The 72,089-nt window shown below is 39.5% G+C and overlaps 1 long non-coding RNA gene across 4 annotated transcripts; it reads right to left on the bottom strand.

The window, feature by feature from the left end:
* Positions 1-24,021: 24,021 nt before the first annotated feature.
* On the bottom strand, positions 24,022-70,213 carry LOC140696028 (uncharacterized). Of its 4 annotated transcripts, XR_012071954.1 has the most exons (5): positions 70,107-70,213; positions 59,910-60,039; positions 28,908-28,998; positions 26,027-26,130; positions 24,022-24,280 (listed from the first exon to the last, which is right to left on the bottom strand). It is a non-coding gene; the product is annotated as an uncharacterized lncRNA (long non-coding RNA). The 4 variants fall into 4 exon arrangements; XR_012071952.1 differs by lacking the exons at positions 24,022-24,280; positions 26,027-26,130; positions 28,908-28,998 and adding exons at positions 51,623-51,933; positions 56,164-56,336; XR_012071953.1 differs by lacking the exons at positions 24,022-24,280; positions 26,027-26,130; positions 28,908-28,998 and adding exons at positions 51,623-51,933; positions 56,164-56,291.
* Positions 70,214-72,089: the final 1,876 nt, after the last annotated feature.

Here is a 72,089-nt window from a genome sequence, read left to right as displayed (position 1 = left end):
AAGACTGGGAGGGAAAAACAGTTCCCCTTGTCCTATGCCGAAGACTAGAGTGAGGAATCACAGGGATGGTTTTCATTTGCTGCCTTCTGAACTGAGGAATGAATTTTAAAGTATTTGCATACATTAGGCAGAAGCAGGAGAGCTTCCAGCTTCTGGCAGAGGGTCTTCCCAAAATGAATTCACAGAAAAGCAGGCTGTCCGATGGTGGCATTTGCATTTCAGATTAACCAACAGGCCTATACAAACTCCTTCAGCTGGTCAGCTATTGCTGATGGCTCAGGACATCAATACATTGTCAGAGGACTTATTGTTAAACACACACCCCATCCCCTCCTCATGCTCTCTCTGCACCTAGATTCATAGCTATGATCTGGATTTTTAGTGCAGCTTTAGAGCTGGGAATAATCTAGCTTCAAGTAAAATGTCTAGGTAACTTAAGGAAAATCTTTATATTAATAAAGTTTTCATCCAGCCCCATAAAACTCAAATCCTTGTACTGCTGTGCCAATCCATAGTTCAGAAAACTTGAGTTTTAAAGATTAGAAATGTACTGAGTTAGTTTCCCTGACACTGCAATTGGCTGTTCACATGCCCATTAGGTTTACTTCCCAAATGTACTGTGAGTTCAGAATCAGTTGTGCCCTATAAATATGATCAGCAAATGCCACTGGGGTATGAAAGAGTCCCAGACAACAAAAACCAGCATGCGGTAAGCTAGAGAATTTTATTTCACATTTTTATTCCCTCCACATGGAGAGTAAACTCCCATTTAGAAAAAGAAGACTAACATGAGAATCGTGTCCTATTTCATTTCATCTTGGGATGTTTAAAAGCACTAGATGCATTTAATCATGGCAATTTTTGCTGACACATCTCAGCATATAATCAAATAAACTAGAGTTCCAAAGTTAGTAGGTACTGACCAAGGACACTGTTCCTTAAAGGGTCAGTTGTCTGTGCGGGGAGAAGGAAGGGTGGGGTCAGTGCCCAGTTTTCCTCATTTCACTATTTCTCTAGTGCCGTGGGATCAGTCAGGGAAAGTTCCTGCTTTGGGGTTTTTTGCTTATAAAATTATTCTAGGAAAAGGCAAACGTTCCCAACAAAGAGATAACCAAGGATTTCACTTTGCCTTCATGGATCTAATAGAACCTAGGGATTCTCTATAGCCCTGAATTCAAGGTTCATTATATTGCCACGGGGTGGGGAGGGAATTGGAGTTTGAGATCAACAAAGCCCAAGTTCAAACCCAAAGCAGCCCATTTGGCCAGTTTATTCAAATACTTGCTTAATCTAGTAAAAACATAGCACAGGGCAAGTTACTTGTCCGGAAGTTTCCAAGTGAGATTAATCATCAGAATGCTTTGGAGTGGTTTTCTAAAACATTTCATTTCCTAGGCTCCGCCCCACCTTAGAGAGCCAGAATCTCCAGGGATGGGGCTGATAAATTTACATATGTAAGAATTACCCTTAAAAGATTCTGATTTGCAGCTAGGTCTGAGAACCAAAGGAAGTAAACTACTCTTCTCCTGTCCACGGATGTTGAGGCATTTCCTCAGTGTTTTTATATTTCCTTACATTTTGATTTGTTTATTCATTTTATATGGCTATGCAGCAAATAGACTGTGGTGAGTGATCAATTTCCTACCTCAGTAAATTAATTTCTGCCCTCTACTCCCTAATAATCCACGGTACTGCACACACTTTTCATCTGGTTTTAATGGCATATTTAAGCATAATTAAAATATTGAATTCTTTCCCAGTGGTGAGTTGTTCAATGTTAGATTATTTCATGTTTCTAGAGCGTATTTTATAGTAGAAGAATTTACTTCCTAATAAAGAGGGAAAAAAAAACAAGTAAAAAATATATATGTGATATAATTTTATCTAGTCTTAAGTGCCCTAATAGTAGTAACACAGCTAGATGTGGAGGTAAAATGTAATACAAGAGATAGCCAGTTTCAGGAAGGCTTTCCTGAGGAAGAGACATTTCAGATGAGAATCCCAATGCTGAAAACAGTGCCTGCTATATTTTCCAAACCTAATAAATATTAGTTGAATGAATGACGAAAGGGGTAAGGCCTCATGATTGCCTAGGGTACGAGCCTATAGGGCAATATAATCTTGGTATGTCCTTGGAGAGGCAAGAAGGTCAGTGTGGCTGAAGAGGCAGCAGCAGAGTGAGTTAAGTGGCCCCTGATAGGACATAAGCTATAAGAGGTAGCCTGGGAACCAATGAAGTGGGCTTTAGAGGTCATGATAAAGAATTGGAACTTTAGTCTATGTGCTGATGGGATATTTTGGGAAAGTTTCAGTCAGAGAGGTGACATGGTTTAATTTACGTTTTTAGAGATCACCCAGCCTGCTGTGAGGTACATGGATTGTGGGAGCCAAAAGTAAAAGCAGAGAGACCAGACAAGAGGCCATCGCAGTACCTCAGGAAAGGGCTCCGATTCTGGATATATTTTGAAGGTGGACCATTGTTAATGAGTCACTAATGGATTGGCTATGGGAAGGAAGCGAAAGAGAAGAGTCAATGACTAATGTCTATATATTTGACTTGAGAAACTGGGTAGATAGTACAACCTACTGAGGTCAGGGAAGCTAAGGAGAAGCAGTGAGGAAAGTGGAGAATTAAGAGTTATGTCCTGAGCTTGTAAGACTAAAGTGCCTATCAGGGTTCAAGTCAGATGTTAGGCAGGCAGTTGGATTCACAGTCTGGAGCTCAGGGCTCTGGTTAGACAGAGAGACTGGGAGTCATCAGGACAGTACACGTGTGAGTTGGCCTTGCTTTCTCCTGCTTTTGCTCTTTCTCCTTTCTTTCCCTTTGTCTCCATAATAACTCAGACCTTCTTCTGTTACTTCTGCTCCTTCTCTTTGGCCCCCTCTTCTGTCATATATACATGCTTTAAGGATCCACTGGCCTCTTATTTTTTCTCTCTACATTTTTCACCCTGGAATTTATTATTTCTAGCTTAGAAATTTCACCAGGAATGTATTATTTCTAGCTTCCCACCAGAAGATATGAACTTCACTGTGTTGCCACTGCTCCGTCTCTCAGCATCAGTATTTTCATTTGTGAAACATGGGGTCAATCAGGCTCTATCAAGTTGATCAGAAGACACTGGGTGCCCAGACCCTTATCCTGCTTCAAGCCTATTTGATATTATTTTGTTGAGTCCATCATTATTGTCATAGATGATGATATTTCGATAAGATCCCTTTCAACAAAAATGTCCACAAGCAGAGAAAGAAGTGAGGAATCCACTGCCTTAAGATAAAATGATCTCGAAGTTACTCTCTGTCACTTGATTCAATCTTTTATAACTTATGTGGGCCAGGGAAATGCAAGCAGAAGTGATTTTTGGTTACAGGCTAAAATTAAGGCTCAATGTTATTTGCTAATATTGGAAAATCAGTAGCGCTTCAAATGGCCTAATCCCAAGTTCCTCCCCACCTGCTTCCTCAGATAAGATCCCCTAGCCAAATAACCCTCCTTATCACAGAGCCAAGGTAGTCCTTCTGTAGCAGGTTTCAGTTCCTTGCCTTGCCTTGGAATTGTTCTAATTAGCTGATTATAAAATTACTTAGTTTATCAATTATAGAATTCTAACTTTGGGATCCTTCAAACAAGGCAGTAGCATCCTCCTGTCACTATAAAGCCTGCCTCCTGCGGCCCCTGCTGGCCCACTTTGCTCTTGAGTGAACCCTCATGTGACTCTGCATCACATGCAGTGTCCTCTTCCTTTGGCCCGTGGGTATATGTCCCTAGTAAACTGCTGTTGATGTCATCTGTCCAGTGTCGGTGCCATGTGTTCAGCCATACCCATAACTTTAGGTCAAAAATCCCTCCCTTGACAATGGGGTGGATAACAAGCACTTAAAACAGTGATGTAGGACACATCTGCCTGGCAGCTTTAAAAGCTAACATGTGGTTTTTCTCCCTTTCTTTTTCATTGCACATCACAGGGTCCTAGACAGAGGCTGCTCTTTCACTTTTTGAAGAACTGGAGCCAGCCCTGGCAGACACAGGAGTGAGAAACTAACCTTAGTTGGTATAAACCCTGAGATTTTGGAGTTGTTTGTTACCTATGAGTAATTTAGAATAACTCAGTATGACTTAGCCTAAGCTAAGTAGAAACAGGCTTGTATTGGGAGCAGAGGAGGATGGCAAATAGAGAGCTTGTGGGTACTGGGATACCAAAGAAGAGAGGAAGGGAATTATTTTGGTTCTGTACCTACTAATACAGCTATTTTATATCTATTGTATCTTTTATTTTAATCTATATCACAACCCTATAGGACCAATAATTATCTCTCATCTTAAATAAATTTATAATTTGCTTAGCATCAACCAGTAGGGTGGGTTTTCTCAACCTCCGCACTACTGGCTTTCTGAGCTGGATAGTTCTTTGTTCTACAGGGATAAGGGGAAACAGGCTTTCCTGTGCATAGTAGGATGGCCTCTTCCTTAAAGTACCTCTCCAGTCATGACAATCACAAATGCCTCCAGACGTTGTCAAGTGTCTCCCGGGGGCCAAATTGACCCTGGTTGAGAACCTCTACAGTAGTTATAGACCTGAATTCAGAAACAAGTCTACTTGCCTCAAATGCCTATGCCCTTCCTCTTACACTGAGGTTATGCAATGGAGGGAAACTTAGCACCTTCTTGACCTAGCCTGGGACCCACCTGGCCAGTTCAGTGGATTAAGAAAGGACACAGATTCTTACTTCCATCAGTGACTTACCAGAACTGTCATCTGGCACTGAGCAGCACAACTCACAGTGTGTAAAAGCTCCATATCCTGTTACCAAATAACTGAGCCATTCATCCCCATAGAGGATGTTCCTAATAAATCATAGGTCTGAGAGAGAGTGATGAGCTTGAAGAAGGGTCATGATGAGTCTCTCTTTACTGCTATTAAGGAAAATAAAACCATGGTTAACCACATGGACCATATGGGGAATTAATCAAGGAAACTTGAATATGCACTGGGAAGAATTTCTGAGGCCAGGAAATGCAGCACAAGCTTGCTTTTCTGCCAACCGTTAGAAGATTCATGCTTGACTCATGGCAAACTGTGTCCTGTGGCTGGCAGCCGGGAGACTATGGTGAGGTCGTGGGCATGAAAGGAACAAATGTCCACTGAACAGACTCCTGCCTCCTCATTATGGCTCTAAAATAAGATTTCAGCTAGTTGAGCCTTGGAGAAGCAGTCTGAGACTCTGAACACTTTAGTCACTACAAAATCAAATGGTCAAATCTTCCTCATGCTGGGGAGAAGTCATGGAAAGCCACAGTCTTTGGAATTCCAGGATGGTGTCCTGTTCTGTTCTGTACAGCAAAGAAGAGATCTCCTTTTCCTACAACTACCCAGTTGGTGTGATGTGCCTCTCTCCTTCATGAAGATGGCTTCTTCAACTCTTGCTGAAATTCTGCTCTCCTTGGAGCAAAGGATTATATGAATGGAAAACGCCTCAGCTCATGAAGACTGAGAGAAAATATGCCATGTTCCCTGTAGGATCCCTGCCTTTTCTATCACTCCAAGTGCCCACGCTCCCATTCCTCCTTTCTCCTTCAACCAGCAAACAAATGTCTCCAGGTAAAACATCATATAACACAGACCCTCAGGGGCCACCAGCACAGCACAGTCACTTAAACTTGAATCTTCTTTAGGTTGCCTAGAATTACCCAGGCTACAATTATTAACCCACAGACCAAGAAAATCGATCAGAACTGCCCTTCATTTTCCAGCCTTCTTTCTTCAAATTCCTGAATTCAGTGATTCTCCCTTTAAAGTTCCTACTGTTACTTCTCTGTAATTTACTTAGTTGAAACATTGGTCAGGGAAACATTGCATAGAATATGACTTGCTTAGCTATTTACTTTGAAGAATAATTCAAATTCATTATGACACACGTGTTGAGGGGAGGAAGACTCTTACAAATTTAAGTCTCACATATAATCGTACAGCATAATTTTACTTCTCCAAAAGAAAACAGTTAACATTCTCCTGGGGAACTGATCAGTGCTTGGTGAAGGCCTTTGGATAAGCAGAGTTAAGACAGGGTGACATATAATATAAGATTCCCACTGCAGCATCATAGCTGACAGCAAAATTCCCAGGTTGCTCAGTGATGTGTTTTTGATAGTTTGCATCTTGGTTAACTATTATTGCTTAGATGTGTGCATACAAATGTACAGAATTTCATCTGTTTCAAGCTTTCTGCTTTGAGGATATGTTTAATCTTCTTTAAGGATAACTAATTTTTATTATTTTAAAGTTGGTCTCCTATGGTGTAAAATCTTCCATTCGCATGCATGGCGTTTGCTCTGGGTGAGCAGTATGGACTTCAGGCTGTTCTTGGTCAGAAAGGGTTTCTGAAGAACTGCTTATTTCTTGAGAAGACTCCTTCCTAGGAAAAAAGAAAAGAAACATTTTTAGGCCTTGGAAATTTATCTTTGTTTAGTGCAACCGCACCAAACATATGGGTCTTTAAAAGATGCCTAAGGATCTAATGTGCTTATCTGAGTGTTGAATATGGATGTGGTACATTTTTCTGAGCCCCAGTTTTCAGAGGGTTCATAGACTTTTGCTTTTTTTTCCCTAGTAGTTGAAAAACTTTCTTGGGTACTTCTTCTACCTGTTTGTTTATTTGCTTGCATTTTTTTGGCTTGGTTTTTGTTCTTTTTTTTCGGAGTAGCTTCCTCTTCTACCCTTGAATATATATAATTTCTTTGAATTTCCTGCCACAACTTTTTCGATAAAAAAGTGAAAAGCCTTAGATTTGTTTCTTTGGGTTGAATTCAGTGAGATTGAATGGCAGCATATAAATCTATTAATCTGTTGCATCACATTTTCCCATATTTACACAGCAAGAGTTACTGAAAGAGAAGCCAATCCATTGTTTTTTTTGTTTTGTTTTGTTTATGTTTTAGCAGTTTTAATGCCAATCTCAAATTGGCTATATAGATAACAAATCCATTATATGGAAGTCAATCATTAAGATCACTTATAAAAAAAGTTTTGCATATATAATTTTTGATCTGATTTTTGAATACATCTCAATTCATTTTATTCAACAACATTTTGATTGTATTAAGTGGTAGAAAAATATATTTACAGCAAAAAAAAATTGTCCCCAAATTTCTTCCTTTCTGCCTCCTAATTTCTGGAGCAAATAAAAGTGTGAATTTAAGGAAATCTCATGCTAACTATGATTTTTTTGAAATCCAAATTAAGCAGATTTTTATTCTTGCCTCAAATATGGTTCAGTCTCTCCATGAGACAAATATTTCCTCCAGATATAGTTCTGAATGACATGTAATGGCTCTGTACTGAGGCAGATGTAATAGTATTCACATACCTAGAACTTAGGACAGTATTTGGCACAAAATATGTGCTCAGTAAATATTTGTTGAATGAGTGAGATGTAGTTGATAAAATAATGAAGCTTCTGGGGAGAAGGTAATAGCTCATGATAGAGCACATGCTTAGCATGCACAGGGCTTTGGGCTCAATCCTCAGTACTTCTATTTGAAAAGTAGTGAAGCTTCTCTAACCATGAAAACAAAATTGAATTTTCTGAAACACCCCTAGGTAATCTTGGAAATATAGACATCAAAAGGGTTTGAGGCAGAATGAACAATTCAGAGACCTATCCTCTAATAACCCATCACCTTTCTCCTGCCCCTTTCATCATTCCTAATTTCAATTTTGTCATTATAATAACCTCAGGAAGCCATCTTAAGATGAAAGACAGGTGGAAATTTGTTGAACATTAGCCATTACTTTTAACTTAAATGATATGAAATACCATCACTATTCTCTCAATTTACTGTGTTCATTTCATTTGCATATGTTAGTATATGTAGAAGAAGCAACCTATAATTGTTTTCAGAGGTTTGTTGTGATTTCATTCTCCTTACCCTACTTTCCCTTTAAGACTTTAAGTCATTCAATACCAGATTCTCAGACCACAAGCAGGTTAAAGAGACAAACAGTAATGAAATTGACATATGATGTGGTTTAGAATTGTTGTAGATTTAGTAATTTGCTGATGGTTAAAATGCCTAAACAAATGAAAACTCCCCACCAAAAATATTCAAGGATTATAGTTTTCTACTATTTGAAAATGTTATAAAATCACCACCAAGCTGAGCAGTTGTTCTAAGGTCTAAAAACAGACTAAATTACCAAATGGAACTTTTTTCTAATTCTAAATTCAACCAACCACTGTAGTCAGCCTTATGACATAATATGCCCATGAATGATTGTTTGAACTGATATTGATTGCAGTAATGATTGTCCTAACAAGTCAAAATTGACTTTGCAAGTATTGTTATGTATGTTTTTCAGGAACAGGAGTTGGATCAAAATGTCATAATATCATGCTATGTATTGAACACTCTTAGAATGAGTTAACCAAATGGTAAATGTATCCATTGGAACACATTAGATGGGCTTTTTTTACTTTAAGAGTGAAGAAAGTACTTCTTAAAATGACATAACCTCTGACTTGTGGGTGTAGGGATTCAGTCAACAAAAATTTATCAAGCATATACTTTGTACATTGACTCTTCTATGAAATACAGATGTAACAGAGAATATAGCAAAGTCCCTATTGTCATGGAGCAGATTGTATAGGGCCTTCTGGGCCTTCATAGGGACTGTTACCATGAGTGAGATGGAGAAACAGTGGAGGGTTTGAGAGAGGATTAATATGATTTAATTTATGTTTCAAAAGAATACTCTGTCATGAGGAAACAAATACTGAGAGGTAAGGGTTCAGGAAGGGAGACCAGTTAGGAGGCCACTGCACTAATTCAGCCAGAGATGATAGTGGTTTAGACCAGAAGGTTAACAATGGACATGAGCAATGGGGTTGAATTCTGAAAGTTGAGCCAATTAGCTGTCACTGCTGATGAATTGGACATGCGGTATAAGAGCATGCAAAGAATCAAAGATGACACAAAGGATTTGGGCCCAAGGAAAAGGGAAACCTGAGTTGTTATTTGCCAAAGTGGAGAAGATTACAGGAGAAGGGAGTTTGAAAGGGAACACGGCAGATGTCATTTTTGAACTTGTTATTCTTGAGATGCTTGTTAGACAGCAAATGCACAGTAAGACTTTTCTAGTTTATTCATTTGCTAAACAAATATTGGTTGAGCACCTACTATGTGCTGAGCACTGCACATACAGGGGAAAGAAAAATAGGCATACATTTTGCACATACACTGAGTTTTGGTCTGGTCTGGTAGTCTGTCATTAAACAAGGATACCAATAAATGTGAAGTTACAACTGTGAAAAGTGATGTGAATGAAAGGGATACAGTATGGATAATGGGGTTTTGACCTAGATCAGGAGATTAGGAAAGGATTTTCTGAAGAAGTGAAGGTTGAGATGAGATCTTAAGAATGACTAAAATATATCATGTTCTAAACAACAACAAAAAATGTTTGTGTGATGAACCACTAACCCTTAATTAAAGTCAGTGCCCAGGATGTGGTGGAAACTCAGGAATTTAGGAAAATAGAAGTTCCAGGCAAAGAAAATGGAAACAAATGGGGAAAGGAATTGTGAGAAAGAAGAACCCATTGAATAGGCAATATGAGAAAGAAGGGACTTCAAAGTGAAATTTCGTTCTTTCCTCCACTTCTAGTTCCCGGAGGGAAAGGATCACCCTTATTGCAGTGCAGCAAAAAGAGCTAATTAGACCATCCACCAAATGCTGAGTGTTTGTGTGTGTGGAATTATAACATCACTAAGTTTAAAATTTTACACGCCATATTTATTGGCAATTTGTCTTTAATTTCCTTCCCTGTCATCTTTTGTTACAAAGTACAGCATTCACATTTTATTTGACATCCTGCAAATATAAGACTCTTCACAAGAATTTTTTTTAACGCCAGAGTCAGCTTGTTTAGTGATTATTATTTTTTTGCAGCCACATTTCACTGTCATTTATTGTCTTTGCAAAATTTAAATTCTGACCAAAAAAAAATGGGAAAGGAGGAGACTTGAAGAGCAATACCTTTCCTATCTATAAATTTAAGTCTCCAGTAATAAGGAGAGTAAAAGATCTTGAGGAACTCCAAGATAAGTGGGAGATTCTATCAGTATTGGGTTCCAGTTAACATGAAAAAGAAACGGACACAGTATTGAATTGTGTGAAAGCATTTACATTATTCTCATGGTTTCTTGCCAGCTGCTAACACTGATTCCAGATAACTCCTCTGTGTAAGGAAGGTGTAACTGATTTTGCAGTCACTGATTAGCACCTCAAATTTTGAACATTAAGACACTATTGATTTTAGGTAGCCATAACTTCTGTGCCTAAGCAGTGGGTTGAGAGCTGAAGGAGAAATGGCTTCCATGACAACTGAAACCTTCTGTCAGTCCTGAGCCTCTTTGTTCACATGTCTATTTCTTGCCCTTCATCCATTCTACTCTGTAATACTGGGAAACTGACCACTGCGTCTTACGAGAAAGGGAATCTCAGATGTCTCTGGCCGGGCACTTTTTATGGTGCAATAATCCTAGTGGTGTGCCTGCCAACCTCTTTCCTGCCTCCCTGCAACCAAATTTAAATCATCAAAAATGTTAAAATGCATACAAGCAGCATCAATAGTGTAAGCCTTCAGCTTACACCATTATTGTTCTGTACTTTTTCTGTTTTATTGGTAGTGAAAATTTTGAAATAAGTCATAGGCCATCTGTTGGCCCTAACCTCAGGGCACCAAGGGTAAAAGGGGTTAAGTCTTCCATATCTGAGTACCAGAAAAAACCCAGAGTCAGCTAATTTACTTAAGGATCTTGAAAGGAATACTTTGGGGATTATTTTAGTTCAAGTTGAGATTTAATTTGAGGTTTTTCTTCTCTTATGTGACTTTGAAAATATGCAAAGAAAAATATATTATTGTAATGACTGTTTATTGTTCCATCATTCCTGAGTTTTCCATTTTCAAAGAGCAAATCAATAATGTTTAAACTAAATTTAAAGTACCTCATACATTGCCACCAATCCTGAAATCAGAACTCTGATACAACTACAAAAATGTCTTAACTTCAGGATTTTTTTTAACCAATAGAAGCTTTTGTTGTTGTTGTTGCTGTTGTTATTTTTCTTTTTAAAAAAAAAAATCCATACAATTTAGGAGAATTTAGAAGGCTTATTTCCTCCAGTAATAACTGGAGCTCTTTTATAGACTTGTGTGGCTATTGCTAAAGACTATTTTACACACAACAAACTTTTTTATTCAAATATCTTTCATTATGTATCTACTCACTCCTATGGTAGTCCTGTTAAAGTCTTATTCTTAGTTACATGTATGCTAAGCACCCTCAGAATTGCAGTTAAATGACCTCAGAACAGAAGATAGTGCAGTGTATGGGGTCTGGGGTGCACAACAGACATAAAAGCCACCTAGAAAGCCACACCTCAGGGAGCAATGCTTCCACAAGTGAATTGGTGGTTTCCCTAAAAAGCTTGATACCTAATATAGTTGTGAGTTCAGCCAGCTACTCCAATTCCAATTCTTCAGCATTCTGAGGTCATTTTGGCATAGTCTTACTAGATTTTTCAGTGGTGAGGGACTCATGTCTACTCATAACCTGATTTAAATGACCAAAACAAGCTTGAATAATCAGTCTGATACTCAATTTTATAAAGGTAATTTCAAAAATAAAACCAAGAATCTAGAGGTTGATACCAGAAGGAAGAGATCATGTGTGGGCTTGTTTCACACAGGAAAGCCTCATAACTTTATTGATAAACTATAAGCTGATACTAGTAAAAGTGAAACACATCCTCTGAAAGGATCCTTTAATTGATTAAGAAATATTTATTTCTATAAATAGAAATAGTTACCATTATATATGGCGAGCATGAGGAAGAAGATCATCCCAGTTTAAAAGAGGAAAGATTCTGAAAGTTAGATTCTGAATGCTTATGTTTTTATGGCATTTGTTATCTGGCAATTTTATTTTCTCTTCAAATTATTAAATTAGTGTGATTTCTCTTAATTCTTTCTTACAGTGATCACTGAAAAGAATATCTGAATTTAATTACTAGGAGAGTTAAGGTTTATCTTAAATCACAGTATTTATACTGTTATCTGAATTGGAAAGTTAAGCCAGCCCCTTTATTCTGCCCTTGGGCACAAAACATGCAGGAAGATCACATGATATAATGTAGAGGTTGACAGAATATCAGACAAACACTCTGAAAAGGAACAAATGCACAGTCTTGATCACCCCAATAAATTATAGACTTTTCTTTCTCTCACCTGCGTAGTACTTTCCTCATGTACTGTGCCTTTAGCACTTTTGCAACCTGCTCTGTGCTCTTCTTCTTCATCTACATTTCTCATTTCCCCAGTTACAAAATAAATTCCCCCAGGGCCAGAACTATATCTTACTCAACCCCATCCAATGTTGGATTTTCAACAGGCTTAAGTCTCATTTCACAGCTTACATGTGTTTTCCAGCTTCCAACTCTGAATTTCATTTTTGTTCAGGTAAAAAGCCAGCTGACTAAGTGGCTATAGAGATTAAATCAAATCATTTAAGAGGAAAAGCACTTTACAAACTAATGTACAGATGATAGTTGTTAATATTACCAAGTGTTGATGGATAGTTCATTAATCGAAGGGCTGTAAGGAGATAAACAATCTCAAAGGAGGTGTTTGTGACACAGGGAGCAAAGCTTTGGACATGAGATTGGCAATTTGACATGTAGTGTCTGCACTAAATGCTGCCTCCCTGCCCTTTGATTTGACCAGTATTTCAACTCTAAACTGTGATGGAGCTTTGTGTTGGCAGCAAAACCTACTTCTGCTGCTACAGCTGGAATGGAAATAAGTCAATTTCCATTGCCTTCATTATTGGCATGAAAGAGCTCACTCTGTGATTTCTTCTTATTCATTTTGCCAAAATGACATCAGAACTCAGGGTGAGCAACCAAATCATTAAAGATATTTTGTAATTTCTAGAGACTCTTTTGGCCTGGTTGGTTCTCCACTGGTAGATTTTTTATTTCTACTGGTTAAATCATACTATTGGCTAAAGTAGCTTGGTATAGTCCCAATTGTCCTGTTTTTCCAAGAAGTCTCCCTGGGCTGGTCCAGCCTAACCCACAAAGCCTCTCAGAGGCCAAGAAAAGCCAGGCCCCTTCAACTTTTTGAGTATATGGTAACATAATACTAACGTATAATAATTTTTTAAATAAAGACATACAAAGTAAGATTACAAAAGATTTGTAGTACTTTAAAATTTTATATTAAATAATCTTTTTTTACCAGAAGACAATATGAAACAATACAGTTGTTATTTATTTGATAACTATAGGATTCATTTTTTAACCCTTTCTAGTAATTTAAGAAAGTTTATGTTGCATTTTCTAGCCAATGACATGGGAAAGCAAGTCAGCTGGGAGTTTATCACACTATTTAAAAAGAGCACAGGGAAGGGACATTTCCCTTCTCTGTCTTTGAATGTTGTCTTCAGCAGTCAGCTATCTTGAAGTGTGCACAGACTCCAGCCTAAGGGAGAAGCCACCCATCACTGGGGATGGAAGAGAGGAAAGACAAAAGGACATTTGTCCTTCATGATGTTATTGAACTGTTGAATTACCCATCTCTACCAGATGCTTTCTGTTGTTACTTAGCCCCATTCCAATCTTCCTGTGCTCCTCTCTGTAGCTGGAGGGTGAGGACCCTGGAAACAGCATTTCCCAGACTCCCTTGCCAGCTGGTAGCTTCTGTCAGTGGCAGGGCGCTTGCACAAGACGGAATGGAGGAAAGAAGGAAGGCAGAAGTCATTCTTTACACTTCTGGCTGTAGCATTAAGAGCAGTGAGAGACTGCTGACAACTGTTGTCTCCTATACCAGCAACAGCAGGTGAATGCAGGTGGCTAGGGTATCCAGCAGTATCCAGGGGACCACGAGCTCCTGCTTCTGGCTCAGCAGCAGCAATGTTGGGTCCAGCATTCTTATCTGCATGAACACGCAGGAGATCATCCTTTGGCTTCTCTAGCCCTTTCAATACCTTGTCGACCAATTCCATATATTAAAGTTCCTCTGCTTGAAAAATCTACAGTGATTTATATTTTCCTGTCTAGACCCTGCCTGATCCATCATCTAGGGAACTGTTTTCCCTTCTGACTTGTTATAAGAAATAGTGAATTGCCTTATTGTTAGAATTACTTAATTGAAGCTAAAAACATCCTAAGTGATGCTTAGTTTGGGATATATAGTAGGTGGGGGAAAGCGAATTTGTTGAGTACTCAGTGCCAAGTTTTGTGGAAAGTATTTTGTATATATTATCATACATTTCTAATAGAATAATTTTATTTTGCTTGCCATATATATTCTTCTGTTATAATCTTCTTAAAGGCATAGACTCTGTATTTATCTACATATGTCATTCAGTTTACCTTGAATAGTGACTTGCCCAGAGCAGGTTCAATTTATTTTTGGATAGTCTAAAACCAAACCAAAGGCATGATGGATACTTTTTGTTATCCTCTATTTTGAAACACTTGATGCTTTTTTTTCCCACATTTTTCAGGTTCACCAGTAGTCAAAGCAAATTAGCAGTTCCAACCCTGCCTAAGCCCATGTGAAATAAATATCAGTGAAGTCCTTTATCTGTAGGTTATTTTGACATAAGCGATGTCTATTTTTTGAGCCAAAAATGGAAAAATCTACTTATCAAATTCTGAACTACAGAACCAGCTTCAACACAACTGATGGCTCTTTAAACAACCCCGCTTTCCCTTTAATGGTGCTCATTAAGCACTCTCTGCTTTCCAAGAGTTCCAAATGAATGTAGTAATGCCGACTAGCGTATTGGCCAGTTTCCCTTTAGACAGTTTCTTTGTCCCCACCCTCTCCACACTTGCCAAATCCCACCAGGCTGCCTGCTGTGGCAAAAACCTGGTTAGCAGGGAGGTGTGGGTGATGGGCTATAAACAGTTGTAAGTCAGCAGAGGAGAAATGTGAATGTTTCAGAAAATCAGCCATCTGGCCTTGGAATGAGAATGCAGGGAAGATTCAGAAGGGAAATCAAGAAAGGAGAAAAGAAAAGCACTGGTGGGGCTCTGGGGAGCAGGGCACAGGCGCAGGGAGAGTGGTTCTAATGTGATTCCGGCTCAGGTCTGAGATGAAGGGGAGGCAGGCCCTACTGAGCAGAAAAGCTGGTGGTGGGGAGAGAGCTGGCAGAGCCAGCTTTCCGGCTAAGCTGCTTAAGGCGGATGTTAGTGAGGATTCAGACGCTGGGAGGGAGCCTGTGCAGAGGGGCTGGAGCTTAAAATTGGCTCTGTTTGCTACCTGAGAACTGGAGAGATTCAAATAAAAATCTAAATGGAATGTTTCTATTTTTCAACTAAATTGAAATGAATGCTTGTTACAGACTGTGGGAAATGCAGAAAATTAGAAAGAAGAGAACAGTACTCTCATCACCTAATCCTCTGTCATCCAACCTCCCAAACATAACCAGTGTCTACATTAAGGTGTATGTCCTTCCATTGCTTTTCTATGTCAGCATTTGCATTACATGATAGTAATAATGCTATTTGTATGACTTTGCAATTCCATCTAATCTTATTTTGAAATTATTTCCCTATTTTTTCGTATTGTGATTTGCATTACTCTAATTATGCATAATAGTACATCAAATATTTGCAATTCCTAACACATCCATTCACCTGTAGTTATATATTTGTGCTGTTCCCAGTGTTTTGTTATAAATAATGCTACTATGAACATCTAAATATAAAATTTGATATCTCAGATTATTTCCTTAAGCTAGTCATAGAAATACATTGTTTGAGCAAATAGGCAAACATATTTCTAAATCTGTTGACACACTAACTGGATATTTAATTCTGAAAAACTTCTATTTATCTTTACAGATTAAATACTTTCTTCATTATCATTTTAAGAACACATGGCTCCTCTTCCCCTCTCTTCTTCCCACCATGAGGTAAAATACCATAAAACTTCTAGGCCTCTTTGCCACCAGAAAAATAAAATAGAAATACAGATTGTAGTCTGTATCACTTGAGTATGCATCTAAAACTGTTAGGCTTTTGCAGAATAATGACATTTCTACCCCTAGCCCCAATGGTCAAAATTTCAGTAGGACTGTTATTCATTATTGTAGAACTGAACGGTTGATGTTGAATGTGCCACTGAAAAGCATGTAAGAGATCCCTAATAAGACCAATTCTACGCCTGAAGGTAGCTACCACCAAGTGAATAGTAGCACTTTGCAGGTGCCTATAGGTATTATAACAGAAAAGCTGAACTAACAGATGTTATTCACTGAATGTTTGTGCCCTTCATTCATAGCCGAAGCCCTAATCTCCAATGTGATTATTTTTGGAGATGGTGGGCAATTAGATTTAGATGAGGTCATGAGAGTGGAGCCCCACTATGAGATTACGCCCTTATAAGTAGAGGAAGAGATCAGAACCTTTGCTCTTTCTCTGCCCTGTGAGGACATAGCAAGAAGGCAGCCATCTATAAACCAGGAAGAGGGCTCTCACCAGACACCATGTCTGCTGGCACCTTAATCTTAGACTTCTCAGCCTTCCAAACTATGAGAAACAAATGTGTGTTGTTTAAACCACCCAATCTACGGTATTTTGTTATAGCAGTTTGAACTAAGACAACAGATCATATTGATCCAGTTATAAATTTCAAAACTTTATTAACTGCCCAAAAATTCAATCTGCATCCAATTATAACACTAGTATCACAAGTCAAATCACAATAAGGAATGTTTTCAAAAGACATACAAACAGGCTTCTTGCTCCTTTTACTAACTCTCAGTTTCCTCACATCACTTCCTCCTAGTAACTAGTTTAAGCATATCCTTCAAAGTCAATAGTCTGTAATGATTTTGCTTATCTATTATGAGAGAGTAATTAAACATGAAAATTTCCTCTTTTCTCTCTCCCATCTCTGTATTTTTTCCATTCTAGGGGTCTTGCTACTCTGAAAAGTGTGAAAAGTGTCACAGAGCTGAGGAGTTTTCGTAGTAACCAGTCTTAATCACTCATTTTACCTGTAGGGAGATTGTGGCCTGGCTAAAGAAATGGATTAATTAATTCCTGTCTAGAAGTGAAGAATCCATGTCTGGTTCCACAGCCCAACCTCCACTCCACCCTACCCCCACTATCCATGAAAAAACATATTACTTATACCATTCTTCTGTCTATTTCACTCTTATTAAAAAGAAAATCATCATATAGATATTTTTTAAATGAAGAAGTCAGTAATTCCAAAAAAAAGCTACCCTAAATTACTTATGTTCCCTACAAGGCTACATTTGAAATGAAATAGTTCTAATTTATTACCACTGATAGTATACATAGACAGAAAATTATAGCCTTCTCTATCCACTTTAAGTTGAATGTAACTCTAAATTATTGGACCCAAGTCTCACTGAAACCAGCCTGAGACATATATAAGAAACCAAAATTTGGTTCATATAAAGCAAGTGTTTTAATCAATAAATAAATACAATAATAATGAGATATTGTCAATTGCCACAAAAATGGCACAGTAGGCTAATTTTTTTAACAATAAAATAATTTGAATTATTGCATTGCATTTCTGTGAAAGATTTCATGTGAGGAGGAGGAGAACGTCCTTGTGAAGTCTCTTATTAACCCAGTTTTTAACAAGAAGTGCAAAATGGAAAGTAATCATCCTTTGTGCATGGTATTATAATGATGGTAATCGAAACCATGCAATCACATAGATATTTTATTCTCTATAACTAGCTCTGAATAATCAGTGATTTTCAATGGCAGAAAGTGGCTATTTCAAATTGCAACACTAGAAAAGTATTGTGATGTTTACATTTAACCCAGATATAGTCTCTTAAGATGGTATTTATAAGGAACAAGATTTCAATGGGAAGGAAGAAAACAAGGGTTGTTTTTAGTATTACAATTTAGTTGAGCATTTGGTTCAGAATTGTAAAAATATACTGCTACTTGCTTGGTTTTGCCAAGTTACTTTTTCAAAACATTACCTTAAGAGTAAGTTAACCCTCAAACATTTACTTGGACATTCCATATTCCCCAGTATGGCTGAAAATGTATTGATTTCCAGATGCAGGTTGGAAGGAGCACAGGATTTCCGTTCCCCTTCGGTATAGGGTTCTATAGTCGGGCCTCATTTCACCATATCAAGAGACCAGTGTGCTCACGGTGTTCACATGCATTTATAATACAATTTACATTACCCCTACCTCCTTTATCAGAGATTCTTTATCTAAGGAACAGGTGGGTGACCGTCAGGGGTTTGAGAGGAGCAGCATTTGTTATGGATGGAGATAAGAGTAGTTTTACAAAGAAAGATTTGATAACATTCACTAAATTCTGAAAGTGATATAAAAACCTGAACTATCCTACAGATCCCAGGGCTTGCTAAAGTTTTTTTGTTTTATTTTGTTTTCCAGTCAGGTTCTATTTCCCTGAGTTCTATATCCAAGACCTTTAAAAGTTAAATCTTCTTTCTGGGATAACCTATAGCCCCTTGATGTAGCATTATAGGCAAAATAGTTCCTTCTAAAAAATAACAACTTTCTAAAGATTAAAGAAACATTTAGTCTTTCTTACAGGGAAAACTACCGAATGACCCCAGACTATATAAAATCCATTCCTAGAAACCCAACTGCTACCATCAGATTTTTTAATCACCTCTAATTCACAAAAATAGGGAAACCATATTTAATTAAAGATTAGTTGGTATATTTTAGAAGGTTTCAAATGGAATATGAAGGAGGAAGTGCTGAACCATTGGAATCTTTGAATGATCTCAGTGGAAACAATAGCAATGAAAGAAGCTTCTGGGACTATAGAAAGGAAGATAATTGGAAAGAAGATTAGGAACATTTCTTAATGCATTGTGTGCCTGTCTGTATAGCAGTGGGTGGGGCTGAATGATAAACAAATGGACCTAGAATTTGTGAAGTAGGAGACTCTCCCTGAGATTCTCACACTAAACAGGAGATTCCCAGGTCCAAGGAGCCAGTAAAATGGAAAATCATATAGGAATACTGAAGTTCAAGTCAACAGCAGAGGAATGGAAAGGATTCCTGCTCCTTAAAGGGCTATAAATAGATGTGTAGATGTGGACTAAGAACCCTGGGGCCAGAAAAATGAGAATGAACACAAGTTTAAGGAGAGATTTTAAAGGATCAAGCAGATCCTAAAAACATCTAGAAGTTCTGCAATTCTAAAAGCCTGCTCTGTTTTGTTTCACTCAATATTTCATAAATATATTTGAATAAGATTTAGATATATTTCTTAAGTAATGTTAGTTAATATTCCATAAAGCTAATATATGTAGAATACACTTTGGGGAATTAGCATTCTTATGAACTAGTAGAAGCAATTTAATGGCTAACAAGGCAAGCTCTGGCATCATAATGTCTGGATTTGAGCCTGCTCTACAACTTAATTCTAATGTGATCTTGGACTTCTAATTTAAACATTCTGTGCCTCCATTTCCTTATCTATAAAATGAGACTCATAATAGCATTTTTCTCATGATATAAAGGTTGTAAAGGTTAAAGGCATAAAACCTGTAAAACACTTAGCACAGTGCTGGGACTGTGGTAAATTCTCAATAAATATTAGTTTTTGTCATCATGATCATCATCATCATCATCATTATCATCAACCTCATTACTCTCAGTGAATTGGCCCAGATTAAAAAATCAGGAGAAGAGTAATATATTGGTCAGGCTAGGCCAGAATTTTCCTATGGTGACAACATCCTAATTCCAATGGTTTAAATATGCTCGACCAGGAGAAGTCTTCATCCTAGTCTCTCAGGGGCTCAGGTTGTTGGAGGCTTGGTTTTTTTCACATGTTTCCATGACTGTTGACCCACGAAAAGAGAACATGGATAATCACACATAGTAATTAAACTTTCTAACCAGAAGTGACATAAGTTCTTTCAGTTCCCATTTCATTGACCAAAGTAGGTCACTTAACTTCAGTCCTTGCCAGGCATACTTCCCCTTCCTTGTTTTCTTACTGCCTGTTGACAGCTTAGTACCTGCATTGTTCTTCACTTGGCTGCCCACTACATTTACATCATGTATTACTCTTGAAAAGTTTTTCTAAAATTAGAAGATTTGATGAATAATATCCCTTCCAAATGCTAAAATTCTAAGGCTATGAGATCTCTAAAAGTTTTTCCAGGCCTAATGTAGTTTGATTATAAATCTTTCCATTGTGTACTTTAGGCCATAATTTACCCCCTTGTTTATCTGCAGAATGACCATTAGAGTCAACTCCCATTTTTTAAATAATGTTGGATAGGGAAGAAGAAATATTGAACAAACAAGGCTGGAATATAAAGCCAAGAAGTTTTAAAGACCAAGGAATAAAATACTTTTAAATTAGAATAAATTAAGCCAGAACAACATAAATAATGCAAAACAAAACAACAATTCATTGACCCCACCAAATAGGAAAAATCACATATTTCGGAGTTGCCCACAGTATATAGCAGTTTTTTCTAGACGAGTGCTTGTTAAAAATTCCTGAGTGTCTACATCAGATCTGCTGAATTGTTATTAAAGTGTCTGGGGTATGTTAGGTACTCCATTAGATCATAGATACTCTTATTAGTAGTAGGTAAAACTATTAAACATATTATTGCTTTTTTGAAAAGAAAAAAAAGGAACCCCATGGCAGGACTTTTCCCAGGTTCCAAAGGCAATATGAAGGCAGATGTAGCAGAAACTCAGGTGTGAAGTGTCCGATGAGGGTGATGATGAGGGTAATGAAGAGATAGGAAGAGCCTCAGTAATACGAGTGAAAAAGAGGAAGAATAAAGCAAAGAGTCAGACATCTCCGAGTTCTTGAACCAGGGTAGATGACAGGCAGGGGATGATTAAATTTTCAAAAGAATGGTGCAGGCAACAAATGTTACAAAAGGTCAAAAAGTTAGCAGAGCCATGTGGCCAAACCAGAGCATTTGGGCCAGCCTAAGGAAAGGGACATATGGGAGCAATGTTTCACAGAAAAAAATTGATGGTAGTTTGTGCCAGACATGATATGGGATTGGAGGGGAGAGTGAAGGTGAGCTGAAGGTAACCTTGAGATTTCCAGGCAGTGTGACAAGGATGGATGGTGTTGTTTGATTGGAGGAGGGGGAAAAAAAAAACTAGTAGGAGTTGGATAAACTTTATTTTTCTAGTGGTGGAAACGTTACTTCAAATCCACTTCAAAGTCTGATATAAAAGGGGTTTGTGCTGCAGTTTATTATTTCAAAGCCAGAGTCTAATGTTGCACGCAGGTGATTATTTGAAGTCAGGACACCCCAGCTAGCTCAGAGGGCTTCTACATGTTCCACAACACTTCCCTTTCATCCTCCTCTGCCTCTTTGACTTAATACCCACCTCCACTCCATGATTCACTTGGGTTTTGTAACAAATCCCTCCTGACAAGCCTACAAATCTTCCCAAACTTAGTGTAAAGTCATGGAGCTGAACTAACCTCCCTCTATCTGTCATTTATTTCTTGTTTTGACTTTTGAGTTGTTCTTTAAGGTATGCGGGAAGGAGGCTTCCTGAGCAACTGGGTTAAAAATCGTAGAGAATGATGCCTGCAAGGGTAGCTGGCCCTGCCCCAGGGCCCAGAGATCTGTTCACACCCACATGAATGACAACTGCAGGTCTCTGAGAATTCCTAGGGGGAGACGCACAGCAGAAAGCACACAGCTTGATTTGCAGATGCCAATTTGAGCTTGCAGCCCCAGTATGTGTTTTGATTTGAGGACTCAGCAAAATAGGATGAGAAAGTCATAAATGGGCGATGAATATGGAACACGAAACAGCCTGTTTGTAATAAACTGTTATCTATCTTTGGAGAGGCAAGTTTTTTAAGAGGTGAAATGTGGCTGAACTTGGAATTTAGAAATCTGCAAAAGTTTGCATGTGATGCTACAGGAACCTTACTGTTTGAGAAAAATAGTCCTAAGAATGGAGGGATTCTACATGTCTTATTCTGACTTTGATTCTTTTCTTGAAAAACTGCTATTGAAATGAAAACCTCACCTCTAGACAGGATTTGGGGTCATGTCAAGCAGCCAGGTGTATCCTCAAGGAAGAAAGGAACTGACAGCTGGAGCATTCTGCCTCAGAGTCCCAGCAGCGTTAATGAGGAGGTCAGCCTCACACCTCCTGCAAGGAGGCAAGCTTCCTCCCATCAGGTGTTTTGTCCATCAGGACTGGAGAAATGTCTTTGGTAAAAATTCAAAGAGCTTAAGAATTATAATAAAAAAGAGCAGCAATTCAAAAATTTTCGTGAATGTTAAGACCTGCCATGGGAGTGTATTATAGAAGCGTGTGTTCAGCCCCTGAGATTTCGATGCGGCTGGTTTGGGATAGTCCTGGGAATCTACCATCTTTAAATTAGCATTCAGATGATTCTGAAAAAGTAAGCCTCAGAATTACACCTAGTAAAAGCTTTCTGAATTAGAAAAAAGATGTAGAGGAAGGGGAAGAATTAACCTACTTTCCTTCCTCCCACAGGTAATTATTGACCTTTTGCTATGGGCCAGGCACTTTGCTATATAATAGGGATATAATGATATATTTGTTTTCTAGGACTGATGTAACAAATTACCACAAATTGAGCACCTTGAAACAATGGAAATTTATTTTCTCACAGTTCGGGAGTCCAGAAATCTGAAATCAGGGTGGCAGTGGGGTTGGTTCTTTTGGAGGCTCTGAGGGAGATTCTGTTCCATGCTTGTCTCCTAGCTTCTGGGGGTTTGCTGATGATCCTTGATGTTTCTTGGCTAATAGATGCGTAACTCCAATCTCTGCCTTCATCTTCACACCTCTTCTATGTCCCTGTGTGTCCTTTTCTGTCTCTTACAAATATACTATCCTTGGATTTAGGACCATTTCTAGTCCAGTATGATCTCCTCTTAAGCTTTTCCTGAAATATATCCGCAAAGACCCTATCTCCCCAAATAAGATCACATCCTGAGGTTCTGGGTAGAGGTAATTGAGAGCAGGACGTGGAGGGGAGCACCATTCAACCCACTACATATAATGAGCAAAAATAGAATTGGTCCCTGTCCTGATGGAGCTTATAGTCCAGTTAGGGAGATAGATATTAAGCAAGTCATCACTCAAAGAAATGTAAACTTTCAGCTCTGAAAGTGCTATAAAGCAGAGGTACTTGAGCTATGTGTAATCAGTCAAGAGCTATTTTATAAGAAGAAGCTTTTATTACTCGTTCTTTAAGTATTATTTTAGTTACTAAGAATGCAAGTAGAAAAAGTATAAGGTACGAGCTCCTGCTTTCAGAAAGCTTACAACTGACTGTACTTCAATTAAAACAAACGAACAAAAAACTATCCTACTATCTACCTAAATCAGTTAGGAGGTTATATACGTGATCTAATCTGAGACTGGCCCTCCGTGGACCTTGGGCAGGAGTGAAATAGTGCCTCACACACAGCAGGTGGTTAATAATAAATCTTTGCTGTATTGCTTAAGTTCTACAAGCCTATCTAAGCAAAATTTCTCTCTCTTTCTCTCCATTTCTCTCACTAATAAAAATAAGACGGCACTTATTGACTTTGACTTTGGTGAATAGAAACAATTTGCAATGAATATTTTCATTTTTTTAAAGTATATTCATTTTTGATGTATCTTTGTCCCCTTATTTAAATCTATCTGTCATTTAGTAAGCACTTAATATATCCCAGACACTTTAAGACTTTACATCCACTGTCCTACAAACACTTTGCAAATAGATGTTATTATCCCCATTTTATAGGGAAAACATTCTGGAATTCTAAGCTAAGCCCAGTATCCATGCTAAGTTGGTTAGACCTCTATGTCTGAGAAGGTGGGCAACTTTTAACACATTTCATGGGAGTGACTGTGCCAAATTTGGGCACAGTGTGAGGTAAGGTGCCAGATAGCTTCTATTTCAGCCCCACTGAGAACCCTATTGTTTCCTCTCCCTCCTTCTTTATTATAATTAGACATATTTGTTTTACGGTTCTTAACTTTAGCTCCTGGTCTCCTTTCTCTTCTCCCTAGGCCTGTCTTCTAGTATTTTCGACTGTATATTCCCTCATTTAGAAACCTCTTTCAAGCCATGTTTGTCCGTCCTGGGATTATCCTGGCTCATTTCTCTCTAGTCTTCAAGTAGGAACTTGTAGCCCCCCGGGCCCCAAATCCCTTAGTGATGAAGAATGGGCAGATCTTCAGGGCATTGGTGAACCTGTAAAAGAATTGTTTCTTGTAAAGATTTAGGGGCAAAAGATAAGACCACATATGTTGAAAGCACTAAATAACCTAAGGCAACAAAGGCCCCATTCTGATCACTGGTTTTTACAAACAACAGAGTCTTAATTACCCATGAATTGCTTTTCAGTGAGCTAGGCTGACCAGCATTTTGCCTGAAAGTAAGGATGCCTATAAAGACTTTTTACAGAGAAATCTCTGCCTCTGAAACTAAACTGACAATTTCTTTGCTGGGCTGTTTAATGTGGCCTGTTATTGTTATGCTAATGTAGCCTCTGTTAATACTTAGGTGACTTTATAGAATGCCAAGACGTGTGGGAGCAGCATTCTATAAACCAATTAATATTTTCTGGAGTGGAGAAATCATCAATCTGTTTGGCAACTAAGCAACCTTAAGTGCATCATGGACTGAGGAAAGATGAATAGTGGGAGGTAGAGCTTTGGGGGAAAAATGAGACATGCAAGCATCAGCAGTTACCCACCAATCATGTAAGGAAATTAACTCTTCTTCAAGAAAATTATATAGTTAGGCATGATTCCTTAACTATCCAAGTAGAAGGGATTCCTGGCCAGCTGATTCCAGACTTCTTTTCAACAAAGCAGCAGGAATATCCCTCTATGAAAGATGGATGGAGGGCCATTTTCAGACTTTATAGGTCCTACCCACAACCATCTGAAACATGTTTAAATGCACCCATGTTCTCATTAAATGTATACTTTGAGGGTAAAAAAAAAAATTGGAAAAGAAATTTATTAATTTTCTTTTCAAAAATGATCTATATGTGACTATTGGTCATTCATTTATCGTTGACTATAATTTCTCAGAAATCATCATACATTCTCTAGGATACTGCAAATTGTTTTCAACCATACCAAAACATAACAGTGAGTTAAGCTGACATGGTGTTTCTTTTGTAGACATGGAAATAAACATTTAAGACTTTTAACTGTACAATTTTTTAATCTGTATTTAGAGCCAACTTTTGTTTTCCTTAGGAGTTGACCATTTTAGTAAGACCTTGAGAAGGTCCTAACCCCAGGTATTGTGTCTATTGGATGATATAGACAGAATGGCCCTGGATGGGTGCCCTGGTTTCTTTAAGCTTGATGACTCTAGCCATTATGATTTTCTACTGTATTAAATCGCTCCCATATAATGGTTTCCAAATAACCTTCTGCTTGTAACTTGAGCACTCAAAAACTTTCCTACACAAAGAAAATGTGCTGAGCAGTCAAGTCCAATATTGCAAATAATAAATGTGTATGCATAGAAATAATTACTATCCATAAAATTTGTTGAATGGTCACTATACATCAAGCACAACTATATATTTTATTCAGTTTCTTTTTCTCCCTGGACTATGTATATCTTCATGCTTTATGAAGACAATTGACTAAGGGGAAAAGAGAAGAAAGGGCAGATATAAAGATTAGAGAAACAGAAAAACAGAAGACAATGGGGTAGAGTGACTCAGTCCTGGATTTCTAGAGAGTGATTGCAGGGTTCTACTCCCAGACCCTCCTTTAAATTCAGTACAACCTTGGACAGGTTATTTAACACATCTGAATTTTGGTTTCATTATATACAAAATGAAACTAAAAGCAAGTACCCATTTCAGAGATTTCTTGTAAAAATTAAAAGGTTCAGTATACCAAGAGAGTCTGAGAAAAAATGAATATTCAATAAATATTAATTATTATTAAATCTGCTTGAAAATTTAACCTGAGTTTGGATCTCCTTGAGTCTTACTGCTGAACGTTCCTGGGACCAGTGGAGGTTCAAAATAAATCACCAAGTTTGTCCAAGATGTTAAGATGCAATGAAATCTAGGAAGAGGAGAAGTTTGACAACTTTTTAGGACCTGGGCAGCTTTTGAATTTCTAGTACTCCAGTAGTTCACCTTGTTTCTGCTGCTTAGAAGTTAAAACATTTTAAGGCATTTTCTTTCTTATACTCTTAAAAATACAAAACATTTAAACAAAGGAAGAAAAAAACACCCTCCATGACTTAGAAATTCTAGAGGTCACAGAATCTTCAAAGTTTCTAAATTGTGGGCCAGCTGCTCTTCCATCTCCCAATACAGAACAGATTTTCAGCCCAGAATTCACAGCATTCCTTTCATGTCCTTCATTAAAGGATTTTTGCATGATAGCAACTCCAGCTTCATTTCTCTTCTTTCTCTTTTGGCCAGTATCTTATCTGGCAGGATTATCAGTTAAATATTCATTGGTCAAATTAGAATTCAGCCAAATGCCTTCCTTTTAAAATGGCTGGGTGAATACAGCGATCATTTGTCAATGTCTCTTCTGAATTGTTAGTGAGACAGACTTGCACACATTATTTGAGACAGAAAATGAATAGTTTCAGTTGCTATGGTTACAGCTAGGGTATGGGGTAGTTGTTTACAAGTGATCTTTGTTTTTAGACTCATCACATGTGCACATGGTGTACATCTGCATATGCATGCACACACATGCTTGTATATTTAAGTACTAGGTTTTCTGGAAAAGTACCCATTTCAAATATTCTGTCCCAAGGTCGCCATTCATTCCCCTTTCTATTAGATTATTTATCATGATTTTCTCTTCAGCAGTAAGAGAAATTCCTTGTTCCTGAAGAATATCTGTTTAAACAACAAAATAACCCCCAAAAGGACCCTGAGGAGAGTAGTTCCACAGTTGAACACTGTGCTACATTCCTTAAACAGTGCACTAGGCAGAGTCCTTAATTGCAAGCAACAGAAACTGAGTCTGGCAGATTAAAGAGAAAGGAACTTCGTTAAACATATGAACTCCCTCAGACTCACAGGAAGGGTAGAAAATCAGGCTTAATCCTAAATGTCCAGGAACAAAACCGTAAATCACTCTGAAGAATCAATGTTAAAAAAAAGAAAAGAAAAGAAAAGAAAGAAAACCCATTAAACAAAAACCTGTCTCCCTCATGTTCTAGATGCTCTAGTTTGAATACCTGCCTCTTGAGCACCAAGAGCTCTACTTTACTGAAACCACCACAGTCTGCCCACCAATGCCAGATTTCCACATGAGGGATGCAGCCTTTTAATCAAGGTAGTCACTTCTGATGCCACCTCTACCAGGAAGTGGATCCTGCCCATCATGCTAATCACTTCTAATTTTAAGTTTCTTGTGAGTGTGTCTAACTGAAGGAGCTGCATCATTTTACTATGCCCTTGTTGGGAAAGGAGGCTGGAAAGTGAGTTGCTTGGCTTTTACCAGAAAGAGGTGGGACTCAAAAACAAAAAAAAAATGTAGGGCTTCAAAAAGATGCTGGAAAGCAGGATGACATAACAAGTGACCCCTATGAACAATTCAGTGTGTATATAATGGTCTTTTGGTTAAAAGTAGTTAAGCCAACCAGTTAATTAATTCAAATAAGGAAGAAACTCCATGCTTCTAAGGCAAGTTCTTCTCCTTGTTTTCAGGGTTTATCGTCTGTCACCTCCTCAAGATTGTTGCTCCAAAAGCACATCAGAAATGTTACTCTTTCTACCAGATTATTTTCAACAGCATATAAACACACTGTTACTTCTTTCTTCTTAAAAACAGACAAATCCCTTTCTAACCTGTCCCTCCTTCTCTTTCCAGTTACGGCCCTCCAGCTGCTGCCCCATTCTGATACGTTTTGCAGCAAACTACCAGATAGAGTTGTTCATACTTGTGGTTGCCCACTCATTATGTTCATTCTCTCTTTAACTCACTCCAGTCATGCTTTGGCCTCCACCACTGTATAAAAATTGTTCTTGCTGAGCTCATGAATGATTTTCCATTGCTAAATCCAATTGATGACCAATTCCCATTCCTTTTTGTACTAAAACTACAGATCATTCTCTTCTCCTTAAATAACATTAATTTGGCTTTCAGTTCATCACACTTCTCTAGGGTTTTTTTCCTACCTCATTGGTCACTTTTTCTCAGTCTTCTTTTCCAGTTCTTTTAGTACCCAGATGTCTAACCATTGGATTCCCTAGGGTTTCTTCTCTTCTCTGTACACACATTCTTTTATCCAGGCTTTAGGATGTATTTATGTAAATATCATCTATGCATTGAAGACTCCTAAGTTTATAACTCTAGAATTTTCTCCTCTTTATGCCAGATTCATATATACAACAATCACATGACATCTCTCCTAGAAGTATAGTAGGTATTCAAATGTATATGACCAAAAAAAAAAAAACCCTCTTGATTCCTACCTTCTATACTTTCTCTTTCTACATCTTAAAAAATTCAACCGACTGTGTAGGTCAAAAACTTTGGAGTCATTTTTGATTCTGCTTTTTTCTTCATACCCTATATCCAATCCACTAGTAGCACCTGTTGATTCTACCATGAATATCTGTATATAGATATCAATAGATACTTAGAATTCAACTTTTTCTCATCAACGTCATCGCTATCACCATGTCAAAGACACCATCACAGTTCACATCGATTAGTGCAGCAGCCTCTTAGTTTACCTTTCTGCTCACATCTTTGTGACCCTACAGTTTGTTTTTCACACAGCAGCAAGAGTGGTCCTTTAGAAATATAATGACTTTATCACTATTCAGATTTTTTATCATGTTTAGAATAACTATGAAAGTCCTTACCCTAGAAGACAAGCCTTAGATGATGTGGCTTTTGGTCTTCTCAGACCACAGCATTCCTCTTCCCACACTCACTTTCCTCTAGGCACATTACCTAAAAAGGAAATAGAGGAAATTATATACAAAAGTAAAGAATTAAGATAGAATGTGATAAGTTTAAGAGTAATATAAAACCTAGTATTTGGTGAGAATTAGGGTTGAGCTATCAAAGAAGTGATCTTGGAGAAGTCGACTTTGGACCTGTGCTTTAGGAATTGGTACAGTGCTGAAAAGCAGAGATGAGAAGATGGAAGGCATGGTTGAGGTGTTAAACAACCTATAGAAACCTGAGCACCTACTATGACCTAGAGACTATGTAGTGTTTAAAAAAAAAAGAATACAGATAGGAGAGCCTGTGTATAACTGGGGTGTATGTTCTTGGAGTTCTGGGAATCACAAGTGTTCTTAATGGAAATAGATAGTTGGCTACTCAGCTAGGAGGCAGAAAGGCTCACGATACCTGGTGAGTACACTAGCTGATATCAGTGCACAGCTAGCACTCTTTTCTCCTTTTTCTTCCACCTTCTCCCAATATTCAATGAATCAAATCAAATTTTAAATGGTTGTATTAATGAATGCATGCCTACTATGTGCCAAGCACAGCATAGACACTGGGATACCAATAATCTTAGGATAAAATTTTAAGAAATAATACTGCTTTCAGTGTTCTCAATCTACTTGCTTATTCAGGGTAATAGACTTAAGATAATCACAGAAATATAGACTGCAAGGGAAAGGACTTATTTGGGATTATAAAAGGCTTCCTAGCACTGCTTATCCTCTGTAAGCATTTGCTCACTGACGCTACCCTCCAAATGTCCGATTCTTTAGTGTCTGAACTTTGATAACTTATTAGTCACCTTACTCTATAATTATTGCCAAGTGTTTCCCTCATGGAGATCCATGAAAACACACTGATCATCCCATTAGTGCATTTTGGCAAACAGAATATTTGAAACAATGGGTATTTATCATATGGTTATGGATCTCGTTAGGTCTCAGTTATGAAACCAAGAGTTATAAAACATGCTATACACACACACAGAGAGAGAGAAAGAGAGAGAGAAACTTTGGTATGTTTTCCAAAATTTCAAAAGCATATACTCAGTTTTTAAGGGATCAGTAAATAGTTGCTTGTCTATTGTGTGAAGGAAAGAAGTTATTACTCCTTTTTATTTGGTGCTTATTCTGTGCCAGACACTAGACTGAACAATTTCGTATGTGCAGGCCTAATTAACCTTTCAACAACTCAGATTATAAAAATGATGCTTAAACTATGATGTGTCCCCAGATAGTCCAGACAGAGAGTAGCTGACAAAACAGCTGTATGTATCAGTGCCCGTGGAAGTAATGCGATTCTGGTGCCTTTCTAGGCCCTCAGTTATTCACCTAAGTCAAGCCTTCACTACAGAAAGGCAGGGCAGAAGGAGGGCAGCTTGGAACCCACAGTGATCAGAAGCCCCATCCTTGCATGCTGTGTGGTTAGTCAGGGAGAAACTGGAGAGGACGTGAGAAGAATTGTGGGAAGTCTGAGGAAGGGAGAGGAATGGCTCCCCCAAGGCCAGTCCCATCCCCTGACTCTCCTTTAGTGGCGGCCTGGGAGAGGAGAGCAGAGAGTGTGTGAGAGCTGGGGCACAGCAGAGCACATACTACTTTCCTTTCTAAGTATCTAAAGAAAGATCTTTTTAAGGGGTCAAAAGGAATACCTCATACATCATTTAAGAGAAAAATTCACTGCCAGCAATGACCCTTACAAATAAATTCTTATACATTTTGTCAAAGTTTCAGATTTCTTTTGATGGGCAAGAGTGCAAATAATCCCCAGTTTATTCCGCCAAATTCTTATAAAATGTTTCTTACCTAGTGCTCCCTGTAGAAGAGACTCAATTGCCTATTTTCCCTGATTGGGAAACGCCAAATTGATGTGAGAGAGAAATCCAAGAGAGAGATCTCTCTCTTGGATTTCAAAGAAGCTTCTTCATGCAAAGAGATGGGAAATAAGAAAAAGTAACACAAGTCATATCAGCAAATATCTTTCTTAAATTATAGGAGTAGAATGATCATAATCCCTTTTTAAATGAAAATTCTGGTTTCCCCCCTTTCCATCCCTGTTGTAGCTTTGTTTGTTTCTGGGTTTGGCACTTGTGGCGAATAGCAGATAGGAGAGAATCTGCCATTTTCCACTGTGCCCACTGTGGAGAGTAAGGACGACTATGCTCTTGGTCCCTAGTGAAAGTGCCCTTGATAAATGTCAATGAGGTGATTTTTTCATTCCCCAGAAGGAGGTGATATTGTGAACTCGCCACTGTGATCATTAATACTTAACAAGACCTTCCCTTTCTTTACCAAGAGCCACCCTGAAGACCTTTCATAAGGCTTGATAATAGAGGAAGAAATTAACCTTTTGTAGAGGAACTAGCAGGTCCATTAGAGAATTCATTATGTGGGGTCTGGCCAGTGAAGGAGTCTCTATAATCTTTTTGGCAAACAAGTTGATTGATTCAATATTTGAGGTGATAACATGTCTTCTCACATTTATAGTTGAATTGACTATGTTATATCCCAAATGACACCTGGACAGAATGCTTGAGGGTCTCCAAACTGATCCATATTGACCAACCCTACTGTACAAGCCAAGTTCAGGGGCACTGCTTAGGTAGTGTTAAGTGCCGTGGGGAATGCCCAAATGAGTGATACCTGACAGGAGTGTCCTCTTTCTCCCATGACAGGCTTCATCAGAAATAACAATGCTGTGAAGGAACTGTCCCTCCCAGACCCTGACATATGTAGACCGTGTATTGCCATGGAAATATCCAATAATGTGGAAAGAATGCAAACTTCCCTCAAGCTCTTTATGACTTAGAAAAACTTATATCTTGTCTCTGGCATGGCAAACAAGTTCTTTTTTTCATTAGCTAATTCAGCCATGATCCCAGTCAGAAGAAGAAAAGGAAGAAAGAAACCTAGCAGATATCAAATACCTGTCTTGTACTTGGCTTTCATAGCGATATCTTACTTGATAAATGCTATCATCCAATAAGTTGCATATTATCATCCCTGTTTTATAAATGAAAGACCTGAGAGAGCTGAGGGAAGTTAAATGGCTTGTTAAAGCTCACACCTCACAAAACTGAAAGTGCTAAGAGTCAGAGATGTACACAGTCCTGTCTTGTCAATGTTCTTTAACTTGATTTTCAAAAGAATCTAGCCAGGTACGAAGAAGAACTGTAAAGATATTTAATGTAAACAGATATTTGCATGCCTTTAGAAAAGCTTTCACAAGAGATTGGCATCTCTCAGTCGAGCTAGTAATTTGGCTTGAGATACCTAGAAATTAATCCTACTCCACCAAGCAAACTAAAATTTATTAGGCTCTTTACTTTTAAAAGAAACAGATCTTATACAATGATATGTACAGAAGATGAGAGTGTTAAACCTTCCCTAGTTGCTTTTTTTTAAAATTTGTTTTTATCAAAGTCATGTGCCAGGTTTCAATGTCGAACAGTGCTACCAGTTTTATAACAAAAAGTAGCAGCCCCTGTCCCTGTACTCTCACTTCTGCTCTCCAGAGGAGCCGCTTCTAACTCTTTGGGCTCTTCTGTTGTTCACCTTCATGTTGCTGTATAGTGTGGTTTACTGCTCTGTTTTAGATTGTTTTATTTTCGACATTATCTATTGAGCATGATGTGAATATTTAGGTTTTTAACACCACATGCACTTCCACTCCTCCTAAATTTATATTAACTTATTTAGGAGAAATTACTGAGGTATACTAGGTACTCAACTCTGTTGCAGGCAATGTGAGGATACAGTGGTGGCCAAAATAGACCAAGTCCTTGCCCTCAATGGGCTTGTGTTCTAGTAAGAGAGATGAAATCAAGCAAATATTGATATATACCATAAGGTAGATAGTAGCAGTGGGGAGGAAGTAGGGTAAAGGATTAGAGAATGGAGGACCAGAAGTAAGAGTGTCAATAAGATTATTTTATTTTGTTTAAATCAATGTTTACATTATTATTTTATAATCCATATGTATTATGATTACATTTCATTTCATGTAAAATTTCTGTTTTCTCTGGAATGAATCACTGCTTTGGCACCAGGACTGGGTGCAGAATTGGTTTGCCTCTCTTTCTATCACTCAGTCTATTGGCAGAGTTTCTTTCAGTTTGTAAAATGAGTCTGACAAGGGTCAAACAAGGCAAGAAACCTACCAGTTCCACATCTTGCCCCCACCTTCCTCCTCCTGCTTCCTCCGTGGCTGTCTTTTGGCAGCTCTCCTTCACTATTATCCAAATCCCTCTGCCTCTCTCAGGTGTTAGATCCCCTCTAACTTGATCCATGTCTTCCTCTTTCTTTCTTAAGATCCTCCTTTTGATGGGAAATATCTCCAGCAGTTTCCTGGGAAGAAGTGTACCCAAAGTACATTCTTTATGAAACTTTGCTTGAAAACATCTTTATTCTGCCCTCATGCTTGCCTGTTAATTTGTGTAGGAAGAGTATCTTAAATTGAAAAATGGTCTCCTTTAGAATTTTGAAGACATAACTCTGTTATCTTCCAGCTTCCAGTGTTGTGCTTGAAAAAGTCAAATACCATCTTGAATTTTTAATCCATTCTATGTAAACTGTGATTTTTTTTCTTTACTCAGACTTTTAGGCTGGTTTTTGTTTTTGTTTTTGATGACCAGTTCTATAATCTTGGAACAGGTGGTTCCGTGAAGACGTAGATCTTTATCAGGTTTTAGGCACTAAAAATCTGAAATTCACATCCTTGGATTCTGTGACAGTTCCCCTGTATTATTTTATGATCATTTTCCTCCTTCTTTTTATCTGCTTCTTTTTCTAGACTGCCTATTAGTCAGCCATTGGACTGCCTGAATTGATTCCCTAAATTCCATCTTGTTTTTCTCTTTTTTTTCCCTACTTGCTTTGTTCTCCTTTTGGGAAATTTTCTCAGCTTTACACTTAAGCTCTTGAGTTGAATTTTTCTCATCTTTGTAAATAAAAATTTTTAACTTTATGGCAAAGTTGAATGACTTTTACAGTAAACATCCTCTTGTAATTGATTTTTAAATTTCTAATATTAATTTTTAATTTTCAATATCCTTTTATAGTTCTCCAGTTATTTATACTTATACCCATCCTGGTAGTATTTTATAGATGTGGCATTTTCTCTTACCTTTATAAGGATTTGTTTTTAAGTTTTGCTTTACTCTTTCTTTCTGTTTCCTCAAGGCTACTTCTGTTTTTCTCTTTGCTTTCATCTTTCTCTTTAGTGTTAAGCATTTCTTTCAAATGTCTGGTGAAACTTGGCTATTTGTTCATATTAAGAATGAAGAATGGCTGAACAGTTTTAGCTTTTTTCTTTTCTTCTGGAAATCATCCAAAAGAAGCAAAAAGAATGGAAAATATGGAAAACTCCACTTTTGGTAAAATTATGAGACAGACTCCAAAATATTTTCAAAGGAAACCAAAAATAGCTGATTTTGCACTGAAGCCCCCCAAAGGTAAGTAGAAACAAGCTGAGGAGAAATTTCAGTGGAAAGAAAAATCCACCAGAACAGGTCTCAGAAATTGCCCACCCAAAAAAAAAAAAAAAACTATTTCCTGATGGTGGGCAGAATGTTCTCCTGACTGAAGGAAAATGTACAACCTAAATGTTAGGAGTCCAGTTTTATTTGGACTTAACTACAGCCCAGGAGACAGCCTCTCAGATAGCTCTGAAGAACTGGTCCGAAGAGGTCGGGGAAGAGCCAGGATATATAGGAGCTTTTTGATGGGGGGAAAAATGTATTTGAACATCAAAAGATTACTGCTGATTACAAAAACACATTTTAGTGCTTTTCTGTGTGTGGGAAGATGCAAGGATCTGGGTTCACTGAAATTATTCCTGAGAAATGCACCTAGGGCTAGTATGCAAAGCACAGAATGCTTCCTGTTTTTCTTCATCCTCACTTTCCCTCAAGGCAAAGTGCTGGTGGCTGATGCAGTGATTAATGGCTTGATCCTTGTAGAACTAGGATGGCCAGCAACACTCCCTGTCCACGGTGCCCAGGGAACCAAAACTATGTTCCCTGATCTCTAGAGAGTGTGGAAGTTGGGAAGAGGGAAGTGAGACAATGCTGTTTTTTTTGAGAAGCAGAGGAGGCAAGGCTACCTGAAGTATCACAGAGAAGTTGTATTTGAAGGAATCAGAGTATCTTTGTGATAACCGAGAGAGTTTTGCTGTAATAAATCTGCTAGCATGGAAGAAAGTTGTGCTTCTTCCACACTCTTACAAATTACTGGCCTTGGAAAGCCAACTCATTTAGGGATACATATATATATATATATATATTGCAATATATCCCACAGGCTGCCACAAACCCTGTAGCAGGAGGGCTGGAGATATATATATATATATCTCCAATCTAAATATATATAATTATAGATATGTATATAGACATATGTATATATATATTAATCATCTATCCATCTAAACACACGCTAAAACTATATGCAAAAAATTAGGACGAGAAAAGCAAAATTTTCTAACAGATAAAGTATATTCTCTAAAAAATATTGCCTTAAAGAAGCTGAGAATACTAATATCCTGGACCAGTGTGAGACAGCAGTCCTTGCTTTGCCTATGCTGTGGGATCAAACTTTCTTTCAGGTGAGCTGTCCCTAGGACTTGACTGAGGCAGAGGATGGTACAGAGAATAATAACAAGCTATTTTGGTGACAGATTTGTAACCATGGTCTCCAGTCAGCTTATCAGTACTATAAACTGGTATTTTGATCTTCATCTATCGCTTCCTTCTGTTTTATTTATCATTTAATGTGGGCTCAGGAGGAATTGCTACTTGTTGGGCCCTTCAAATACCAAAGTATATAATTAAATTAAACATAAGATTTAATGTGTACTGTAATAGTATGGGCGGAATGTCCTAGTGAAGGATCGTCTTGCTCCTAATGCTAGGAATGGGGCAGAACTTCGGGTTAAGTGGTGTCACTGTGTTGGTCTGCAATCTGTTCCACAGAATGAGATGCTGAGACTCTGTTTGGTCCTATAGCTTCTCTTGCATAAACAATTTAAATGTGGGTGCAGTAGTATACTGGTAACACATCAACCGCCAATACCCTGAATACCCTACTGCCCCTCCCAATAGGCTCTTCTATTCTAACACTAAGGTGAGGGGTTAAGGTAACATAGGTACTACATGCCGTTCCTTCTCTTTTTGTTCAGTGAACCCAAATACATATGTATTTTCCATTTACATTGATTTCTGTGTGTGGGTGTAGGAAGACTGGATTGAGAATTATTTACTACTGAATCCCCCCAAAGTCAGTATAGGCACCAGTATTATAGGAACAACAAGAAAAAGATTTTTGGAAATAATTTGGTATTTAAAGAAAAAAAGTATCGACACCGTCTTTGTGGAAAATGTTAAACATTTGTTTTATTTTGAATTATTTATGGGTGGAGTATCATACTCTTTGTAGTGCTTATGGCCTGGAAAGATCTTAATCCAACTAGAACTATGCTTTCCCCATCCTTAATTTTTCAAACCAAATCAGGGGCCCACTTTAACAGTTCGATGGTTGTATTTCTGATAATAACTGGGGAAAAAATGGCATTATGATTTATGTGTTCCAGACCTGTGAGTGACTTAGTGTGAGTCAGCATTCCTTAATCAAGCATCATTTTCTAAGTGGGAGCCTGAAAGCCAGACCCTAGCCCATTGGTGATAACACCAAAGTAAAAATTGCTGAAGACCTAAAACCTAGGTAATAAAAATTATTCTAGTATTTTAAAAGGCCTCCATGTTGGAAGGGCATTACATCAGTTACTTAATTAACCTTTCATAGACAAATGTACAGGCTTTATCAGACCATAGACGATGGGGTTCAGATCACAAATCCTCTGAAAGAATCCCAAAGGATAAGTAAGGAAAGTATTAAAAAACACAGCTGTCTGGGCTCCACTTCCAGAGATCCTAAATTAATTGGTTCAAGGAAAGGCCACATATTTCTGTTAAGTTAGCAGATTCTAATTAGCAGCCATGGTTGGAACCCTCAGGACTCAGCAGAGATCAGTCTCAGCTGCAATGTCTGGGCAACAGAGGGCATGAAGTGTGTCAGATGAGTCTCATCAGCCCCCAGCACAGCACAGTCCCCACGAGCACACACTAGAATAATGGGCCCACCAGGACAAGGCATGAACTCTTTCTTGGACTCAAGACCTATGACCTGAGGCATGGCTACAACTCTAATGAAACATGTTGTGATCCAACAATCTATAACCTCGTAACAATCCTGAGGGGTAGAAAGGGAGGCTTTCGGTCATTTGCCCAAATTTATTCCAATAAATGGTACGCCTGAAATCACCAGCCAGTTCTGTCTGATCCTAAACTCCATGCGCAGTCTTTTACAGTAGGGTACTGGAGCCCCATATAAGTTAAACCTTCCTAATATCTTTTCAGAAAACAAACTGAGTAGGTAATAGAACGTTCTGAATCATAGCCAGGCCATCATGCTCCCATGCCAGCACCAGTGCCCCTGAGATGGGGTCAAGTCAGGTCTCCCATGGGAACCCATCTACATCCTGGGAATTTCCCTCCAGGGGCAGGGATCTCCCCTCTCCCAATGTGGCCCAGGACGACCTGTCATGGGATTAAGCTGAGAAATGCTGGGCTTGAGGACACTTGGCCACTATTTGTTTTCTTAATGCTCAGCTATAAGCAACAGAGTTTATAGTTGCAGATGAATTTTCCCCCTTATTGCAAATGGTTTTGATTTAATAATAACATTTTCCCAAGCTATTGGCCCATAATGAGGATTATTGCCCATGGGTATTTAATACAGGAAAAAAGAAATGGGCCCACTTCACTGTGTAAATGGCTGCCACAAACCCTGTAGCAGGAGGGCTGGAGTGACAATTTTACTATGACAGCACTGTCTGGGGGCTGTAAAGAGACAGGCAGCTCAAGTCTCACTCTTTCGTCTAGCTGGGACTCAACCAAGTCTTGATGGATGGCTTTCCGGGGAATTGACCCTCCAAAATCAAAACCCACTTTATTCTGGTGCTCTAAGCAAAGCCTGAAATGAATTGGTGAATTTGCAAACTGAATCAAAAGTGATTGAACCAAGGCTAAGATGGATGATGAAGGGGGTTTGGATGGGTAGGGGGTTAAAGAGGCAAAATTGAATTTTGGAGATGGAGGGAAATAACGAAAGTAAATGCCAGACACAGAAGTGGGGATTGTTGTGATGTGACCTCTTTTGATCCTTATATCAGCTAGCTCTCTGTGGTAGATGCCGCTACTATGCCTGTTTTATGAGGAAACTGATACCTTCTAAGATGCAGAGGAACTGTTCTCAGGGCACAAAAAGAGGCAGAGCATGAATTCCAGCACAAGTTCAATGGGCCCGGAAGCCCGGGTGGACCCTGGCTGTCTACTTGTGGGCAGTGCAGCCTCAGGCAGTCATCTGAAACTGTCTACTCTTCTGCACTAGCACCTCCCCCTTCTGAACCCTAAAGTTCTCTTTATCTTTCTATCTCAAAGCCCAGGGGCCAATTCCTCGGGTGTCCTGTCTAAGGCTCCTATCTGGATGGGCTTGCTGTCAGCCATTTGCTCCCTAGTGAGATTTTCTCAAAGTCTTCTGTTCCGTGGAGGTACTGGTGGGCTAGACATTCTTTAATTCTGTGTGGCAGGAACTCTTTCTAAGACCCGAGATTTATGACCTCCCTTCACAGGATGGAATTGAATAGCAGGGAGGTGTTTGGGAAGACAAGACACATTTCCCAGAGTTGCCTGGAGTTTCTAAGTGAGAGCTGCAAGCCGCTTTAAACCTGTTTTTGGTGACAAGCCTTTTGGGGACTAGTGGGGTGTAGCAGCTGGGATTGGAGAGGAGGAGGTTAGGGAATGAGAAAGAGAAAAGTGGAATCATGAGGTCCTGGGGCACTTCCTGTTTCCCTATCCAGCCACCACTGCGGGGTCTCTGCTCCTGCCCCACCCTTCACCCCTTCCCTCATCTGTCCCACCTTTCTCAACAGCACTGGGGTGGCACTGATGCAGGAAAAACGGATGTGGGGCATGAGGAGGGCCATGTCCCAGGCTTCGGTTGAGCCCCTGGGACATGCCCTGCCAAGTGTGGGTCCTTGGCTTTGCGCAGGAAAGAATTCAAGAGCAAGCCACAGTTGGGTAAAGGTGGATTTATTTAGAGAGATTCATCGAAAAGCAAGAGAAAGGCCGCGAGGTGTGGGGGTTGGGTACTCAGATTAGAGTAAAAGTAGGTAAGGTACTCACTCCATAGACCGAGTGTGGGCCATCTCTGAAGGGAGAGAGAGAGAGAGGGCGGCAGCAGCTGCAGCTGCCAGGTTCCGTGTTGCCAGTTTTTATGGGCTCGGTAGCTTCATATGCTAATAAGTGGAAGGGCCAGTCTAACTACCTTGGGGAAGGTGCTAGGATTCCCAGGAATTTGGCCATTTCCCACTCTTCGACCTTTTGCGGCTAGCCTTGGGACTGTCATGGCGCCCGTGGGCATGTTATTCACCATGCTAATATTACAATGGGCGTATAATGAAGCTCAAGGTCTACTAGAAGTCAAATCTCCCACCACCTTGAGCCTCAAGGCCTACTGGGGGTTGAAATCTTTCGCCATTCTGGTGTTAATTGCTGTGTTATTCCTTGAATGGCTGTGCCCTGCCCCCTTCCTGTCTCAGCACTTACCTGGTGTCAAGCAGCTTGCGAGGCATGTTATGTACATCAACCTGCCAGATCCTCATCTCAGCCCCGGGAGCTAGTCCTTATTATTAGAATCTCCATTTCACAGGTGAAGAGGAGATAGAGGCTAAGGAAATTACTACCAAACATACAGCTGGTCACACAGCTGGTTAGCAGCAGAGCTGGGCTCCTGGGCAGAGCCTGCCTCCTGAGCCAAGCTCTTCCCATGCTCACAACACTGCCTCCCCTGATTGGTGGGTTTTCTGAAGCTGAGGAATCCTACCAATTTGCAATGCTTTTGAATTTTCAATATTCCCACTGTGTTCTTCTCAAAAGGCATTATTTCCCCAACTCCCTGTTTTCTCTGTCTTCTTCACACACAGATTATTTGTCCCAGATTGTTCCTGGCACTGGATCTCAGCAGTCGGTGGGGTTCTAACCTATTTGGTGACTCCCGAAGTGGTTTTAAAGTGCCATTTTCTATTTGGAAAGAGTAATTCAAAAGGCCCTGAGTGTTGCCTTAAAAAAGATTACATCTTCTGAGCTTGGTCACAAGTAACTGATGATAGAGTCTGTGTAACTTATAGTTGACAAATGTGTTGAAGCTTTCTTTTTCTTTCTTTTTCCTCTTTTGTTAGGATTGACTCTTGTAAATGTTTTTGGATAGTATCCTTTTTATTTATAATGGTAATACCACCCTTCTAAGTAAAAAATTTTGCAAAGTCTGTGCAGTCACTTAACACCCTTCCAGGGCCCTAACTGCCTGGCTTGGAGCCCCAGCAGGAGTGCCACCAAGGGGGGTCCTGGCAGAAGTTTGGACAGGATACTTGTCTGGTTGGCCAGGAGTGTGAGGAGTTAGAGGGAAAAGATCAAATATGTCCTGAGAGTGGTGGGGACTCATACCCAGGAGGCAAAGCCATCATCCAGTCCAGGAAAAGAAGAGAAAATGGTGAGGAAGTTGTCGAGAACCAAGAGGTGACGGGAGAGAACTGCCAGATGCTGACATAGAGCAGTATGTGGAGAGCATGAGCAGGGAGGACCCAGGACACTCGCCTTCCATGGAACACGGAACCCTTTTTCTTTTGCATCAATCATGAGATGTGTGTGTGCACGTGTGTGTGTGTGTACTTGTGCACACACACAGGCAGGTGCCAGTGTGTAGGCACAGGTTTAGGATGAAGAGTAACCATCTTAAATCCAGCTTCAAACAAACAGTAATAAGGGCAAGCTTTTCTGATTGATGTCAGCAAATGGTGTCTGCTGACAGGGCTGGGGTGGGGAAGGAGGAAGTGAGGAATTTTGCAGGCAGGGCTCACACACCGGCCTTGCCCCAGGGTCCTCACTTGCAGGGACCACAGATGAGCATCTTAAAAGCTACAACTGCTGTGAAGCCATCCTATGCAAACTTAATCAGAAGAGAAAGAAAGAATCCTTTTGAATGAAGGCTGAATACAACCCTCCAGGAAGCCTCAGGGGTCTAAGTCTCACAGGAAAAAGAGAGCAGGCACAGGGCCCTGCTGTACCAAGAGCCAAATTAGGGAGGAGCTTAGCACATAATTACTCAAATGTCCCAAAGGCCAGAGAGGTCTGGAGAAACAAGGGACACATGTCAAAATCTTACTCTTGACCTTCAAATCCCTTCCCAAATCTTATTATCTTCTATCTCTGAAATTCCCCTTTATCTATCACATTCTCCTATTACATTAAATTGTCAGTATTTCGGGCTAATGATCGCAATTTGCCCCATTTTCTCTTTTTCGGCTGTGACGGCCTCTCCTTCATGCCCCCTTAATCCTCTTCATGTAACCTTGATGTCACCTGGGCCCCTTTCTCTCCCAGATTTCTAGAATATTTGATTCAGTCCCAGGAATGACAGACTCCAAAGCCCTCCCTAGACTGTCTGGTGAGTCCCCAGAGCTAATGCCCTGTGGCCTGTAGAAGAGGATTCTTGATGAAGGATCAAAAGAAACTCCCTTCTTGCCAGGCTCTAAATCAATTAGTTGCCTCTTTTCTTAAAGGTGTGAACAAATGTTTTAGATCTCTGAGATAGACTCAATCAAAGGGTTTTTCCAACTAAGTTCCTTTTATTTTTGACTCAAGAGAATATCAAGTAATAATAAGATATCTCCCATCCTGATTTTTCAGGTCTCTGCTAGGGAGGCTTCTTTGTTTCAAATATTCAAACAGCTGAGGCTTATCTCCCCTGCATTACGAGAAGCAAACAAAGAGATTTCAGTGACAGTAAAGCCATGAGCCACATATGATCAGTGCTTCCAAGGAACAGGGTGAGCGACTCCATTTTTAACTAGAGATGATTGACAGGAATCACCTCCAATTATAATTCTTCCTTGCTCTCTGGATCTCTGAGGCAAGAACTTCCTATTTTCTAAAAGACATACTACAAAATGGCAAAATAAATAATATTTTAGGACAAAGATAAGATTTTTGAAAATAAACTTGTAGAAGTTGTCATAGTTTTTTGTTGTTGTTGTTGTTTCTTTTCCTTTGTTGTAAGATACACACATTATCACACTGCTCTGTACTTCAAGAAAACTTGCAAGGATTTATCAAGCCTATCATTTTTTTTCAGATTAAGGAAGGGTTTTCATATGGCTGAGGTTCACGGTTCTTGGCCTTTGAGGCACGATTGTCCAGGCCCTTGGCTTCTCTGTCCTTGGCTCTGGTAGCTGTGTATGTTAACTCTAATTCTTTTGTTTTCAACCTATAGTAAGACATTTAGAATATCCGTGAATTTCCACCACAAGAACTGTTTTCAAGTGACAGAGAACATGGTCTTCCACCTCCTACTAGTCCCCTGGCTGTTGTTCTTCTCCCATTTTCCCTCTTTTCTTCCTATATGGACTGCTGTCTGGGAACTCTCAATTCTTTCCTTTCTGTTATGAAAAGAATTTGAGCTTGGCCCAGTTTCTGCCTAAATTCTGGTACTCAGTCTCTCAAGATCCCCAGCAGAAGCAAGAGTCCTGTACTTAATGTTACCCACCCTCCTTCGAGGGCACTCAGGGTTGGCACTAAGAATATTCCTCTATTGCCGTTATTTTGCTCCTGGATCTTTCAATTACTTTTTTTTTTTTTAACCTCAACTTTGAAGATGAATCCTCTAGTTGATCTTTAGGATCTAGAACCTGCTGTGGACTCTGCCAGGGAGATTTGGTGGCTGCAGGAGAAGTTTCTCTGGCTTGGGCTCAGGGTCTCAGTATAACCACATGAATACCAGCTACCAGGGATAGCAACTGTGTCATTTCTGTCACAGTGTTACTGCATGTTGGGTAGACCCAGAAGCCTCTGTTGTCTCTGAAGCTACAACTTTTCTTAATTGAGAAAAATAAAAGTCTCTCAGTCCTTATCTGACACAGCTGGATGCAAGAAGGTGCTAATGGACCAATGACTGCCTCAAATACATTTTAATAAAACGACTTCCAAGAAGCTATGTGCAACTGAGATAAGAGTATGAAAGAAGCCTCAGAGCTGGAAGGAGGTGAAAGACAACAGAAAGGGTCTTTGTGTAGGTCTTGTGGGGAGTAATGAAGATAGGCCTTAAAGGGCAGGTGTCTTTCAAAAATTTCAACTGCCTTCTACCCTGGGTTTGCTTTTCATTTTCTATCCTACAGGCTTTCTACAGAAGTGAAAATTACAGCTTAATTATGTAGGCAGTGGAGAGTAGCTGCCTGCTATGAGCATGAGTCAGTTATTTATTACAAACCAACATATACTGAGCTTTCTGTGGACAGGGTGCTGTGCTGGGAACTGTTACTTGCACCCCTAACCTGTAGGAGTGTACTCCAGCAGATAGACAGATAACCAAACAGCTATAATATAAGATGTATTGCAGCAGATGGGAAAATACACTCTATAGTCATATTATAGTACTATAATACATAGTAGGGAGTAATTCTTACCAAGGAAATCAGGGAAACAGCAGAAGAAGAGATTTTTTTTCAGCTGGACTTTAAAGAACATTTCAAATGCTTACAGGGTGAGAGGGGCATTCAAGAGAGAAAGAATTGTGAAAGTATGAAAAGAAACAGTGTTTTTGGAAGGACTGAGGTTTTGGATATACAGAAACACAAAGTATGCAGAAGGATCTTAGGAGATAAGTTTGGAAAGGTGTTTTGGAACTTGATGAAGGCCTAAGAAGTTTTGGCTTTTTCCTTTGAGTAATGGAAGAGTCATCCAAGGTGTTTAGGCTGAAATGATAAGAACTATGTTACAAGAAATCACACTGGCAGCAATGTGGACTGGAGGAGGTTATAGCAGAGGCCATTCCATTCAGCAAGTGAGAAATATAAAGAGAATGCAAGAGTGAATGAGGACCTGAGCTGAAATCATAGTAGTGGAGATGGAGAGAAAGGGGACAATTGAAAGCATATTGTAATAAACCAATTCATCTCAAGGATGTGGTGAAATATAGAAGAAAAAAGAGGATTCTTTTTTTAATTTTTTATTGAAATAAAAATAAAAATAAATTTTAAAAAGGTTTCTTGCACTCTCAAGAAAAGCCTTCAGTACTGAAAGAATGGAAGCTGGCTTTCCCTTTACTGGATGACCCTGCATTAACTACTAAGGTATTTGAATGCTCTGCCCCTAACCTCTGTTAATTACCTTAGAGTGGCTTTCAGTTCCTAGGTTTATGTACAACCATCAATGCCTCTTGTTTTCATTGTTCATCCAATGGTTTTTCTTTACCAGAGCAAAAGAAGCATTATTAGAGAAACAAGCCACCGTTCCTTCCTTTCTGACACTTAGATGCTTCATATTGTCAGATACATGTTTACATATACGCATTGTTTTACATGGTACAAAAATAATTTCACATAGCTCATGTACAAATGGGAGGAGTATAGAGTTGCCGAGTAGGGAAGGGGAGATGGGAGGATAGGGGAAAAGATGCAAGGCTCTCTTTCTTAATGGATGGTTCTGGTAGTCAGGGAAAGTATCCTATTTGGACCATCAGCCGAGCCTAAAATATCCTCCTGCCCAGCACCTGGCTTCCTTGGCTCTATTCAACTGTTATTGGGAATTTTGGAAGCACAATTTGGCTGATATGTTCTTTGGAGAGCTCTGCCTGGGGTCAGGCCCCAGCAGTCATCACTGGCTGAGACAGAATGTGGAAGGATAATACCCCCAGCAGAAAATACCAGCAGGGATTGTCATGACAGTTATCAGCCTTTTCATTTTTTTAAAGAATAAGTAAAAGCAAAAAATAGTATCTTCATGGACTCAGCCCACACAGTACATAATCAGCTAGAGAAAGATCATCCTTGGAAAGCCTTGGACTTTGAATTTTGAGTTGAATTTAGAGGGATCTTCAAGGAAACTAAGGCATGGCAGAATGCAGAATCACACAGTATCTTGGATATTTGAATGAAAAAACCAAGGCAAGGGTTGGATTCCCTGAGGTAGGAATCTACTGAGAATGACATATAGTATTTGGGTTGATTTATCTGAAAATTCTCCTTATTGACTAAAATATTCACATTCCCTGCTTTCCAAGTCCTTCCCTTGGTATCACATCTCTAGGTAAATATCATTCTCAATTTATTGCATTTAAGAATCATGTAGATTAGATATTCTGACTCAGCTAATCAGGAGTAGGGTCCAGGCATCTGCATTTTTAAAGAGCATCCTAGATGAATTTATACCTTCTTTGCATCTCCTTGTCTCTATTTGACAGCTGATGGTGGCTCTGCTGTGAATTCCTCGTCTCCTGATTTCTGATTGTCCTTGAGATGGAGGACAGAGTAGGGCAAAATTTTCCCCAAAATTTAGAAAGCACCTCCAAATACTGGTAAATTTTTGAGCTCTTTGAATCCCATATCCACTAGCAGGAAGGAATAAGGAAAGAAGAGAAGAAGCCAAGGACTGCACGTTTCAAATAAGAGTTGAACATCATTTTTCCCAGGGTAATAGACTCCCCTTGGAGAAAGAAATTACAAATTACTAATAGTTCATATGGCAGAAAATTGCAAATTCCAAGCAAAATAAATATGTTCTTCTATTTCTAGAGTTTGCAATTGACTATAATGTAGGAGGGTGCAGTATTAATAGGCAGCTATCAAATAGAACAGTGATGTTAAATTACATAATCAATTTAATGTTCTGGGTCAGTTAACAAAGAAATCTGTTCTCTCACTGCCACTAATTTAGAGCTTTCAATATCCCATTCACAAGTCTCTCTCTCTTTAACTTCTGGGAAAGGTTTGGTATATCAGATTCTTCCATAAACATCTGTAACAGCTGTATAAGGGATCCCAGACCAGCTGACCTTTCTCCTTTTGCAGTCTGAGGGTGGAAATGGGAACATAATCACCCATGATGAGCTGGCTGAGTGAAGTTTGGCCAAGCCATCAAATGCAGCTGTTGACTTTCCGTGGGATTGATCTCTTTTGCCTCCTAGGACACTTCAGAATATTTGGCCATGTGTTCTGTGTGTGTGTGTGTGTGTGTATGTGTGTGTGTGTGTGTGTGCGTGCATACAAGTGTATATGTTCACATACACATGGCAGCCAGAACAAGAGATACAGAAAATTAAAGTAGACATTACTTAGCTTTTAAGCTAAACTTTTCTTCTGGAAAGCCTTCTAGTTCTTTTGCTCTATATGGTGGTAAAATGCCATGTTAATTCTCAAGTGGTAACAGCAAACAGGTGTTCTCTCATGTGCTGATTGGTAAGTGGTTATTTGAAGCTCTGTGTTAAGAAGGATTCTGGGAATGAAGCAGTCTTAGCTGGAAAGATCAATAATTGGTGCAGTCCATCATTCCAGAGGAGGTTGTGGGGGTGTGCTTATAACCTTGGAAAAGCTCATTCCTATATGCCTCAAGCAAATGCTGTGATTTAAGGGTTGGGGCTGGATAAGTAGAAGCCTTTGGAATGTAGTATGTACCCTGGTTTTCATATTTAAAATTGCAAGATGTTAGAACATTCATTTGTCAATTATTTTAGCGCCTACTACTGCCAGGCACTGTGTGATACCCTGGGACAGCAGTGGAGAACAAGATAGCCAAATCAGAGCTGAGCCACAGCTGAAAGCTGAGTAAACTGACAGCCACTGAGGCCACATACGTGTTCCTGATTGGTTTAGAGACATCCAACCCCCAGGAAGAATATAGAGGGAAAATGATTGATAGATCATAAAATTCATCTTTGTTTAATGAACATTTGAATGTATATTCTTTTAATGCTTAACAAATATGAATGAACGTACTTGCCATGGAATGGAAAGTGAGCATGGCTGTGACATCCTCAGACACCCTGTAGAGTTCAAGCTTGGGTTCAATATTGTGGAACACTTAAAAGACCTTAACCATCACAATTCATCATTCTGGAAGGCACAGGGGTAGAAAAAGCCATTTGGTGCTTAGACTATTTTTTCAGTTCTGAAAGTTTCCCAAGTGAAACAAGGCATGGTAGGATCAACTGATATAATGATATCGCATTTAGCAGTTGGGGAAAAAAAGAAAAACCAAGAGTTTTTGTAAGAGTAAAGGCCTTTGGAAATGAATCTACTACTACAACATGCCTCTTTGTTCAGGACCTAATCCTCTGCAGTCCTGTTATTGGAGGGTCAAAGGAATAGCCCAAGGTCTACTCAGACATTCTAGTGCTGCAAGCAGTATCGATTACTTACATTGGTTTTCTACTTTTGAAGTAAGGAAGGATGTAAAAAACCAAAGCCGTTTCCCTCTACTCTTCACCATAAGTTGGTACATACTCAGGGAAAAGTCCTAATTAAATATGGCTGACTCTGATAGATTTAATCATTTAGTTCTGCTGCTAGAACACATTTTTAGCTTTTTCTTAAACCATGTTCAGATTTTTTTTCCTCTTAATTTCCCTCTGCTTGGCATTATCTACACTTCAGTTCTTTTCTGCAGATGCATATATGAAGGAAGACTATGTTTTATTTTGGAGGCTTACGTGCTTAACAGTGGTCCTCCGTTCACACAGTTAATTGCATAGGAACCCTGCTCTATAGTGATTATCTCTATACATCAGATACTGTGCCAAGCAGGGTAAAAGAAAGTTCATTTGTCATTTCATCTGGGTCAAATATTTTGTGTCATTTAATTCACAATGTCCTCTGGGAGGAAAACATCATTCCCAATGAAATGTTTAAACAATATTCTGATACACTTTAAGGATAACTTCTTACTCACCCTTCCAGTTGACTGTCAACTGACCATCAGTCAAGAGTCCAGTGGTTTTTAACCAAACATTTTGGTCTCTTTACATCCAACCTAATGGTCATTGTGTAACTTATTCTTGTTTCATATAATATGTTGCTACTGTAAGAGAACGTTCAAATTATTTAAAAGGAGTCTTTTACCCTCTGTGCAAGAATGAAATAAAAACGTGCTCATAATTAATTGAGTTAGCTACAGGAGCTTTCTGCGTTCTGTTCAGTGGTCACAATTGTACTATTACTTGTTCTTTCATCCCATTTTACAGATGAAAAAAGTTAAGACCTGAAAAGCTTGCTCAGGAAAACATAGCCACTAAGTAGCTGAACTTGTTTGGATTCAAAATTACATCTATCTGATTCTAAGATACTTTCACAAATGCAGCCCTATCTCTGTGGCTTGACGGGTTTTCTGTTCTCATTTTCTTGGGTGATTGTACCTTTCAAATGTACTAAGGCCTTCTTCAGCTTCTGTAGTCAGCCGGTCTAGGGGGTGCCTTCTGCTGCCCTTGTATCATCGTCCTGTATTGGTCAGTTCCTTCAGAGCAACTTGGTCTCTGTGATGTCTGGGTCCTGGGAGGCCACAAACAGGTGCTCACCTGAAAGCACAGGGTTGGAGCCTCTTCCTCTCTTTGTATAAGGAATACTTGTAGCTACGGTCTATTGAGTCAAATATTCTATCTAGATCATGTCCTTGAACCCTATTATAGAAGATAATAATATCTCCTATATTGCAAAGTAGATGTTATTTCCCCTTTATATGGAGGAAGAAATTGAATTTCAGAGAATTAGATTAATGTACCCATGTGCACAGAGCTGCTGAATAGCGCAGCCACACATTCCTCTTGAGTGCATGAAGGGAGAGAGGAACTGTAGTTTTTTTCCCCATTTAATAGCACATTCTCCTTTCTGTCGTCTGAAGTTACCACAAGGCCATCTTTTCAACAGGTGAAAGCCTTATTTGAAGATTAATTTGTGTTTAAATTTTACAAGCAGGAGCATGTCTGTCCTCTGACCCACCCCTCTCCCATTCCATCTTTTTGCTGTCTCAGGCTATAGTGTAACCCTTTCTGAGAAGTTCTCTGTCACTTCCCAGGAATAAAGAAAGAGAGAGACATTTCAAGAGTTTCTGTGCCTGTGGGGGGGAATAATTGTGGTGCCTAATTAGGTGGCTGCTGGGCTCTGTATAATATTTATTTGGGTCCATCAGGTTGTCACTCGTGGCTTTCTCTGAACTTGATGCAGGTAGTGGGGATGGGGAGGTGGTATAGTGGTAGGAAAAGGAGGCATCAGCACAAGGCTGAAAGATGGACTGATGGGAAAGCTGTGGCTGATCAGTTGGTTCCACTGAGCCATGGTTGTCCCAGACTGGTGGTTCTCCAAATGGTGCACACTCAACAATTCTGCCTGGGTTTGAACAACAACCTTGGGGAAATTTCTAAAATTCAGTTTACTTACTTAAGAGAGGGTCATTATTACTATTCCTTTAGAGGATTGTTATCAGGAATAAATGAGATAAGCCTGCAAATCCCAGTTCCTGGCACAAAGTAAATGCTCAATAAATAGAATGACCTTATGGCCTGCATTTGCCCAGGACTATCTTGGTTTATGCCTCTCAGTGGCACCTTGACGTTACCCAAAGCGTTGTGGTTTAGACACTATATTATATGTGCATCCTACCACCAAACAATGGTCATTATTATTATTATAAAATACCATTTCAAATGTAAGCAGTGCAGAAGTTAGTGAGGGGAATGGAGAAAACCAGGGTTTAGCCAGATGCCAGTCAGGTCAGGGGAAGTTGTTCTTCGGAGCAGCTGAGATGGTCAGTGAATAGTCTGTGTTCTAAGAGGGTCTCTCTTCTCCTGCATTCTCATGCAGATCTGAAAGACTCTAGCAGTAGATGGAAGAAACACAGGTGTAGAGGCCCAGGCTGAAGAGAAGCAGAGTAATACCTGTCGCCTGCCCTCCTGCCTCCTGGCCCACAAAGAACAGAGTCTGATTAAGGTGAAAGTAGGAAGCTGAGGCCCTCCTTGGCTTCCTTACTGACTCACTTCATATCTCCCCTGGTTATTTCCCCTCCTTTCTTACTAAATCTTTCTTCCACAGTATATAATAGTAAATTTTAATCTTGGTTCTCAGTTTTTGTTATCTAACCAGTTAACTTATTGACTTTCTGCCTTTTAACTCATTCTAAACTTAATCACTCCATTGAAGTCTATTTTTATCTGTCTCCCCAAGAGAAAAAAGGTCATTTTTCCCTGCAGAGTAACCACCTCTAATAATTAGACCACCTTGATTTTCAAATATTTGAAGAATCTTTCATCAAGGCCCTGCTCTTGAGGGCTCAGCTGCACTGACGAATGATTAATTTGACCAGGATATCACAACCCTCAATTCTAAGAGCTAACTCCAGATTGAAGCTATACTACATCTGTAGCTCGGTACCCCCATCCCTTCACCACTGCTGCCCCGTCCCTTCCTAGGGATAGAAATTGAGACATATCCTCTGCAGTAGCTCAAGCCCAGTATAGGCAACTTGGATGAGAAGACTGGCAACCCCTGTCCCAGGGACTGATCAGGTGGCTCCATCTGGCTCACAAGATGCAGGGTGTGCCAGAACACAAGGGGAACAAGACTCAAAAGGAGATGACTTTTTTTAGGCTGTATAGTGGTTAAGAATTCAGACCCTGTAGTGAAACCATCTGAATTCAAAGCCTGATTCTACTACCTACCACCTGTATGACTTTGGACACAGTGTTTGAATTTTCTTTGCCTTAGTTTTCTCATCTGTTTCATTGGTGATAGTGATCAAATTTACTGAGATTTTAAAGAGATTTATGTAGTAATGTATATAAAGTACTTAGCATAGCACCTAGCACAGAGTGTTCTGAATATTGTAGTTATTTCACTGTCATCACCATGGTTTTTAAGTTGGAGTTAGACTCCCTTAGAGTACACTTACATGAGCAATGCTTGCATATATATCACAAATACATAATTTTAAGGCATTTAGCCAGCAGTATGCTGAATAAGTATGTGTAATAAATATATATATATTATATATACACATACATACATCCTGGGTCTTGTTTTGCCTTAGATTTTGACTGAGTCATTAAATTTTGCTTCCTTTCTTTCCCATATATGCTCATTAATATATTCATTTAATCCTTAGAACAACTCTATTCTGTAGATATAATCTGCATTCCTTTTTTTTTCAAGTAGAGAAAGAGGTTTATGAAGGCTAAATAACTTGTCCAAGGTTATATAGCCAATATGTAGTAGGATTTAAACCAAGGTAACCTCTCTCCAGAGATTATATTGATAACAAGTCTACTAGATTCTTCAGAATTAGCTTCAAATGTATATTAATATGGATAAAAGACAGTAATTTTATATATCCTTTCAAAGCTTTCCCTTTCCTTTTTTTCACTTTTTCTTTCTTAAATGCAAAATATTTTCATTGTGAGTGTCAGGGAAGGAAACATTATTGTTTCATCTTAGACATGGGAAGAGTGGGGAGCAAGGTTCAGATTTTAGAATATGGGCCTCTTCCCACAATCCCAGACCACAGAGACTGCCTATTATTTGGAGCTCAATACATGTTTGTGGAATACATGAATGAATTAAAATTCTTTGGCATCTTCATCTTTTGATCTTCAGAGCAGACATTACCATATCAATTTGAGAAATGAGGGAATTGAGTCTTAAAGAAGGTCAGGGTTTTGCTCAAAGTCACAAAACTAATTAATTAAAAAAACAACAGGGCTAGACTCCAATTCCATCTACTTGCAACACTGCACAAGATACCCTCTTCTGCTTATCTTCTTGGTCCTGCAACATATAAACCAGAACACAGACAAACCCAGGGAGGAAGTTGTTCTTAGCCCTGCCAGTCAAGAGAGCTTATTCTTCTCTTTAGAGTCTGTCACCTCCTCCACCTTCCTTACTGCTATTTTCTTTTTTTCTGGATGGCTGTTCACACCCCTTGGCAGGCAAGCTGATGCTCCCCAACAACGTCAGCAGAGGTCTGCTGCCTCCATTGTGTTTGGTTAGGCAAGATTCTTGTTCTGTGACAATCTGCAGAGAACACACATTATAAATCAGAAGCCTATGGAAAGTTCAGGAGTGAAAGAATTCTCTTGCAAACCTGAGGAGCTGAGAGCTCATTTTTGAATCCCTGCAGGAAACAAAACAAAACTAAATAAAACTGTAGCTTTCAAAAACACATTTCCTTCTCTCTCTGAGGAACTTGTCTGTACCATTTGTTTGCCACTTAATATATTCTCCTTTGTACTGGCTGAGTTCCAGGAGAATGGAGCCTAGTCTCTATTCATCCCTCAGACTGAGGAAAGGCATGAGATGGGGAGGAACAGGAGAGACTTAGGAGAAAATATGAAGAAGTTATCTAAGCTGGACAGTCAGCATAGGATAATGGTTAAGCATGTGAATCTCAGCATCAAACCACCTGGGTTCAAATCCCAGTTCCATCACTTACTGATACATAGGAAACTTAGCTGCAGAAGATAATGGGTTTAGTTTGAAACATCTTGAGTGTTAATAGCTAATAGAATCCTCTGTCTTGAGGTCCTGTGGTGGTTGGAAAGGCAGGAGGAAGACACGGACACCTGGCATAACACTAACAAGAACTAACACTTATGGTGTTATTTCTCTTGTGCCAAGAAATTGCTCAGCGCTTCCTGAGTTTTATATCATAGTACTTTATTCCTTCCATTTACTAGATTCTTATGAGTCCTCCAAAGGGCTCAAGTTTTCTAGGTTCGGAGTTCCTCTTTACCTTTGCTATGATACTTAATTTGCCAAAATCTTGCTCTAACTACCTGCCTAGGCTTACGGTTGAGCAGCAAAAGGAGTGTTTATGTCTGATGGCTAATAAGAGCAGCTTAGAGAGAGGAAATCATTTCACCTGAAGAAAGCTATGAAAGAAGAAAGAAAAATTGTTCTTGCTAACTATGGTCCCAATATGCTTAGGCTCTACCAGCATATGGAGAGGGATGTTATCCCATAAATGTTACACCTGAATTTTGCTATAGCCTAAAGCCTGAACTTAGCGAATCCTTATAAAGTGCTCCAGGATATTTAAGTCCCCACAGAGGCTCTGTATGGACATGGGGAGATGTGTTGCAGCCACCACCATGTTGTCTTTGCCATGTTCAGGTAACATCACTAGATGTAGATTCTGGACAATTATTCCAATCACTGGGTCTTAATCTGTCACAGTGCAGGGGCAGCCTGGGGGGTCATCCAAGCACAGAAAAAGGTTTCAGTCTGTGAGTGTGCTGTCAGGTAGAGTTACTCAGTCATGGAGTGTGCTGAGTTTACTGAGTAACTGAGATTACACAAACATAGCCTACTTCTTGCCAAAGCACAAAAATACCATCCAAGTGATGTAATTGAGCTGAATTCAAGTTCTGTAACACCTGGAACAGATACTGGCTGCAGGCTCCAGCTGGGGTACTGAGTCTGTGTCAAAGTACCACACTTTTGTTTTGATGATTACTCTTTCTGGGTTTTTAGAACACTGGCAAAAAAAAAATCTTCTCATTCCTGCTTCATACTCCACACATGTGTTGACACATCTAAATTCCAATTCTAAAGCCAGTATATGAGTCCCTTTTTCATCCTCCCTGGAGGTCCGGTAGCGCCCATATCTGCCAAAGAAAGACTGAGAGGTGGAGGGGAGGGGGTGATGCATAGTCCCACCTGTCAACTGTGATCAACCTGAGACCCTGGTTCTACCGGTGTTTCAATCTCTGCCTCCTTGGATGTGCCATTTCTTTCTAATACCCTATCTCAGAGGAGCCCAGGATATAAGAGAACCAGAAAAGGAAGATACAGAATCCAAAAAACATAGCAAATCTCTGTGTGAATAAAGACAGAGGGCATTGTTGATCAGAATTTGTTGCTAACTCTGAAACAGTGTCATCCATCTCTCTATTAGGCTGAGATTCTGTAGCACGTAACTCTGCTTCCTCAGACACAACCCTCTTGTGGACCTTGGTTCATGCCAACTTGATGAAGGGGAGGGAGGAGCAGTGGCATCACGGTCACCTGCCCTGAGCCCCTGCCAGCATCTAGCCCAGAGACTGTTCTCACCTGGACAGCTTAGTCTCAGGATGTGCCCTCAAGTGTTGCAAAGAGTTTTGTTTGACAGAGAACATCTGCTCACCAGAGAAATATGACAGAGAGAACATAAGCCAGAGAAAGGCCTGGAACAAATTCTTCCATTATGGCCCCAGGTGAAACGAACCCTGCTAGCACCTCTATCATGGACTTCTAGCCACCAGAACTGTGAGAAAATAACTTTATGTTAAGTCACCTGTGCTGTAATATTTTGTTATGGCAGCCCTTTAAAACTAATACCACTTCAAACCACTTCTAATAAACAAACTAAGCATAAACAGATTTCACAAACATAGCTTCCCCGAAAGATCCCTTAGGTCTCAGGTTGCTCCCCAACCTTGGATGCACGGGCTGTAATTCCTTCCCATGAATTACACTTCCTCCAGAAATGGCTGTGCTGATAGTGCGTCATTACTAGAAGCCTGCTGTGTGACTCCATACAAAACCTGTCTCTGTCCTACGGTTTGGGACTCTTAGCCTTCCCTAAGGGTCTGTCCTAAGCTAGGGATACCTAGTAGGCATCCAAGGTCTGAGCAGTTCTACCCCACTCTAGTTAGGTATGCACGCAGGTTCCCCAACCAGACACATCGGCCGTGACATTTACTAATTATATGTTTTTAAGGGCATCATTTAACCTTTCAAAACTTAAGTATTTTCATCTGCAAAAGGGCATGATACTTTGTGTGGCTTTTGTAAAATGATGCATGTAGAATGCTTGGCTCAGCACAGGGAACATGGCAATCACTCAACAAAGGTTCCTGTTGGATGTTGATCATCATCACTGTTACTGTTTTTGGAAGCTCCTGTAACTGTTCTTTTCTGAAATTTTCCAATTTTCTTTTGTTGACTGCCTTAGCACTCTTGCAGTACAGAAAGCAATTTCTCTGATCTGAGGTATTTTCTCACCAGTCTCTATTTTATTATTAGTCTCCATATAGGTAAAATTGTTGTCTCTGTAGATCTCCAAATCTACCAGCCTTGGAGGGCTACTTTCTATACCCTTCAGAAAGCATAAAGGAGGCAGGAGGAAGTGTTTGAAAGGAATAAATTTATGGCAAAGACTATAGTGATGGCTTCATGGATACATACTTACCTCCAAACTCATCAAGTTCCATATAATAAATATGTACAGCTTTTTATATGTCAATCATACTTCAATAAATTGTTTTTTAAAAAAGCAAAGGGTAGGGCCAAACATGCGTGGAGAAAAACCTTTTTTTCCTTTTAGCAATTGCCTCAAAAACATGTTCTTTATTAGATAAAGAATCAAAATCTTTAACAATAACCCTGAGTCATATATATCATATGTTGGGGAAACAACATTTATAAAAACTATCTCAGAAAAAGGTGCTATAGTTTAAGTACATCGTATGAGGATCATTATTATCAATTTCATGGCTGACATGCCTGGATTTTTTTCTGTGGATGTGTGTTTGCCTCACAATCACAAAAACTCAGTTTGAAAAAAAGAAGCTAAAACATTGTAAAAGCATGAACTATGTACCACACCATGTGCTATTTATGTCTCATGCCAGCCTTTAAGTGAATTTTTTTACTTCCACTTTACAGATGAGGAAATTGAGACTCGGAAAAGCTTAATTAGTGAACCAAAGTCACACAATGGTGTATTTAATTTTGAGTAATTCATTCTGGAATTTTTACGAGCACAATGAAATTTATTCTAACACAATTTAAGAGTGATTAGGTAGGTAGATGGAAGCAGAGAACTTCCTTGCTATACAAAGAGAACATCCCCATTAAAAAATATATAGAAAAAATATATAGAAAAAATTGAAAAATTAAACATTGCGTCTAGTCCTACCACCTAGAGATCATCACTTCTAGCATTTTCATCAATGACATGATAATTGTGATTTTTATAGGAAACACTCATTCATACAAATGTGAGAGAGAGATAAGGGTCGAGAATCTAAAAATCATTTCTGTCTGCACTGCATGCTTTGGGGAGTAGAAAATTAACCTTTTGATCAGGTTCTGCATGGGCTAATTACTAAAATTACTTTTCCTTTCCCAACTGATCCCAATTCAGGGCAGTGTCTCAGAAGCATTCTGGTGACAGGGGATTGAACTTGTGTTGTAGCTAATCCAAGAAGTGGGGGCTCTACACATGGATAATTAAGATCTGACTGTGGAACAACAGCTCACCCATTGTGGTAGCACAGAAGTAGGGGCTCTCCAGCATTTCAGATGTTCTGTCCTCAGAGTGATCTTGAAAGTAGATTCAATTCAATTCACCAGGCATTCACTGGGAGACTGATCTGCTCTGCAGTGTGCTACAATGTCCAGGAAGTAGTCCCCAGTTATAAGAGACATATAATCTAGTGAAGGACACAAGTATGTATCCCATAAATTTAATAATGGAAATGGTGATAATTATAGCTAACAGTTCTTGAACATTTATTCACCTGAGGTCCAGCTCTGTTTGAAGCTCCTTAAATGTGTTAACTCATTTAATCCTCATGTAAAGCATAGTGTAATAAGAGAAAAATACTATGCACTTAGAGGAGAAGGAATGGTTTATCGTGAATTGGATGCTGAGGAAGGTTTCAAGGACTGTCACCCATGGAAGCTCATAGGCTAACAGAAACATCGTTTCAAACCTGATCTCATAAAATGGGTGATGTGGACTAGAGTCCTCTGGCTGCATCTGTTTGTTCCTGTTCCTCTCAGAGTTGGTTACTGCCTGGCTCACAACGCATCCCCCACTAGGAACTGTCTCTCCAACACTGGTGGTGGACTCCCTGTGCCATGCCTCTGTGACCATATGTGACACTGCCTCTCTGGATATAGGTGATTAGACCAGGTAGTGGTTCCATACCAATCTGGGGCATTTAAATCTTTCCACTGGATTATTTCAACCAAAATTATGCGGAATGAATCAGTCTTTCTCTGGTGGTGGAAAGTGAGTAATGTCAAGTTGAGAACTGCTGAGGTGGCCACAAAAATAAGTCACTTAGACCTCCTGCTTAGGGAAGAGTAATTGACCCACAGCTCCCACTGCTGGCTCTGTGTCCACTGCCTTGTTCACACAGAGTCATGCTTCCCAAGGGCTAATGACTAAGCGTGGTAGGCATAGGAAGGCGGGCCTATTTCTGAGAGACAGGCTACTTTGGCCCCAGGAATCCTTATCTGCATAACTGGAACTTTCTTGGAACCACATGTAATGTATCCAACACACTTCCTTCCCCTTCTCCTTCATGGGGCCAGACCTACATCATACTGTTATGGCTTCCCGCACCTGGCTCCCTCCCCTTCTTCCCTGAGTACTTTCCCCCCAAAAAATGTCTTGTGCAACCGATCCCATCCTGAGTGCTGCTTCTTTGAAAAAGTGAATTAATGTTGGGTTTTTATCTTCATGTGGTATTTCATTCTTACAGAGGCTAGACCAAGTTTCTTCACATGGCAACAGCACTGTTCCAACAGGTTAAGCTCCAATGAGCAAGTACTATCAAGCCTTATGTTTGCTATTGCCTGATTGGCTGTCACAAGTCACATGGCCAAGCCCAGAGTTAATGTGAGAAGGGATTAAACAAGCATGTGATTATTCAAAGGTGTGATTCATTGACCATCCCAGTGTAATGGTCTAATACAGCTATGAACAGGGAACAGCTACCTGCATTTCCCATAAACTGCAGTTTCCTGGAAGGTCATTTTATATGCTGCCTTCTGGGGAAAAACTGCACCCAAACAGGTACCTGGTAGAGGTAAGGATTTTTCAGGAAACTATTTAAAGTAAAAGTAATTTTTAGAAAAGAAATCTTGTTTGCATCTAACTGGCCCATTGAAATAATCTCTCAGGTGGTAGTACTGACATCACAAATACTTTATTTCTCTAACCTCTGAGCACAAAATGGAGCAACGGGGACCAGTTGAAGCTTTTGGTTATACGGAGGTAAACGGTGCTTTTTTCAGTGTGAACCATGTCCTTAGGACAACTCTGCATTTAGGAAGTTATTCATGAGACTAACCCACAAAAATGAAGGTGGGAAGAAGCTTAGCAGAGTTCTAAAATTAGAGGAAATGGAGGTGAGAAGTCTAGGAGGTCCCTGTGCTAATGTTAGGAAATTAAGCACATAAAAGAATTTTCCCCTGACAAGACTTTTTCTATGAATTGCATAGTCTTGGTCTCACATTGCTTCCTCTTCATCTTCTTAACTATTCTTAGCACTCTCCATATTGCTTGAGGAATTGAAAAGGCATCATTATTCGGAGTAATTATAATTTCTCTCCTCTCTAAGAATGTTGCCCTTCTAAGGGTGGGAAAATTGCATGGAAATAAGTGGACTTTGCTGTGAGAGGACTTTGATCGAATCTTTATAATTTCACCTACTCTCTTGAACCCCATTTAAAGATGTGGGATCTCCAGTTGAATTATGTACCTTACAAACAGGGTTGTGACCACACAGAGTGTCTTGTAGATTGGGAAGTACTCCCTTATGTTTTTGAGTTATTTTCTTTGTTACTACCCTAAGCAAATGGAGAGAGAGAGAGAGAAATTGAGGAAGAGAGAGAGAGAGAGAAAGAGATGGAGGGTGGAAGCAGAATGATAGTTCTCCATTCTGAGGTCTTTTAAAGAAAGTTGAGAAATTATATTAATATCTTGAAGCATCCCAATGATTCAAACTCTTCTATACTCAGCTTAAGTTTATGAACAAGGTGCCTAGTCCATACTCTGAACTATCAGAACAAGGGAGCAGGTTAGACGAGAGTGACCCTCTCCCTTCCCCAGATCACTGTTCCACATGTACTTGGACCCCCGAGTCAATTTCCTGAAGCTCACATTATGGGGCATGCTCTGGGGTGATATCTTACATAGGCAACCTAAAACCTCCCTTGGTGTTAGGCATGATTCTAGCGTCCAGGCATTACTTCATCTCAGGAAAAGTTTTATAATATTTGCTTAGGTTATATAACTATATATATCTGAGAAAATTATGATTAGTTTCCATCTAAGCTACATCAGCACCAAGTCAGATGGTGGATAAAGGCCCCCTCTTATTTTTTTTTTTTTTAACTGAAAGGGAAAAGTCACTTTCCTTTCTGCAAACTGAGTTAATTTGCTAAAGGTTTCATAGCGGGTAGGTGAGTCAGAGGCAACTCACACACTGCCTCACCTCCTGGGCAGTCACAAAGATTACACCAAGCTCTAAAAATCCCAAGGCATTTGCACATAATGTTAATGAGGCTGTGGCTCAGGTGAAGCTGCAAATCCCAACAGATGACAAGCTGCAAATTGGGTGAGCTGTTGCTGGCCTCCTGGTGAAGGAGAACAGGGCTCTTGTGAGAAGGTGCTAGCTGATACAAACGTCTGATTATGACAATGCGGTGATGAAGTTCAGCCCAGAAAATTAGACAGGACAGCCCTCTGGCAAGGCTGCCTCTTTCCTCTTTGTCACATCATCTTTTTAAGACTATCTCCCCGTATCTTCTTAAACCCTGTACTTGGTCCCTGTCTATCTGTATCTTGTGTGAAGTTTTTGCCTTTTTGTTGTCCGTAGGGTAATGTGACAGCCACTAATTATGACATCTAAAGTCTTACTGAGTCTGTTCCCAGTCCTCTTTTCCCACCTACTCTCTGACCATTTTACTTGCTCCTCCCTCTGTTAAGATAAGCAAGCAACTAGACTCCATAGTTTTCCACCCAAGCCTTTGTTCCTTCAGTTTCTTCTGCCCAGAATGTTTTCTTGCCATTTCTCCACCCAAAGTCATTGTATTCATCCTCAAGATAATAGCATTTCAACTTTGTGAATTCCCTTCCTTTCATTTTCCCTCTAATAGATGGAACTAATCCATCATTTCACTATACCATTCTAGCATTTTGCATATACCTACCCATTATAGAGACTTAGACTTATAATCAAATAAAGTTATTCTAAGTAATGTTTCTTTACCTCCTGCAGAAGTCCCTTGAGGGCTGGGTCCAAATCTCTTCCATATATGCATTGCCATTTTCAGATTCTCTCATAGTCCTTAAACCTGATGTAGTTGGTGGCTCAAAGATGTGGAACTGACATGCAGGAACTGAAAATCAAGTCCTACATTATCACCAACGGAACATAAGACAAAGTCCAGGATATTAAACTGTGATGGTTAAATTGTGTGTTAACTCGGCAAGGCTGTGGTCCCCAGTTTGGTCAAACACTGGTCAAGATGTTCTTGTGAGGGTGTTTTATAATTGTGATTAACGTCTGCAATCAATTGACTTTAAGTAAAGGAAATTGACCTTGATTATGTCTGCGGGCCTTATCTAATCAGTTGAAAGCCTCAAGGGCATAAATGGATTTCCTGGAGAGGAAGGAGCTCTAACCCCAGGATAGGAACATGGAAATTTGTCTAAATTTCCAGCTTGCTGGTCTGCCCTATGACTTTCAGACTCAAGACCATAACATCCACTCCTGCCTGAGTCTCCAATCTGCTGGCCTGTCTTACAGATTTTAAAATCAAGACAACAACATCAAATCTTGCCTGAGTTTCCAACCCACTGGTCAAATTTCAGATTTGTCAGTGCCCAAAATCATGTGACCCAGTTCCTTAAAATATGTCTTCATATTTATCTTCTCTTGATTCTGTTTCTCTGAAGAAGCCTTCTGATATGCAAAGCAACTAACTGGAAGGAGAGTAGAAGCAGAGGTATGGAATCTAACTGGGGAAAAGAAACCAGAAAAGTAAGAAACAAGAAATAGAAGAGAATTTGACTGTCCAAAACTATACAGATTCCAGATGTGAAATGTAAGCATAGTGGCTTTTTATGTTTCCGAGGTTTGTGTGAGTCAGCCAACTTTAAAGAATCAACTTGGCAATACTTCAGATGTAGTAGACATTAAGTAAATGTTGCTGAATGAACAAATGAGTGCATTTGTGAATAAATTGATCAACGCTGTTTTCTCCTCCTTTGCAACAACTTAATAGCTGGAAATACTGGGAATCATGGTATGCTGAGATAATTTTGACTCCCGGGCAAGATAACCACCAATCTGGTGAAGTGTTCTTTCACACTGATACTTGGAACTGTGGAATGATCAAATTACACCGAGGGAAGGTGATAGAGTTCCACTTTTAGAAACGTAACATGTTAAGTAGGATAGCTTTCTTAGGATAAGAATGATGCAGGCAAGCAGATAATGGTCGGCCACTAGTGCCAACTTCTTTAGCTTCCTGTTGAAACCTCCATGGAAGCTATCAAAGGCCCGGGGCAGTCCTTTGCTACAAACATCATCCTTCTAGTAACATCTGCTCACTGGGCAAAGGATCAATTATCTCCATGGAGGAGGTATTGCTGCCAGTCCTCAAGGCAAAAAGCCTGCATGCTAGACCTTCCTTGGACAACATCCCAGAAGCTTGAATTTAGCCTCTGGACATCATTTAATCTCAGTCAAAGGATTGCAGTCTTTTTCTCCAGGTATATGCAAAATGCATACCTCAGAGGAAGTGGCAGACAATGTTGTAGTTTTTAAAATGGCTTGGGCACAGTCGTGAACAGCAGAGCTCTGATGACTTCTACTGATTATCAGGAAAAATATAAGGGTCAAACATCTCTTCCATCTATATTCTGTTGTCCACTGTGGCTCTCATGTTATCTTTTGTTCTTTTATTCAACAAAAATTTCTTGAGGATGTTGTGTGTTCAAGGTGTTATTGTGGGAGAGGAGCTACAGGGATAAATCAAATGTAAACCTTTTCCTGCAGCTAGCAGAAACACAAGTTATTTCAATTTAAAAGGAATGGAGGGAGCTTCACCATCTGACTTGGTGCTGGTGTAGCTTAGATGGAAATTAATTGTCACACTCTCAGATATGTGTGGTTATTTAACTCAAGCAAATATTAAAGACCTTTTCCTCAGATGAAATAATGCCTGGAGGCAAAGATAAGGTTTGATATAAATTTATCTATAAGTATTCAGGGGGACAAAAACCAAATAATTTCTAGCAAGGACAGTTTTCCCAAAACCAATTTAAGCATGAGGGTCCTCTTGCAGAGAAATACTATGTATGAATAAAATTCCAAGAGACATTTTTTGGCAAATGCTGCAGTCAAGCTTTTAGATTTATTCTTTCCCTTGGGAGTTTGATAGTTATCCATTCTTTCCCAGCTACATGCTTTGGAGCACTAGACTTCCACTTGAGATTAATTTGAGTTCTGGGGGAATATGGATTCTCAGGTCAAGTAAATTTGGGATTAAGAAAAACTGCATACTTAATCTCTTCCCTCTTCAACTCAGATTTTCAATCCATTTCAGGTGTCTCAGCATTTTAAGATGTTAAGGGGCAACATCTATTAACATTTATTAAGGGGCAACATTTATTAACATGTTAGATGTTCTAAGATGCCCAGCAGAAAATAATTCTGATTAGGACATATTCAAATAGGAGACTTAGGACGACTTCATGGTGACATTTAAGATAAGCTTTAAGGGGACAGAAAGGATTGTTGTTGAGAACAAAGGGTCTTTCCTTGGTTAGAGCCTCTCCTCCTTGCCTGGCATGATCTCTAGCCACATAACTTCTTTGCAGAACTAACATTGCCTCCGTACATTTCCTTGTCATCTCTTTGGTTAAAGGGCCTGAGGAAAGGGAGCCTCTTTCCTCCTTTACCTCAGCATTGTTGGGCAGTTCCATACCTGAGGTCTCTCTGATATGATTCCCAAGATCTAGGAGTCAATGCCTAAGAATTTTTAGTGCCCCTTTTGGCACTGCTCTTTATGTCCCCGAGCAGCAACATCTCAGGATTGTATAGTAAGAGTTGGACTTGAGCTGAGAAGTGACATATTTTCTGCTGATGGAGTTCTTAACTAGGGAAGTCCTTCCAAGTGGAGCTTTTGTGGCTTTGCCAGAATAAATGGAGGATGAGTGAGATCGCTGGTAGTATTCTTGAGTGTGAAGCCAAAAGGAAAATTGCAAGGAACTTGACAGGTTGAAAGTGATCTGGTAGAGAAGCAAGAGGGAGAAGAAATAATTTAAGCTTAACTATTGGCGTGCAGGTCTTGAGTTGTCTTTCTTATTGGGACATTTAAAAGGAGGAGGGAAGGAAAATGAAGGAAGGGGGAAAATGAAGGAAGGGATAAAATGAAGAAGGAGATTAACCATTTGACTTTCTTCGTTGCCTACCCGTTTCACTTTTGGGCCATCTTGAAAGCCTGAGTTTGAGATATTTATCTTTTCTCCACCCTTTCCTTTTACATACATTCACTCTCTGATTACTACACACAAACACACCCACATCTCACTCAAAATCTGGCTTTAACATGAGATTCCAGAAAATTCCCTATCTCCAGAGAATTTTATAAAAATCATCACATTTTTGTTATCCAATTCAACTCTCTGTCTTTAAACAAGAGATTTGGCTTCTATATCACAAAGCCAGTCTTCCAAAAGAACCAGTACCTGACCAATCCCCATTTCTGACAATAGTAAAAACTATTCAATCACTTTTAGGTATTTTTTGAGCTGATTCAGCAGTAACTCAGCTATTTCCAGTTTACACTTTAGCTCTAACCAGTCCCCTCAATCTTTTTTCCCCAGAATTCCCTCTACCTCCCATCAGATTCTTAAAAGGCTTTGGTAACAGCCCAGTAATGGCACTGGAGAGGCAAGGGTCTACTTTCTTGGTTTTATCTCCTCTCAGTCATTGATGATGTCCTGGTACAGCTTGTGTTTTGACCCCAGGAATGTCCAATGGTTGCTAGAGAAGGCAGTAACTGGACAGGGTGCAGATGTTCATTTAGTATGTACTCAATTCTCTGACGCTGGCAATCTTGGGTAAACTGCAGCCATGTTCTCCTTCAGTCTCCAGCTTGGGTAATATACTTATGCATTCTGATATGAAGTCTTCCCTGGCCTGGCTGAGGAAATTCTCTAAACAAAATCCTGTATTTCTGTACAGTGGACCCAACTCTCTCTCATTAATGGAAGGAAAATACAAGATGGTGATCTTAGGCCCCACGGATGCTAAGATTTGTCTTGTCACCATGTCTATTGATCTCTGTCATCACTAGGTATGGGAAATACTTGCCAACCTCCGTTCTTAAAAGAGTAAGTAAACAAACAAATAGGGAAAACAAAATTAAAACATTTCATAAAAGGAGCAGGACATCGATCTCCCTACTCCAGAAGTACCCAAACTTCTGGGATATCCTCTACTATTCTCCTCAATCCCTTCTATTTGTACAGAGAAGGAGTGATGGGCAAGACACACTCCAGTAGGGCTTCTTTCTTGCTTCTTATATGCTATGCATTTTCATGTCTGAAACTCAGAGGATTCATTAGCTCATCTTGGGCAGAAAGAAAATAGCATTTCCCTCTAGGTATCTCTGAACAAATTGCTTTTGACTCACACCATGTTGATCCCTTTTGAACTGAGAAGCTTAGAATGTGGCTTCTCTGTGGGAGCTCTCTCTACTGCAAAGATGCCCCTTTACTTATCTGCCAAGTGGGCAGGGGTCTGAAGCTATGGTGAGTCGGGCTAAATTAGTATGGCAGTGCTTACTTTGAAGTAGCATTTTTGCCCCATATGTACAACCATATAACAACTATATATATATAATTTCTCCAGGCTTCAGGAGCCACCCTCCTTTTAATACACAAATAATGGAGGACCAAGTCATGTGGCTGTGTGGCTGCAGCTTTTATCACCTTTCCATCCCTAGATATTTATGAGCATTTTCCAGAGAATTCTTCTATTTGTCACAAATTTTTTTTATCTCTATAGTCAGCCTCTTATACTGGACTACTACCATTGTCTTGAAGTTTCTTTTTGCCAAAATTCTGAGACAGAGAGGAAACAGTTTCCTCCCTTATCCACCGCCCCCCAAATATATCTAAGAGCCAGTGATAATATTTAATAACACAGAATTGCAAAGAAGGAAAGACCATTTTTAACTCCAGCAGCCACATCTCTCCCCAGTCTCCACCATACGCTACATTGCAAAGGCCAGTCTACCCTACAAGCTGAGCTGGAAATCTGTAATGACTCAAATGTGATGGACGTTTATTTCCAACTCACATAAAATTCAGAGTGGATTTTCACAATTGAGAGTGGGTCTTCTTCAAGCAATTAATCAGAGCTCTAGACTCTTCTACCCTGGGACCCTGCGATCTTCATTTGACAGCTTTCAAGAATACTGTGCTAATCTGCATTGAGCCAGAGGAAAGAGAAGAAGCAGAGAGGATCAGATTTGGGAGTTCTTCTGGGCATCAGGCCTGGAAAATTACTTTCTTTCATTTTCCATTGACTAAAACTCTGTCCTGTGGCCACACCTACCTGAAAGGGAATCTGGAAAGGTAGCCCAAGTACATACCCACAAAGAAAAAGATTTGGCTTGGTGAGCAAGTAACTGATTTCAAAGTGGAAAACCAGCCCATCTTGTCTCCAGTAGGCAGTGGCTATCAAGCAACACAGCAATGTTTAGAGATAACAACTCTCCTCATAGCTAAGACAGACTTTTACATGATTACACTTATAACACATTCCAGAATAGGAGCTTGGCTTTCCATGTGATAACCTGAAAGCCCAATAGAAAGCAATTCAAAAAAAATATCTACCTCTCAAGATGGATTTTGCTCTTGTCTCTAGAATAATAGAAATGTACAACTCTTTAGAAATATTGGTATCCACTTGCAGATAATGACATTACAATTATATCTATCTATGTGGATATATTTAGCTTTTCCCATTTGTATTTAGAAGACAATGGATTCTGTTTTCCTCTATTGCTGAAAGAAGTTTCTCTTTGCTTTTACAAATAAATCTTTTAGAACTGCAAGCTTAGTTTTCTGAAACTGCGTGAAGGATAAATCTGACATGAGGGTAATAGTGCTCTTCGACTAGGGAGTAGGATAGTTAACTGGAACATAAAGTTAGCACAATCATTTATAATGGGAAAATCATCACAGAACTGCTGTGTACATTACAACTTAGATGACTAAATTCAATTTGCTACAAGAAACATAGTCTAACAAATACATTTTCCTCTAATAACGTACAGAGAGTAAACACAATATCTAATAACAAATATATAAACCATTTTGTAGTAACTGTAGCCTCAAGGTTAAGGATTATATTCTATGAGAAATAAAAATAAAACATATATGTAAGGAGCAGAATGTCGCAGGGGAGGTTCTGGTCATTTTTGGCAAATAAGCTGCCTATAAACTCAGTCTCATATTGTTGAGATATTTGTAATGTTTATATGTGCCTCTATCAGGGTTTTCACACACACATTGCTTGGCATATTCAAAGGTACTTGAGTCATCCATCTTTTTATCCTCTAAAGATTTCTCAGTAAATACAATTATGACTTATGATCAGTGGTTTTAATACAAAATTTATTTTACATTGTTAAATCTAAGATTGGGGTCTCATAAATGTCCATTTCTATTCTTTCTTTTTAGAAAATACCTCTAAGATATATCCACTCCAGTTACTGAACAACATACTAGAAACTTGTCGAAAAGCCAAAGTTAGCCTCTTTGTTTCCTTGATCTGTCTTTATGTTTACTCTACATGTGTGTTACTCCTACTCGGGGTGTGCGCATGTGCCTGCATGTGTTGTGGGTACGTGTGTGACTAAGCAACAAGTCAGGATTCATTACAAACAACAGAAATTGACTTCAGGTAATTAAGCAGAAAAGAATGTGTGGGGAGATGTTTATCCAGCTCACAAACAGGTGGAAATCCTAGAGAACCAAGCTTACTAGGGAGGCAGGTTGCCAGGACTGGAGCCAAAAATCCTAACTTAAGAAGGGTTTGGTCAGGGCCCCGCAGCGGATGCAGCAGGTTGCCACTCCTGATGTTTGTGCTCTTGCTAGTACTGGACGTTAACGTGACCCCTGATTGAACCCTGTTTCCTGCTTGAAGTTGTTGGGATTATTTACCTATATTCAAGCTTCCAGGCTTCAGAGAGAACCAGTGTCTGGGCTTTTTGGCTCCTAGGAACTAGAAAGTAAGTCCCTGTTTCTGCACAGGATTCACATGATAGTGTATTCTCCAAACCTAGGACAAGGTTCAAATGTGAATTAACCATGGCCAAGACAGTATGTGTACACCATAGTGGATTGAAATGAAGAGTTTGACTCCATTTTTTAATGTCTGGCTTCTGACAACTTTTGAGCCTCACCCTTCCTCCCTCTGCCTCTTGTGCCTCACATCTGGACAAGCGGATCAGAAGTCCTGGGTGCTTCTTCCTTTGGTGCCAGCAGGAGATTCAAACCACAAGGCCCCTGCCATGTAGGACTCTCACCCTAGCCCCACCTTCTAACTGCAATAAACCAAGACCTGTCTCCTTCCCTTGCTCTCTCAAACTGTTTCAGACCTGCTTGAGAGGCATGCCCTGCCTTCCAGAGACCTCTGTTATGTCAGTAATAAACCTTTTCATATCCTTTTGCTATTTATGTGATATCATCATTCACAACATCACACTAAACCTGGGAGAGAGTCCAGCTGCCTCTATAGGTGACCCATAATATGGATTAACAAAATGGTACAGAAAGAAATTCTAGTTAATTTTTCACAGGATTCTTTTATGTAATAAACATCCTTAGTGCATTCAAAACAGCATTTATAATAAATAGATATCCTAGAACTTATCCCTTTCATAATGGAAACATAGGCAACTCCAACCTTTTTATAAAAGAAAATATTCCGAACTCTGGAGTGTGAAGTTGAGGTGCCTGCTTTGCCTGATGGTTAGATGAGGGAGCTTGGAACCTATTTCGGGCTGTGGACAAAATGAGCATATTTCCCTGAATAAATAGGAAAGAACTCTTCCCTGGGGACTGTGATTTAATTTGTATTCTAAGGGAAGTCAATTTAATAAAGCATACGAAGATGGAAGGACCCTTGTATGAGCATCTAGGCCACCCATTCTTCAGTCCACTTTTTAGCATCTATGACCAATCTAGTATCCTTAACTAAACGTCCAATCACCTTCTGCTGGGAAACCTCCAGTGAAGATTAGTCCTTCTTTGGACAAATCTGATTTATAGAAAATCCTTTTATCTATTGCTCCACCCTGAGCTCCTCGTACTACTTGTCACAGCCACCTGGAGCAGTCTGAGTATATCTCTTGTGTTCAGAAGCCCCAGTTTGATTTAATCAGTGTCTTACCTGCTCACCTATGCCCCTCTCATTCTCCCAGAAATATCAACTGAAGGCTGTAGAGACATGTTTACAGTCATTCCCGCCTATTGACTAAAAGTCTCACAAGAAAATGTAGAACACCAAATGACTAATTTATTTTTTACAGTGATGAGCTGCCCAGGTGTGCTTTTTAGCTTTAATAATTTTGAAGAGGAAAAGCTCTTTCTATGCTCTTCAGAAAAGAACTGACCTGTGATTTATGCTCTAGCTCCAGTCGGCCTGTTGAGTATATTATGTGCTGCTTTTACTGGCAAGGAAAGCCTGTTTACTTGCTCCTGCTATAATAATAAAGCCTCCTTTCTTAGTCTATGCTGACAGAAGCAGGCTGAGTGTGCTTTGGGTTCTAAAGCACCCTATTTATAGCCCCATTGCCGAAGAATCTCTATTCATTGCAGTGCTGGATTTGCAGGTTCTCATTCTGTGTCTGTGAAGGCAGGCACAGATACATGCAAGGGGCAGGAATCGGAAATCTCAGGGCTGGCTGGTCCCTAGCTACCTTCTGTGGATAGGCTGGGAAATATCCTTGGAGGTTAAACAAAAGTCCTTTCTAGTGTATCAAGAATGGAAGTGGTATTGAATCAAATCACAGAGACTAGGGAGGCTTTGGGTCCACCCACAGGAGTTTTCATGGGTTAAAGGCTTCTAGTTTTATTATAGACCCTGTCTTAACATAAAAACTTGGTATCTGTCACAGGTGCACTTCTGAATAAACTGCTTTTTAGAACAAACCATGATTGGTTATTTCCTTCAATTTATTTGATTTCTCTAAGGAGACATCATTCTGGAAGCTCACAGAAAATTTATCATGTAGGAACCTTTTATTCTGCACACCTTCCAGTGATCTGGTTAGAAAGAGAAAGAGCTTGAGAGAGCAGTCCTAAGAAATCTTTATCTGAAGCTGAAGTCTGTTCCTGAAACAGAGGAGAGGTAAAAACCAAAGAAGACTGTATGTAAAGTACCATCTGGATGCAAACTGTAAGAAAGAAGCCTAGGGATAGACCAGCCTGTTGGAGATTCAGTGGGAGAATTGGAAGGGAGACTGAGAACCTGGTGGAGAATCGAGAGTGGACTGGGAGGTCGCAAGGAGAAGAGAGATTCTGTACTGGGGCTTCAAGCCCATGACTTTCTGGCTATAAGAATGGATCCCATATTCCTGCCTTCAAAACTTGGTCTTCACTTCCTCCACTTAGAATTCCCTCCTCCTCGATTTCATCTGTTAAAATGTTGTCTGTTCTTTAGAGCTCACAGTAACACTGCTATCAACGGTATTCGTGCACAATAGACATTCTCAATTAAAAAAGACTCTAATTTCAGAGTTGGATGTTTGGCATGAGAAGATAAACCTTTGTGACATCACCCTATACATCCCCTGTACCATATTATATTCTATTTGTACCTCTCATAAGACTCTTTTCATATTCAGCCCTGTATTAGGTATCTTAGTATCCCCTATTACATAAAAAGTTCCTTTAAGGTAATTGCTGCATTTAATTCATCCTTGCACCCTTAGACAAGCAAAAATGTCTGGTAAACAGCACCCACTTAATGATTATCTACTGTCAGAGTGTCTGTAATTTTTTAAACATATCTTCAGGATACTTTGTACAGCAGATAATCTGAGTGATTTAAATATGACTATGTCTGTCCCTCATGGTGTGATTACCCAGTGAACTTTTAAAATTTTTATTTCCCATTCTACTGAGATTAGATTTATAAAAATGAGCAGAAGATAGAGCAGTCGTGCATCTTCGAGGCATTTGGTGAGGATCTAGAAGATGTGGGTAGAAGTTAAGGTTGGCATCAAATGATAGTATGATCAGGATTAGAAAGCCTGAATTGTGCCGACCTCAACTCTCCATGGGTTTGACTGTAGGGAGTAACAGCAGAATGATAATCCGGGCATCACTTACTCAAAGCAGCGCAATTCAAAGCCTCATTCTGAAGTTTAGATAGTACCTTTTTCCTTCCTTCCCCTTCTCCTCCTGCCAGTTCCCATCTACATCTTGAGGCTGGCATGATCAAGTGTGCTTAAGGAGGGAGACAGAAAGATGGCTGGACCCCAAGGGAAGCTTTAAATTCACTTACCAAATAGCCAGTTGGAATGGGAAAGCATGTGTCTATGGTGGGTGGAGCCTGGGTTCTTGCCTCATAATGCACAGTGACTGTGCTCACTAGTAATTATGGCCTAAAAGGACTTTTTATGTAGTAAGGGGACTAATGTAACTAATACAGGGTCTAGTATGACAAGAGACTTAAGAGAGGTACAAATAGAATATGATGTGACAGGGGATATGGAGGATGAAGTCACAAAGGTTTACCTTGGCGTGGGAAGTAAGGAACTGGAAGTTCTCCTCTTTTGTGGATGATGGTTTTGTGATTGCAGCAATTCTGAGCAAGAGTTTTTGGTCTTTCCACTTACTCATCATGATACTTCTGTGTATGAATTCCTCCGATGGCACCTGATTAGTTTCATAATGAAGGCCAACTCCTCAGTCTATGGTCCTCTGTCATTGCGAGCACTGCCTCTCCCCATGCAGCCCTGATGACAAAGCCCTTGTCATTTCCTTAACCTGATGTGCTGATCTTTGCTCTTTACCACGCTGTTTTCTCTGCCTAGAATGTGTTTCTCAAACCTGTCCAACTGATAGAATCCTACTCGTCTTTTAAAATGCTGTGCAGTTTTACAGGGGACAAGATGTTTAAGCTGACTTTCTGGGGTAGAACTGAGTTATTCCAGAGCAACTTATTTCATACTGTTCTGTTGCAATGATTCATTGATATAAGGCTTCCTTCTTAGTCTGGAAGCCCCTTGAGGGTAGGAATCTTATGTTATTTTTATGGTCCATAAAATGCCAGTAACTTGCCCAGTATTAAAGAAAAAGAAATGAGTGCTTGTTAAATAACCGCATCAATGAAAGAATGAATGACAAACAGTCCAGGTGACCAGCTTATCAACTACTGCCTATCAAGACAGGCAGGTAACTTTATCAGTAACAAGCTCCTTGCTAATAGCATCTTGTAGAGAAAGCAGTTGGAATGCTACGAGGATCTTTGTTAGCTCAAAACTTATTTTCTTAGTTCAGAACATCTCAGAGGGGGAGAAGAATTTTGTGTTTTTACTGAATAAATTGCAAAGTATTACCATGCTGGTATGGATGAGCAGAAGTTCACCCCTCCTATGGTTTACTTTCATTATTAGAAACAAAAAAAGTATTCATAGTTATTATTTACTTTATTCTTAGTCTATGCCATGTATTTAACTCCTCACAAAAACTTCCTAAGAGAAGTGCTGTCCTTGTTTTATAAGGGAGGAACAGGCTTTGAAAAGTGAAGCTAATTGCCCAAGTTATGCTGCTATTCAGTGAAGGAGCCCAGATTCACACCTCGGTTGACCTGCTCTAAATTTCATGTGTGTTAGACACAACTGTCTTTTGAAGGTTAAATGCAGTTCCATAGGGGTCCCTCTAGTCAACCTTGGATTTTGTTTCTTCTTGGCAACTGTTTCAACATGTTTCAGATGATTATTGACTTTCTTTAAATTGACAAGATATGTATATTTTTAAATGACAAGGTATATCTTTTAATGGTAAAATTGTCAATGTATGTTTTCATTCAAGAGACTTTAGGCTACCATAATCCTAGAATCTAGATCTCAGTATAATATTTGAGTCATTCTGATTATTTTTCATATGAGGAAATGAGGCTGAAAGAGATTATGTGACTTGCCCAAATTACAGTGAGTGGCAGAGCTGAAATTAGATACTCGACCTCTGGATTTCTGTTTTGTGATTCTTCACATTTCAGCAAACTGAGTCCCATCTTCTGCTTGCAGTCTTCAATGCTTTCAGTGAATGACCTTTAGCAAGTTATATGATCTTTCTGTGCCAGAGTCTAATTAGTGCTCCAAGAAGGTTGTAGTGGTCCACTTCTCAATTTGTG

Source organism: Vicugna pacos, chromosome 4, assembly GCF_048564905.1.
Source record: "Vicugna pacos chromosome 4, VicPac4, whole genome shotgun sequence".
In the NCBI taxonomy this organism is placed as follows: Eukaryota; Metazoa; Chordata; class Mammalia; order Artiodactyla; family Camelidae; genus Vicugna; species Vicugna pacos.
The sequence above is the reverse complement of the archived record's forward strand: the minus strand, read 5'-3'. Positions and strand labels throughout refer to the sequence as shown.